The sequence below is a fragment of the Beta vulgaris genome, chromosome 7 (genome assembly GCF_026745355.1).
Source record: "Beta vulgaris subsp. vulgaris cultivar EL10 chromosome 7, EL10.2, whole genome shotgun sequence".
NCBI lineage: Eukaryota > Viridiplantae > Streptophyta > Magnoliopsida > Caryophyllales > Amaranthaceae > Beta > Beta vulgaris.
Genome location: NC_079208.1, coordinates 1307681 through 1379769, shown reverse-complemented (window position 1 = coordinate 1379769; position 72089 = coordinate 1307681). Strand labels below are relative to the sequence as shown.

Here is a 72089-nt window from a genome sequence, read left to right as displayed (position 1 = left end):
TTTTAACTTGTGTCTGGAGTACCTTACCACTTTGGTGAACATAGCCTGTGAGACTAAGCAATGGACTCCGTTTTGGGTGGGAAGGAAAAAAGTGCCTATATCACATTTGTTATTTGCTGATGACCTCCTCCTGTTTGGTAGAGTGGATGAACAAACCGCCTTTAAGGTTAGAGAGATCCTTGACACGTTCTGTGGGGAATCGGGGCAAAAAATTAATGAAGAAAAGAGTCGTTTAATCTTCTCTCCTAACACCCCTAATGACACAAAAGAGTTGTTCCAAGAGACGATTAGTGTGAAGGAAAATGAGAATCTAGGAACTTACCTTGGGATGCCCATCTCTCATAAGAGGCCTAGGAAGGGTGAAGTGCAGTTCATTGTTGAGAAAGTGAGGAAAAAACTTGCAAATTGGAAGTCAAAATTTCTCTCTAGAGCGGGAAGGTTAGTGCTAATTCAATCTACGTTGAATACCATCCCCAATTATTATATGCAAGCAAACTTTCTTCCTATTGCTACTCTTAATGACCTTGATCGGATATGTAATAATTTTTTGTGGGAGAAGTTGAAGGTAAATCAAAGTTACATCTTGTGTCTAAGGAGGTCTCCTTTTCTCCTAAAACGTTGGGGGGCTTGGTATTAGAAGTCACAGGAATTTAAATACAATCCTAATGTCTAAGCTGGGATGGAAAATGTGCCATGGAAACCCTAATCTTGCCCAGCAATGTATTCAATCTAAGTATGTTCACTCATCCTACATTACAAAATTCACAAAAGGGTCACACATTTGGCAAGATATTGGAAGGGGTTGGGAGTTACTTTCACGTCACTGTACTTGGGTCCTTGGGAATTGAAAAGATACGTTGTTTGGGAGGATAATTGGCTGGGCTTGGGGATTTGAGATCACAGTTGTATGGCCCCTTGAATAAAAACGAAGATAAGCTCACGGTTAGCCAATGTCGCGTTTTAAATGATTGGAACTTTGACATTTTGTCCTTTCAGCTCCCAGTAGAGATAAGAGACAAAATTGTAGGGTTGGTGTGGGTTGAGACTGAGGAACCTGACTACCCTTGCTCCTCTTTTGTGAGTGATAATCAATTCTCATTAAAAAAATGCGTACTTGGCCTTGTTTGACTATTCCACAACCGAGCATATGAATGTTTGGAGGAACCCATCCCCACCAAAGCTGAGATTCTTTCTATGGCTTTTGTGGAAAGATAGGTTGCCAACAAATAAGATGTTGTGGAGTAGAAAGATTGTTCCCTCCCGGTTTGTCCCATGTGTAATAGGCAAGAGGAGTCCTCGTATCATGCCATCAAGGATTGTGACCATGCTCAGTGTGTCTGGGAGTGTGCTGCACCCCCAATTGTGTGGAAAGACAATGATCATGTATGGGTAAGAGAGAATTATTGTGCTATAAAGAAAGTCAGAATATTGAGTGGGCAACCTTATTCCCCTTTATTTGTTATGAGATTTGGAAAAACCGTAATTTGTTCATTTTCGAAAAACAAAATGTGCCGCAACCGCTCTGTACTCTTAGAAAAGCTATCTATGCAGCTCGAGATTTCCTTACATCTTATAACATTGTTAACTTGGAACCAACACAACCTGGAAACATTATCTTCAATGATCCTACTTGTTTCTACATACATGTTGACGCCTCTTTTTCTTGCCAAGAGCTATTTAACGGGTATTGCAGGTGTGTTGCGTAATCATAAGGGAGAATGGCTAGGGGGATTTCAAAAATCTATATATGCTAAAGATGTACTAATGGCTGAGCTCTTAGCTATCCTGGAGGGGCTACGGTTTGCGCATAAGGAGTACCTCAACAATATCACCATTATTTCTGATAATAAGCAGACAATTACGTTGATGAATATGGACTATACTAGTCGAGATTTTTATTGTCATGTTGTAAATGAATGCAGGGAGTGGCAAAAGAGGTTTCAAACTTCCCAGTTCGTATTCGTGAGGCGGGAGCATAATGGGGTGGCAGATGAAATGGCTAAAGATTGTAGGAAGAATGCTTGTATGCTTAATGAAACTAGAGACATTCCTATCATGCCTAGTTTTTGTGAATCACTTGTGGAACTTGATTGTATGAGGCTATTTCATAGCCAGGACTGATTTATAAGCTTTATTAATGCAATACCCTTTTCACCAAAAAAAAAGGAGATGGGAGAGATAGACGGAGATGAAAAAAGGCACTCATGTGATAAGGAGAGAGATAGAGAGAAAACATAGTCAAATTTAGTAATATTGCAATTAATATTGAACTTCCAAAATCCAAATAAGAAAATGTTGCAATAATAAAAGAACGGAAGAAGTATTTTATGAGTGAATGACACGGTGCTATAGGAGTATTTTTGCGAAAATCGATTAGTTTTTGTCACTCAATTCAAACCTCCTTTCTCCTCCCTTCTTGAGTGTCACCTTGTACTCCAACATGCACTATTCACCACTAACTTGTATTTGACCCTAAAATGGAGTAGTTTATAAAATTATGTTTAACCTTGTGTAGAAATTATCATATATAATCAAAGTGTAAATCGTAAATAGTAGAAAATAAAGTCAAAAATATTGCAATTATAAACAACGAGAAAGTATATTTTGTATAAAGTTTAAGCTAGTGGCATAAGAAATTAAGGTATATATATTGGTCATGACAAATGAGTGGTTCGAATTACTTTTGTTCCAAGTATTTTTAAATCATTGTTACCGAAATATACTTAAATTAGCTCCACCAATATATGAAAATTTTTATATGCTCAATCAAGGTTTACCATCAATCATAGTATTAAAACTAAAAATAAAAAATAAAAAGAAAAAAACACTAAAGTAATGTTTCTACTTCTAGATGTCTATTTGTATCAAATATCAATAGAAAAAATGTACATATTAATTTTTATTTTTGGTGAATTCCAAATGTTTTCACAGATTTATCACTTATAAATCTGTCTGTTCCTATTGCGCTTGTTTTTCACTTAAGTAACAAGTCCGTAAACCACCACATTTAATCTTATTATTACTGAAATAACTACAGCATTCCAGATTCAGAGAGCATTTATTTCTATTACTTCTCCTGATCAGGTGAACATGATGTTATGTCGCACAACCAAAAAAAATAAGAGAGGTCAAAATTTAATGTATGAAGATTTAGTTGCGGCTTAAATGAGAAATATATGAAGAAGCAAAATCATAGGAAACTACATTGAAAAACTTTAATGGGCTGGGCCTTTGCCGCCTGCAGGCATGGGCCATTTTTTTCTAATAAAGGTCACCCTTAAGCTTATCTAGTAGTTATTATCCCTCCCTAACATTGGGACGATTTCTTACCTCAAAATCAACAAAATATCCACATTTTTATCATCTGTTACAACTTTGCATATGTTCACATCACATCTATCAATAATTAATCGATTAAGACGATAAATATCTTATTTGTGTTGGAATTTTCAAGAAAATAATTAGTCTATCCATCGGGTAATTAATATACCCACCAGTTTTAGAGAGTAATGGTAAATTGGCAAGTTATGATAGTGGAATCCAACTGACATGATTAATAATATTTTATTGCTTCTATTAGTAGTGGGTAGATTACCCACCGGGTAGATGTAGCAATGTCTGGATTTTTAATGTGGTCTAGGCTATATACTTGTGCAATATGGCACCAAATGTTATCATAAATCATAATAGAGGTCCATTGACTAATTTTGTTAGTTAAACCAGCTAATACTAAATAAAGGTCAAATGTAGTTTTTTAAGTTATTAATAATTATGCAAGTATTGACTAATTATTCGTTTGACATAATTAATCCAACATATCTCTATACCAAATGCATCTTTATTATACTAATTTTACTAGCTGGTAGCTACATAAATTAAAATCTTGCCTCCATCATGACTTCCTCAATGTTCTCGCACCATTATATACCTATTGGTATAATGCAAAGCTTGCTTAACTTCAATTTTTATTTCAATAGTGGGTTCCTCTATAACATTATCCCACATCTCCCAACCTATCGTTTTTATTTTCGCGCTGATATGTATCAGGAAAGCGTGTCATGTGTAATATAAGCTGGTATTTTTGCGCTAATTTTACGTCTAAAGTTTGGGACTAGTGAGTTTATAAGCTTATTGCAGGAGTACACATTGTTAGACAAATGCGAGATTTCAAATATGTAAAAACTTGTTGTATGGGGGATTGAGTTCCATACCGGCTCTGGGAACCGCTATAGACCGTCATGGTCAATATATTTGTCATAAGGCCCTTGACCACATCAGGGCGGTTTTATAAAAATACCTTGACGGTACTCCTAATCTGGGCTATTCTCATATGGGCCTGGCCCTTATCCAGTTACTATCTGATACGCCTATGAGCCTAAAGATAAGTATTGAAAGAGGATAGAATTTTATCCAACTAATAGGAGCAGAGTCCTATCTTAGCAAGGACACTACTGGCTCTTATAAATACCCATTGATCTAAGTCATAAGGTACGTTCATATATATTATTATACTCTGCTTGAGATATTACCGATTATTACCCATCACTTAGGCATCGGAGGGCGTTCCTCGGATCAACCCTCAAGGTTAGTTTACGTGCTTTGTTTTGCAAGAGACCAAACCAGCTGACACTTACGAAGGATACCGGTTCACTCCCTACCATTTATTCCATACCAGAACACTTGTGGTGTATGGATGGGTGTACGTAGTACAAACAACCAAAAGTGGTGTGTATATGTAACCAATTGTGGATAAACATATGGGTGTTAACGAGTTAGCTGGTTCAAGTTTTTGTGTACTTTGTGTCCAGTGTCCCTTATCATCATTGTTGTTGCCCAAGTTTTAGTAATTTTCTTAACCAATGATAAACTAATTGAAGTATAGACAATTCTCTCTAACAATATACAACCAAATAGTCGCCAACTCACTGCCTCATTGCTAGAGTGAGTGGATAATTGACCATATTATTGTTGTTAAAATCCATATTTATTATCTTTGAAAACTCTGTTCCATACAAAGAGTACACGTTCTTGAGGCAGGGGGTCATGCAACTCTTGGAAATTGGGTGCCTTTATTGCAAACCACGCAAACCATATCTGACAGACTGATTGTATTTATCAGAAATGGGCGCGCAAATGGTTGTCCATGGAGCATAAGCTATATATACAGATTACAATTACTTTTCGAGGTTGTTATTGCTGCCATCATTTAATGGCAAATATGCCTGCATCTTGATCATAGTTTTCGAGGTTATCACTCGTGTCAGGGTTAATCCTTACTTGGTGATTTTATATTATGAAAGATGCAATGAATTAAAAAGAATAACACACGGATTTTGTTAGATAATGATTCAAACGTTTGCTAGGCTAATTTAATAATGTAGTTGCTATAATTTAGGGTAGTTGGAGACTTTGTAGTTTGTTAGTTTTTGAAGTCTTTCGTGGGATATAGTAGGAGTCATGCAGTAATGGCTTAGACTTAGTTGTTAAGATCATAGGATATTGTGTTCCTGATTCTTAGCCTTTTTAGTTATATATTTTTCTATTTAAGGTTGCAGTTATATAAGAAAAACTTATGAGAGTATGAATGTAAGCAAGTTGGTATTTGGTTTCTCTTAATTATGTAAGTTGTTGTTTTTACTTTTTAGTTTCAACATGGTATCAAGAGCTTCAGGTTAGATTCTAGGGAGGAAAAAAAAAAGGGGGAAGGAAGAGAGGTTTTGTTTTACACAAAGTGTGAGAAAGTGTCTGTCATGGCTACTAATGGTATTCATTCAAATACACCCCAAATTCCAGTATTTAAAGGTGAGAAGTATCATTTATGGAGTATCAAGATGCAAACTATGTTTCAATCCCAGGAGTTATGGGATCTTGTTGAGAGCGGGTATGAGGAACCGGAGGAGCCGCCAGAGGTACCCGATAAAAAGTTACGTGACAATCGCAAATTAAATGCGAAAGCTTTATTTATCATCCAATCTGCAGTGGATGATGATATATTTCCTCGAATTTCAACCGCTAAGATGGCAAAGGAAGCTTGGGAAATTTTGAAAATGGAGTATAGAGGTGATAGTAAGATAGAATTTTAAGGTCGGATGAAAATGTCGAGGAAAAAGCCTTCCAAGTTAAGGGGGAAATGTCGAATGAATGGCATTATGAAGATGGTCGTGGTCGAGGTCGAGGTCGTGGTATGGGTAGTCGAGGTCGAAGTCGTAAAGAAAGTGGTGGTCGTGGTCGATTCGAAGGACAACGTCAATCTATGAGTAGCATTCAATGCTATTTTTGCAAGAGGTATGGGCACAAAGAAGATAGGTGTTGGGATAAACAAAGAGATGAGCAAGGTGGTGAACAAACCAATTTTGTTCAAAAGGTCGAGGAAGAGACACTCTTCTAAAGTCATGTGTCATGAAAGCTGAATTCGAGGTCGAGGTAGTGTTCGAGGTCGTTCTTGGTCGAGTTCAAGTCGAAGTCCGTCGCCGCAATATGGTCGTTGAAGTTTAGCTATTGTATTAGAGTTTGAATCATAGGGGGTGTGTTAGATAATGATTCAAACGTTTGCTAGGCTGATTTAATAATGTAGTTGCTATAATTTAGGGTAGTTGGAGACTTTGTAGTTTGTTAGTTTTTGAAGTCTTTCGTGGGATATAGTAGGAGTCATGCAGTAATGGCTTAGACTTAGTTGTTAAGATCATAGGATATTGTGTTCCTGATTCTTAGCCTTTTTAGTTATATATTTTTCTATTTAAGGTTGCAGTTATATAAGAAAAACTTATGAGAGTATGAATGTAAGCAAGTTGGTATTTGGTTTCTCTTAATTATGTAATTTGTTGTTTTTACTTTTTAGTTTCAACAGATTTAACGTGATTCACTGATAATGTATTAGCTACGTGATCCATAAGGTAGGGAGAGGTGACTATATTAGGTTTAGGAGAAAGTATAAATTATAAAATATCTATAAACAATATAATGATCATAAAGGACGGAGGATAACTAATTAAAAAGAGTTTATATAGTATCTTTCTAATTAACCTAAATATAATGGGTCTAAAATGAAGCTCAAAATCGAAACCGTATACTAAACAGCATACACCGAAAACTTCGAGGGCAACACACCAAGCGTTTACCCCTAGAATCCAACTTCCTGATCAAGCAACAAGACCCCTGTGCTTAATTAGTTAATATAATCCTAATGCCTGATAATTTAAGATATATTCAACACTTCATATTCTAAATATTAAAAGCTTGTCTGAGTTCTCAAACAATAACCATGGAAGACACAAAAAGTTTATAGGCCATTTAAGTAGTATGAATTGTTTTGCTAGGTCACTCAAGTAAAATTTTGACATGCGAAGCCACCCAACTAATATAAAGCAGTTTGTTAGGCTACCTTTGAAAGAAAGTGATAATCAATCTCCTATAAATAGAGGCTGACAATTATTTATGGATGAGTGAATTATCTACCGAACCGCATCAAATAAATGGGTGAAAACCCGCAATGAGGCGGGTGAAGGATAGAGCTGATGGCAAGGCGAGTCGAAGATGGGTGATTTTTTTGACGCGTCATACTAGTATATTATTATTAGTAGTAGTAGTAATTAATTTTCGACATATATTATGAATTGACAATTGATATTATTTTGTCATTTTACTGTTAATCGGTGGATTAATTTTTATTTATTAATTTTTTTAACTATTAATTTATAAGTCTACAAACAATTTTTTCTAGTATAGCCATTTCCCACCGATCCCACCCATTATTGTGGGTGGGGCGAATATGGATGCAATTCTTGGCGGGTGATGGATATATGATCAATGACGTGGATGGGGATATGGGTCGCTAGTGATGGGACGCGTAGAGGTCCACTTGCTTTATCTCTTAACCATGGTCAGCCCTACCTATAAGTGTACAAGTTATAGATTTATAACTTTTTGTCATTATTTTATTTCAAAAATAGAAATGAACAAATAAAGTAATTTTTTGTTGGTACTCTCCTCAATATAATAATAGCATTTTTTGCACGCTATGCATGCGTGTCATATTAACTTTTTTCTCAATTAGTTATTTATCGGTGTTACAAAATTGATTCGAACAGACATTTATAACTATTTTTAATTTTTTGATATGTTTTTCTTAAATCAATAATGTTTCATCGGCTTTTTTTAATTCTTTATTCATCATTATTCCAATATAATATTAAGAGAAGTAAATATAAAGCAGAAGAAAGCTTGTACTCAAATAAAGTAGAATAATATGTGTATCAGGTTCAGTTGTTAAAATATTAATAAAGTAGAAGAGTTTGATTTATACAATAGAGATTACCGATAATAATCACCTTTTAGGTTTTTAAATATTATCGATATAATTATTAATTGACATTCAAGTTCTTTTTTTATTCTGATAGATTGTGCCAATTAAGTATATTGTTTGTAACAAAACGGTTTTTCACTCATAATTTCTTTGAGTTTTTTAACCTTACTTACTATTGTCTGTGAAAATTAGAATATTTTACACCTTAAAAATATTTTACCGTATACATTTTTTTTCAATTTTTAAAATGTTATATTTATATAATTTATTTAATTAGAAATTCTATATTTTCTAGTATTTAAATTTGCGCGTTTGAACTAGTATTTTTTTTAATTTTATTGTTCTAGCATACTTGGACCATTTTAAGAAAAATCGTGGAGCTTATACCTTTTCTAATGTTATCCCAAAAAAATTAGAATTTTTGAAGTATGAAAGGTGACTTTTAAGCATCTTGTAACCTCTTTTGCATTTCCAACCTTAATTACCCTTATTGCCCATTTTGAAATCTCATCATTTAAGTTTAAAACCCTTTTAATCCTCACTTTGAGGTTGTAAACCGTTCATATTTTCTGTCTAACCCCCCCCCCCCACTTAATGCTCCTTTGAGTGAGTAAGAGAGCTACATTGTTTTTTTTCCTTGTTCTTCCAGGCTTAAGTTCTTCTCCACCCACCATTGTTACCCATTCTACAATCACTAAAACCTCCATCTTTGCTTATTAATTTCCTTGTTTTGAGTACGTTGTTTTCTGCACGTAGGAGATAATCGCTTGCCGCAAGAAGAGAACTAGACACGGTTGCTTCACACCTAGTTGGCCCAGGTAACTACCGATGAATTTGTGTATAGGGTTTATATTAGTTCTAGTACTTAAGTTGGTTTAGTATTATCTTAGGAATTTGGGTGGGATTATCTATATGTTGAGTTATACTATTATTGTAACTTGTAAACTTGAATTTTTGGGTTGTTATGCTTATATAGAGCTATGATGTATAGCGCACACCACATGTGAGTGTTCTACATTGATTAAATAAGAGAGATGGGTTCACTTTATAATGCAAAGGGGTTACTCCCCTTATTGCCATATGGTTTTAAGGTGGAACCTCCTTTGTGTTGTGAAGTGGATTCTCTCTCCTTGTGATGGGTGCGGCCCAGGCACATATTTAACATGGTATCAGAGCCAGGCCCACAGAGCGAGAGTCCGTTAATTTACTCTGGGCCAATTAAAAAAGGGACCTCACATGTGAGGGGGAGTGTTGAAACTATGATGTATAGCACCCACCACATGTGAGTGTCCCACATTGATTAAATAAGAGAGATGAGTTCACTTTATAATGCAAAGGGGTTACTCCCTTTTATAATGAAGTTAGGAAAAAGAAAGGGACTTTCCAACCTTACAACAGCACATATAATTCTCGTTTAAGAACTATTGACACATCAAGGACAATCACTATCCACCTTGATATCTATGAATCTACCAGGTTCAATTGCCAGTTGAACCACCCAAAGGTTATAGATTCATCAATCCATTAAGGTCAAACAAGTTAAGCCACCACAAAGGTAATGGATTGTCTTGTCACTATACCATCAAGCTCAATATTCAAACCACCAAGGTAATGTTGGATCCTCACACATCCATTAAGTTTGAACTAGCCGAGCCACCAAACTAATTATGATTATGTGACCCCACGTGAGCATGACAAGTCCCAACATGGACCTCAAAAGCACCCATCAGGTTCTCTCAGTTATCAGCATGCTCTTGTCCATATGTGGCTCCATTGCCTTCACATGACAATGTACACAAGTACTTGAAATATCACAAAGACATCACGAGTGTGAACACCAAATACAAAGGATAGTGGTATATATCAACTTATAATCCAAATTGAACGCGAAGGTTTAGTGTTCGGGCTTATTTTTCTTTGTGGTTTATTGTTTGGCCTTATTTTTCTTAACTCATATATAAATACCTTCTTGGTCGTTTTTCTCTGAGAGTTAATTATTGATTAACCAAAAATATAGAGCCAACTTTTCCTTCTAAGTTTTGAGCAGTTGTTGAGAAATTCCAACCCTAGAGTTCGGGGTGTAGAATTCTAGGGTGTTGTGTGAACCTTGGGGGGCGTTCGTCATTGGAAGCCTACACCGGTATGGTGTCGAAATCGCTTCTAAGGCAGTGGCCTCCATACCACGGTGTAACAATTCTTAATACAAGATCACATCAACTTCAGTTGACAGATATCTACAAGTAAGTTTACTTATTATATTATTTGTCAATATTGTTTACTTGTTCGTTTTTCATGAATATTTCAATCATACTTATTATTTCTTACAGTTGTCTAGCATTTGTTGCTCTTACTTGCTAGCCTTTTTTTTTTTTCCTTCTTACTATAGATGTGCGTGAATTTAGACGGTGTTGATGGTTTATGGTTGCATATTACAGTTTGCTTATTTTAATGGGCTTGTTATTGGTATTTAGTTCAAATGTTATTTTATGTGGTCTTGTTGTTGGCTTATTATTATTATTATTATTATTATTATTATTATTATTATTATTATTATTATTATTATTATTATTATTATTATTATTATTATTATTATTATTATTATTATTATTATTATTATTATTATTATTATTATTACTATTATTATTAGTATTATTATTATTATTATTGTTGTTGTTATTTCTAGCTTTTCATGCAACAGGTTACTTGATGTTGTTGTTGTGTATTTCAACAAGTAAAATTCTTATGAGATGTATTATCATATTTATCTAAGTTGTAATTTAGATTTATATACATGCCTACTTGTTGTATATAGCATAGCTGTTGAACTATTGGTGAAGGTTATGATAATATAAGTATATATATATATATATATATATAGCAAGATCACATGAGAATGCTCCTTACATGAGAAATAATGAGAATGAATCTCAACCACACGATTGGGTTAGAATTACAACATTTGTTTATTAGAGGTATACCCCCTAAAAGATTTTGAGCCCAAAAAAATAAAAATTTTTTTGAATTTTTTCCTAATATTCTTTTTTGGAGTTATATCACTTTTTCATTAGAGTTATAAAACGTAAAATTTATTCTCATTTCTCATGTAAATATGCATTCTCATATGAACTCATACACACACACACACACACCACACACACACCACACACACAACACACACACACACACACACACACACACACACACACACCACACACACACACACACACACACACACACACACACACACACACACACACACACACACACACACACACACACACACACACACACACACACACACAACACACACACACACACACACACACACACACACACACACACACACACATAATGAAAAACATTTTGCACTATTCACAATATGTACTTTGACTAAGATTTGAACTTCATACATAATGAAAAACATAGTCAAGTGGAATCTTGTTAGATTCGTCTCTTTAAATACTTTCGTAATATCAACTTTTTATAATTTTTACATATATATATATATATATATATATATATATATATATATATATATATATAATGTTGTTTATTTAAGTTATAGTTTAGTTTTATAATTTGTTTAATTGTTTTATGTTGGCATGTAGGTTGGTTTATTTTTTAAGGTTATGGTATACAAGATATTGTTAGTACTATAACTATGCATTTATTTACTTAATATTGGGTTTATGAGGTTGTTTTGTCTTTTTTTGGATATCTTGGATTAGTATAATTGGGTTTTATTTTTATTCAGTCTAATGTAACCTTGATTAGAATGACATTTTCGTTAAGTGATATTTTCGCTATCATTATTTCTTTAATAAAATGTTCTATCTTGTTTATATTATATTCATAAAAGGATGGAGTGTTACATTGTCAATTTCACTTTTTGATTAGAGTTTTTCTCACATATGTAAGAAGATGTTATCATATTCCTTAATTTAATATTTAACTAGAATTTTTTGCACACGATGCGTGCTTGAATTTTTTTTTAAATAAAAACTCGATTTTCTTCGGCATAAGAGTCAAAATTTGAACATTAGACATATGAAGTATAATTGTTTTTAGTTGCAAAATTTGATTGGTTTAGTTTTTGTCACTTAAGTCTCTCACCATTCTTTTTGTTTTTTTTTTTTTTTACTTTTCAAAGTTAAATTCTATGAACAAAATAGAAGTTTTATTGAATTTAGTTATGATTTCTAATATTATAATTTTTTTAGTTGATTTTTGAATTACGTACAGTACTTCATAAATTGTAAAGAATGTGGACACTTTGATTTCAAGTCAATTTTTTCATAGGTTGTAGTTTGTACGTGAATTTTTAAGTTTTTGTAAAGTTTCCTCATTTTAGTGATTTGCATAACGTAAATTATGCAATTTTATGATTTTAATTGATTTATGAGTGATTGTTATAATTATATTTCTGGTATTTTTATTTGAAGCCCCCTTTGATTTGTTAGTGAATTTGTAATTTAGAATGGGATAGTCTCTTCATTCGGAGACACCATAGTTCCCCTTCCCTTATATAATAGAGATATGTTGTATTTTAATTCTTGAATATTTTACATAAACCTTTTTACATTGATAACTAATCGCTATTATATAATAGAAAAAGATAGGTCCAAATATATGTAAAAGTTTCATTATATATAGGAAACACTATAAAAAAGTAAATAATTTTTTTCTTTGTCTAACTTCTAAATTCTTATTTCACTACAAATACACCTCTAGTTTTTATCATGACCCACCATTAATTGTGAATGGTTCTTGAGAATAGTGATTTGTAAGTAAATTTTTGTAAATGTTTTTGTGTGTATTGGCATTCTAGGTTATTACTTTTAGTTTGTATGTTAATTTTAAATTTTAATAAATTTTGCTGATTATTTGAGTGATTTGCGTGATTTTTATAACGTGATTTTCTCAATTGTATGAGTGATGTATAAAGTTTCTTCTTTTAAGTGATTTGTGAGTGAATGTTGTAATTTAATTTTCGATAGTTTTCTTTGAGTGTCGATTTTGATTTTGACATTCCTTTTGTAATTTAGAAAGGGAAGGGGGGCAAAATAGGTATTTCAAAAGAGAACACCATTGCTCCCCCTTCCCTTATATAATAGAGATTAAATTTTCAAACTCAATTTCATTGTTAACTTGTTCAATATATACGACAAGTAGGACGAAGAAAAGATTATTTAATATATATGGTAATTTAAATTCATTAAGGGTATTATTAGACTTTTTGTAAGGGGATATCATCTTCCTCCTACCTTCACTTATTCTTCCTCCATTTAGAAATAGTTGAATCGTTTCATGTTTGTAAATGTCAGTTATATAATAGAGGTATAATAGAGGTTAGTTTGTGGATATAGTTATATAATGTTTTGTTAGTAATTTTTTGTAATTTTGGACTATTGATAATGTTGCTAGGCAAACCAAATAAATACAAGAAAGTGAAAGCCTATGTCGGTTACGTTCTGAAGTTGTGTAAATTAAAGTGACTTACATTATTAAGAATCAAGACAATATTATCATGTCTATTTTCAACGAATTAAATGACTTAATAAGCATTAGACAATTTGAGTTGATCCCATTTAATTCTACTCGGCTTTTCCTCGTAGTATTGGTGAAATTTTTTATTGTGACTAGAAATTAAAGTTCTACGAAATTTGAGGATCTCTTATAATAATATACCAGTTATGTTATACGTAGTCTAGAAATTAAAGTAGGGATGACAACCCAGTCCGAATCCGACATTAGTCCATTCTGATTCGAAGGAAAAGATCCGAGTCGATTCTGACAAAAAAGTAATCCGACGCCGACTCTGTTTAAAAAATCTGACTCCGAGTCGGATCTCATAAAATAATCCGATATCCGAATCCGACTCCGACTTCAATCAATCCTTTTGTCTTATTTATGATTAGAACAAATTGTAATAATTAAATTATTGCATTATAGAAAACTATTATTATAAAAAATTTGGCAGAAAAATAAGTCGAAACGGGTTCGGAGTCGGATGTCCAGATTTTAACTCGGATCGGATTCGGAGTCGGATGTTCGGATTTTGAGTCGGGTCAGATTCGGATTTTCAGAGTCGGATGTCGGACTCGGACTCAGATTTAAAATCCGACTCCTTGTAGGGTCGGAGTCGAATTATGGATAATCCTGTCCAAGTCTGACCCGTTCTCATTCCTACTAGAAAGTAAATATAAATAATAAACAAGTTTTTCCTTAAAAATAGTATTAACTTATATAATCATATTTATCAAAAACTTGATTTGTGCATTTGTACTTTCATTTTTATCTATTCAAAATAAAACAAAACTAACCATCATATAGTAGTATATTTGCAGGGCAATCAAATTATCTACGACCAAAAATCCGTTATATAATGCCTCAAGAGCTTGAACAATGCCTAACGAGTCGCCGTTCCTACCCTCAGGCCTTACAATTGTTCTGCTACAATTTGTGGAGTATTTGGAAGGAACACAACTCAATTATCTTTGAGGAAAATGTGCTTAATTTAAATCGAATTTATTGCAGAGCCTGGCATTTGTAGTTGAAATGGACTACGCGAACTACGATGGATTTTTCCTTTACTATCTCTTCACTTTCTCCTTGCAGGTCCCCTACTTCCTTCGCAGTTAGCTGGCAGCCTCCACCTCCCAATTACTTCAAGCTTAACTTTAATGGTTCAGTCATTGACTCTTCAGTCGCTGCCGGTGTTGCCATTCGCAACTCCGCTGATGGTCTTCTTGTGGCCGCTCAAGTTTATCAATTTGGCCAAACCTCAGCTCTTCTCATTGCTGAAGCCCGGGGATTAAGAAATGGATTGATACTTGCCATTCAGCATTACGTACATTCAAGATCTATATATTGAAGGAGATAATCAAGTAGTTATAAGAGTGTTGCAAGGGCATTACAATTACCCCTGGACTATCCAAACCCTAATTGATGACATTCGAAATTTGCTTCGACAGTTTAGATTCTACACCATCAAGCATATTTTTCGGGAAGCTAATCGGGTAGCAGATTTTCTATCAAAAAAAGGTCACAATAGTTCTGCTGCTTCGGTAGACGTGTATGTTTCTATGGAACCTTTGTCAAATAAATTAGTTCTTCTGGATTCGTTAGGAATCTCCCTTGAGAGAAGGGTATCCTAACTTTTTTTTTTACCAAAAAAAAAATTGAAAGGCAAAATAGATCATTTTCCTTAATTCGCTAGCAAACGTGCGGGAGAATAACATTTTCCTAAGGCAAACAGTCGCTCGATTTGCATGTTCAGATGATTAAGGAACAGGCTTATGGAAAACATTTTCTTTAGGTAAATAGTAAAGTAGGTGTCCGATTTGTATGTTAGAACTTAGAAGGAACAGGCTTATGAAAAACGTCCTCTTCAGGTAATACTTGTTCCATTTGTATGTTAGAGGGAACATGCTTTATGGAAAATTCGACACGTAAAAGCTGGTTTCCCACCCATTTTTGTTTGGTGCATTATGGTCTTATTTTCTGGTGTTAGTCAGGAATTTCTTCCACCGATAGTAGGATAATCTCACTCGAGGAATTGAAGTCAACTTAATAGATACTTAGATAGACCTTTCCCAACTTTGATTATTCTATTCGTAAGAATCAGGGATCGAACTCCTACTTATTTATTTAAAAGATGAGAGCACTTACCATTCAGACCAACCAACTTTGATTACATTATGGTCTCATGGAACCGAAGAATCAAGATAAGCCTTGATCCAGCGAAGCCCACTGAATCAGTGATGCTCATCACTTCAAAAATTGTGTGGACAGGGACCTACGTGGAGATATGCTATCTTGCGTGGACCTTCACCTAAAATGTATAATGTACTTTTCATGTTGGGCTCGACCGCCAAAACAGAAGTCTTCATCTCTCTTTTGCCAAAAGCTTGCGTATCATTCGGCCTTTCTATTTAGGGTTTCATCTGATCCGATAACACGACCCTAACCTAATTCGAAATAAGTGAGTTTAGATTGAAGCTTTCAACCGGATAATTAAAAGGATCGATCTGAATTCAACCTGAAACTTAACTGGGTTAGGTTTAGGTTTGAAATCTCAATATGAAAATAACACGCCTAACTCATTTAACTAATTGCTTCAGCTAACGTTTTTAACTTTACTTGTATGTGGCTTGGTTTTGGCTCTCGTTTAGTGTTTTTAAAGTAAAACTAACATTTTGGTCTGGGCGTTGTCTCGGGTACTTACAATAATCAAATATAGTATTTTACATATATAAATTTCATAATTGATTTTATTAAATTTTTGTAATATATTGCCTAGTGCGAAATTGAAAAATGAACATTGTTGCATGATGAGTTGTTCAAAAAAAATTCGAAGGAGTTGAAAATAAAAATATCGAGTTCAACGGAATTAGGGTAAAAGAATGTTATTACTTGATACAAGTCTTAGAGATCAAAAAGTTTTTCTATGTCTTTATAGTTACATATAATTATAAGATTTTATTATATTTTACTTTAAAAAATTAAGCAATAAAATTATAGTGGATTAGTGGTTAAACACTTACATTTTGTTTCAAAGGTCTTGTGTTCTAATATATACATATTGTTAATTTTTTTTTAAATAAAATTATGAACATATGTAATAGAAGATTAAAAAGAGTTCCACACGACACCATTTTTTTTGGTGTGAACTTCTTGTAACATATATATTTGTACAGATATTGGAGCTGTTGGCACAAGCTCAATCAAATGTTAGATTCAGACTGAGCAAACGAAATCTCTCTCTTAAAATCAGACTGAGTTTTCTTTAACTAGGGTTAATTTTCTTTAGAATGCCTCAGTGTTCATTACTTCCTAGGCCAAGGTAAATACTTCTGCCTCCAATTTTCAACCATTTTTTAGTCTTGCACTTTTCACTTTAAGCCGCTGTAAATTTATATTTTTTTGTCAATTTCGAATTCTGACTAATGGCGTTAATAAATTACTACCTCCCATTGTCATTAAAATAACTTATTTTTTAGTTTGACATTATTTACATATTTCACTTTGATTATCATCTGTAATTTATAGCTAAAGAAAAATGTAGACACTGTAGAATCTTGTTAGATTCATCACAATATAAAGTTTTAAATATCAACTTTTCTTTAATGATTTTTACTTGTGCATAATCAGAGATATCAATGGTCAAAACTTTGAGTTAGCAAGCATAAAATTCAAATTATGTAGATTAAAATGAAACAGAGGTAGTATGAGGTTTGTGTTCCAGATTTAGAAGTGCTTTCTTTAGCAACAGGGACGAAAAGTGTTTACTACACAAAATCCCTTTCTCTTACTCGACTTCCACGGTACGTCATTCGACCATCCCACGACAACAACGCACTAGTCAAGACTACGGGTACTTATTGATTGAACCGATTCAAACTGTGGCATGCTCGTCTTGTGTTCGTTTAAGTTTATCCGAACTTGACCTAAGCTTGAAGCTTAACGAACTGAGCTTTGACCGAATTTCAACGAGCCAAGCTCGAACTGTTCACGAACAGGCTTGACTCTTTATCATCCCATAGATTTTACATGTTTTCTTTGTTTTTCCTTTTTTAATATTTGGGATCTATAAGTTTTCTTTTAAACAATAAAACTATTAACTTATTATTTTGTGATATGGTTAATATATTAATTGTATATATATATATATATATATATATATATATATATATATATATATATATATATATATATATATATATATATATATATATATTATTTTTCTATATAAAATTTATAATTGAGCTAGCCTGTTCACTAGTTTTCAGATCGATCTTTGCCTAGCTCGACTCGACTTGTTAGAGTCTTGAGGCGAGTCCGAATCGTCTAAGCCGAGCCACCATGAGTCACGCTTTGACCAAGCTGATCCCGAATTGTTCGTGAACAGGCCAAACTCATTAGCACCCCTAGCCAAGACTAGGCAACTAGCTAGTATCCGACATTACTAGCCCTCTACGCCATCTTTTGCTCTCCACTGTAAGTATATAATTGACTTCTTTCACTATTTGCCAATATGGCTCTTTGCAATTTTTTTTTGTCCTTAGTTGTATAAATTGATTTAAAATATTGAATTAATACTTCAGAGTGAATTACTAATGATATTGTTCTATACTTGGATTAATGGACTGGATATTTTTTTTTGATTTGTGTAACCGTATAAAATGAATTGATTTTATAATGCATGCATTTAACCCTTTAATTAATTTGTTTGGAATAATTTTTTTTGGTTGAATTCGAAGCCAGATCGGTGGTATCCTAAATCCGCCACTGACGTTTGATGAGAAAAGTTTAATGGAACCATCAGTTTTGTAAGCGGATCCTGAATTTTGACCCAACTATCTCAAATAGAGGTGATAATAGGCTCGGTTGTTAGCGAACAGTTAGGGCTCGGCTCGGTCAAAGTTCGACTTGTGGTAGCTCGACTCGTAGTTGGGCTTGGCTCGAGACCTTAAGGAGCCAAGCTCGACTTGAAAAGCTTGTGAACATGCTCGATTATTATTTTATATAAAAAAAATAAAAAAAATTAAAGCCTTTAAAAAGTTATTATATGCTAAAACACTCTAAAAAGTTATTATATCTATCCTTTTTATACAATTTTTTACATTGAACAACTCATATTTTTTCTTTTTTTTTTATCCTTTTAAATCTAGTTTGTCGATTTTTTAAGTATATTTGTAAGTAGTTCATTTGGTTAGCATGTAAGAATAAAATATGTTTATTCGTGATACTTTTTGAACTTAGTGTGTAATTCTACGAGGACCGACAACAATTTTTTAGATATCGAATATGAAATTTCTATTTGATTTAATGTTGTTTGGTTTATTCTTAATTAGTCAAGCTCGAGTCTGAGCCAAGTTCCCGAGCCGAGCTCGAGCCTTAAGAGAAGCTCAAGTCAAGCCTCACGAGCCGAGCTCGAGCCTTAAGAGAAGCTCAAGTCAAGCCTCACGAGCCGAGCCCAATCCAATCCAGGCTCAACTCATTTGATAAGCACCCCTAATCCCAAACTTTCTGAGAAATTTAGGGTTGATGGTTAATTGTGTGCCTCTATATTATTCATCAATAAGTAGAACCTAAGGTAACATAAGATAAGAACAATCTTCCTAAAAGATATAGGACCATAATCATAGATTATTCACTAAATAATATCTTAACATAAGTATATTATTCTCTTAATAATATCAATATGGAAAATATATCATACATATATTTTCCGATACTAATTATATCTCATATCTCTAACACCCTCCCGCAATCGTAACGACATTAACACGAACGTTGCGATTGGAAATTCTTATCTTTGTTGAAGTCAAGATGCACAAATCTGGTGATGTCGCCTTCAAACAAATTTCTCTTTTTTTTTTTAATGATGAGAACGTTCATCTTTTTCGAACCCATAAATCATCAATCATCAGTCAAACAAGAATGTCATTCTTTTCGAACCTGCAATATAACATTACAACAAGAACGTCTCTTTTTCTCGAACTCGTCGTATTTTGATTCTTCGTGAGCAAAAACCGTGCTCCAATCAAATATTGGTTTTTCAGAGCAAACCACACTCAAATCAATTAAAAACCTTGTCTCATGGCACAAGGAGAACCAATATGTCTTGTCTCACAGTATAAGGAGAACCAATATGCCTTGTCTCATGGTACAAGGAGAACCAATAAACCCTATCTCACGACTTAGGGAAAGCCGAAACATGTCTCACAATCTGTTTGAAACAGATATGAAATTGAGACGAACAAAGTAACAATTTTGATGGAGTGAACATCATCAAGAAACGAACTTTCAAATTTTGTGATGGAATGAACATCATCACATAAATAAACTTTTCAAATTTTTGTGATGGAATGAACATCATTACATAAATTAAAATTTAAAATTTTGTGATGGAATAAACATCATCACATAATCAAACATTCAAAGGATTTTCTTTTGATGAAAGGAAAAAAAACAAAGTGGCCAAGAGATTAATTCAAACAGAAGAACGCAGCGGAATATCTGGTCAGTGGGGGTAATAAACCAGACATCCACCCCACCGATAGGAGAGAATTTTTTTTTTTGAGAAACCCAATATCATGACAAATTTAGGGTAAATGGTTAATTGTGTGCCTTTATGTTATTCATCAATAGGTAGAACCTAAGGTAACATAAGATAAGAACAATCTTCCTAAAAGATATAGGACCATAATCATAGATTATTCACTAAATAATATCTTAACATAAGTATATTATTCTCTTAATAATATCAATATGAAAAATATATCATACATATATTTTCCAATACTAATTATATCTCATATCTCTAACACTTTCCCATATGAACCTCAAATATTCAGCTTAGGAAGATGTGAGGTTAAAATTTGAGGGTCTATCTTCTTATAGATTTTTCAAAAAAATTTGAACGAAAAGACTGACAAGTGGCTATGAAAAAGGAAAAAAGATCACAAAGTCACAGTTATCGTTATTGCAGGATGTTTCTCTGATTCTCTCATTGTTATCATGATTTATGTCGTGAAACATGACCGCAAATTCTTTAGCATTATCAGATCTCAAACGTTTTACATTATTTATGTCTTTAATTTCAATTATTGAGTTAACTTTTTCTAGGAAATCGAGATCATATCTCAACATTTTTGTGACTTTTTTTTACTGTGCGGGACTGAGCACTGAGCTAAAGAGCCACTCACAAATCACAATACCGTCGCGCGCGTTCCTCCCTCTGTGTTGCAGTTTGTACCCATGAAAAAAACCACTCGCGATTCTAATTTACTTTTACTTTTACTTTTACTGTTTAGGTCAAACTTAGGCAACTTAGCTATATAAAAATCAATAGCCACATTTGGGTGTTTTATGCTGATCAACAATGTTAAACTCTAACGAATAAGTTTTGTCAAAGTAAAAAATATAATTGTATTCTTTTATAAATGTACTCCTATTATAATATTTTATCGAATTATATTTATTATGCTAAATAATAACTATTGTGTTTAAAAAAACATTTTATCTAAAAAAATCTCGGGAATTTGTGTGTTACCAGATGCATGTCTAATCAAGTGGGAGTGAATAGTATAAGGAATTCGGTGAGTGCATTAGGAAATAAGAAATAATAAAAATAAAATATAGAGAATTTAAGACGAATATATATGAGGAAAAATACTGAAGGCTAAAAAGAAGTTAAAATCTCGATTATTTTTACACAATTCTTATCATAATAATTAAAGTACTATACAGAGTAGGGAGTATATGGATATCGAACTTGGGATCAAAATATTTGAGGTATTACAAGACTTTTTATGTAAGTTATGTCCAACTAAATTAAATCTTGGTTGTGAATTGTGATTGTAAAAAAATCAAGAGATATTTTTTTTGAAAACTAGGGGTGTTAAATGTATGAACTATCACATAAAAACTCAAATCAAATCACATCAAAATGCAAACAAACAAATCCAAGTGGAATGGTTGTTGGTTTTCTTTTATAGGGATGATGTTAGGGGGTTAGAATGGATAGGTTATCTAAGGGTATTATTACATACACCTTTCATTTTTAGTGTTTCTTCCCAGTAATGCAAAACCTTACCTCAAAACTTATTAAAATCATCTCGATTTTATCTAATATACCCTTCCTTTTTTCTTTCCTTTTTCCAATTTCTTCCCGGTAATGCAAAACATTACCTCAAAAATTATTAAAATCATCTCGATTTTATCAAATATACCCTTCCTTTTTTATTTTCGTTTTCCAAACCACCACCTCTTGCCACTATCTCCGCTACCTCCTCCTCCAGCCAGCTTTGGAATTTTTCTGGGTACATGGGACGAACTTCCAGTGTAAATGTTCCACCCATGACCCAACGTCTGGCTTGGACGTTCTGGCCATGGGTGGAACGTCCATGGCGAACGTTCACCCCATGTTCCCAAAAAAATTTGATTTTTTTACGAGGTGGGTGGTGGATGAGGTGGCGAGAGGCGGGTGGTGGTGGGTGATGAAAAAAAGAGAAAGGGTGAATTAGTAAATTAAAAGTGGTCACGTTTTGATTTTATGAAATTTTCGGATGATGTTTCACAATCTCTCTTCTTCCTGTGTGCTAAATTGTGGTTGCAAAATTGAGATGTGGTCACAACTCGAAAATTGAAATGTTGACTCGAAAAATGATACAAATAAGGAAATAGATAAAGTATCAACATATTCCAAATTAGAAAAAGAATGTGTATACTAAGTCCAATTTAACAAGTTTTTATTTGATTTTTTTTCTTAAATAATGATGATTGGGAGAGAATATAGTCACATTTGGTTGATGAACAGTTATCAATAATGTCAAACAGTGCAATTAAAAACGGTTGATGAAGTATGTGCCTATTGCAAAAATCAAAACAGAACATTTATATACACACAAGGTATTATGTAGTTAAAAAGATGAGTGGTTACCGATTCAAAATTGTACCTTAAAAACCATATATGTTTAGATGGAAAGAATATCTCTCAATGCAACTTGTATACTCCATTTGTTCCAAAAAAATTACCTCATTTCTATACGTTTTTCACCATATACCTCTGATTTTCTTTTTTGCAACATAGACACTTTCGAGTTTTCAAATTCACCATATATCCTCGACTTTTAAGAAAATATATTTACTTTCCCTTAATGATTAAAAACGCTAACGTCCGTTAGTCATTAACCCCTAATCCTCCGCTAATCCTAATTAATTATTTTTTGCTCAATAAGTAATTTCATTTCATTCAAAAACCGCATACTCAACAACCTACAAAGGCTCTAGTTACAAACCACCAAATATAACTGCCTCAACCATTCTCTATCCTTCCTTGAACATTTCCTAGGCAACACACTATACATTCTATCAATTACATTTCTTTGGATTCTATACACACTTTTATCTACCTTAGAAACCATTTGCAACAAAAAAACTTCATTCCTGACACACCAAATCTGATAGACACATGCATCTAGGCCAGCATAGCATATCTGTTTCCTCACTCTAGACATTCTGCTACTTTTTATGTATCTGTATATGCCTTGGACATTGTTGCTTCTCTAATCCTAATTAATTAACATAAACCTAAGGAAAACCCAAATAGTAACACCTAATCTAATACCCTAACCACCCAACCACCACCCATCCCCAGCCCACCCCTTACTCCCTCCCCCACACTTCCCCACCTCCACAACCGTCGCACCCCTGAAACCCTCGCCTCGTCAGAAGAAGAACAAGCTTGAATAGAACTCGCATGTGCGCAAGCTAGGCTGTCTAGAGACCAAGCATGCTAGAAACGTGCACCTAAACGTCGGGAAACGCACGAAATGAATTTTTTTTCGAAAAGCAGCACCACTCACCAGCGAGAACCCGACAATCAAAGAACGAAAATCAGCAGAAATCACGAAGGAGGATGAGGGGGGCTAGAGGGGGAAGGGGTTGCGGGGTTGCGAAGGATGGGGGAAGGAGCTGCGGGGACTAGGGGAGGGAGCCTATGGGGGGGTAGAAAAGGTGGTTGCGAGGGTGGTGGGGGAAGGGTGTTGTAGCGGTGGTAGTGGGAAGGTGGGCGGGTTTGCAGGGATGGTGGGATAAGGGGTAGGGTGGGGGGAGGGTGGTGGGTGGGTGATCGATTAAGGGGTTAGGGTTAGATGTACACTTACTTTTGGGTAATAACTTCTCTCTACCACTCTCTCTGATCACATGGTGACACGGGACCTTTTGTTTTCTCCATCTATTTTCCCCCTCTTCAAAATTACCTCACAGTCTCGTGATTTTAAAAATGTAAGATTAAATTGAGACAAAGGGAGTATATAGGAAAGATTGACACGAATAATACTTTCACCAGTCTTCTCAAAATAATCCCAACTTTGGATTATTCCAGAATAATCCTAACTTTTGAGGGGATCTTCTAAAAAAAAAAAAACTATCAACTTTCTTGCCTATACTAATCCGTTTTAGGTCTAGGATATATAGAAAAATAATAGTTCGGATTATTTTGAGAAGGTATCTCCTAAAATTGAGATTATGCTAAAATAATTCAAAATTGAAATTATTTTTAAAAAATATCAGTAAAAATGGTGGAGATTATTCATGTCAATTTTTTCAAGTACATAAGCTTTTCGTTCTTGTTAGACATGACTTTTTGCACTTTCCCGATAGCCAGCCTAACAGTATTCACCCCCCCCCCCCTTTTTTTCTCGGCAAACAATCATACAATGGTTCCACTAAGGCTATGTTTAGTTCACCTGAAATTTTCTGATCTGAACTTATCTGATCTGATCTGAACTTATTTTTTCTGATATGATCTGATCCGAACTTATTTTTTCTGAACTGATCTGATTACAAGATCTTATCTTTTAGATTTCTCTCAATATATAAGAAAAAATATAGTCATGTGGGATCTTGTTTGATTCGTCTCAATGAGTACTTTATTAATATTCAATTATTATAATTTTTACTAATATGTAATGAAAGATGTTTAATAGTAAAAATAAGTTTTAAAACTGACAGATCTGATCTGATCTGATCTGAACTTATTTTTTCTGATCTGATCTGATCTGATCTGATTAGATCTGAAATAAGCAAAAATAAGGTGAACTGAACATAGCCTAAGCTGTTCTTTCAATAACTTTTTATCCGTTATAAATACCTATGCCAGGTTTCATCAATCATAATAGGAGCCAATTAAGCTTGCAACCTTTCCCTCATTATTAGCATTTCTTATTCTTTTCTCCTACACTTTTCACAGGCTACAAGCCTAAGATGGGATGTCTCCAAGCACAAGATCTTGCCATTAGACCTCTTGCCCATTTTCCTCCAGACATATGGGGTGATCGCTTCGTAACCTTCAGCACTGAAGATAGTTTGGTAAACAACTGTTTTCTTTATATTTATAGAGAACTCACAAGAAAAATAAACATTGATATGAATAAATTTTTTCATTACAATTCCACTAAGATCTACTGCCTCCATCTTAGTTATAGATTATATAAGTATTACTTCATCTGTGCTTTTTCTATTACAATAATTGAAGTTTCACGTTTGTCAATATACAACTTCAACTATTAATAACTTTAGTTACTTTTTAGTCAATTTTAATATATAAATATAATATTTAAATATATATATTGAGATGAATCTAACAAGACCCCATATGGACTAGATTTTCCCTTACATAAAAATCCGAATAATTAAAGGATGGTAAGTGCATATTGTTGCAATAAAAAGAGAACCAATGAAGTGATTTATAACACATGCACATAATTTTAAGAAGTGATATATGGATATTATTATTTTATTGTGAATGGTATATATATTTTATATTCCATCCCTTTTCTTTTGATTGTTACACTTAAGCTATGTTGTTTTGGACTGAATTAATTAAAATTCAGTTCATTTTAGATAAATTCAATTCAGTTTAGTTTAGTCCAGGAAAACTCAGTTAGTTTTCTCTCAAAAATTTTAATTCAGTTTAGTACAACTCAGTTCAGTTCAGACAAATAAGTTCAGTTCAGACAATTTAAGTTCAATTCAGTTTAGTTTAAAAGAATAGAATCTTACACTTTTCACGCATATGCCAATGCAAAACTTTGAGTATATATCTTTAGTTTCGTATTTGTAAAAATGTTAAAAAGTACATAGTAATAAAGTATATGTTAAGACGAATCTAACAAGACCTCACATGACTATGTTTTTATTCACGTATAAATCACAAACGATGGTCAAAGTGAAATATGTGAATAGTGCAAAATATCAAACTATAACAATTAAAAAACGAAGGTTTATACTCCATTGGCTCTATAATTTAGTGTCTATTTATCATTTTGTACGGGAACTAAGAAGTAAAAAATGTTATCATTTGTATTATAAAATGATGTACTTGTATTTAAAAGTGACATGTATCTTAAATTCAAACCTAATAAAAAAGGAAAATGTGGCTAAGTGTAACCAACTACGTCAAAATTAATAAGAAGCATTGAATGTTTACTAACAACAAACATATAAAGTAACAAAAGTTGGCATGAACCCAAACAAGTAAAACCAAATTTGGAAAAAACGTTGTTGACTAGTAGGTTATCTACCCACTCGATATAGACATTAATGATTAGTGGCGTCCAACTCAACAATGCTAATAATTTTTTAGTTTTTTTATTTCTAGTGGGTAACTTATCCAGTTGGTAAATGTATTAAGTTATCAAAATTTGAGGCCATTGTACAATTATAAATTTGGGTCCTAAATATATTATGCATAGCTTGTGAATTTATAAATCATGTATTCCACATAATATGTCATTATTAAACTATTTTTGGAAAAATAAAGCTCAGCTTCCAAAGATATGGCTAAAAAAAATATTTTTTTTTGAGAGGTGGCTAAAAAACATTTAATTAAGATTTTTGAACCCTCTAAAAAGCAAAGCTGTGTACTATTGCTCACTTTACACGCCCTATTAAACTCCCCGGGTGTTTAGGACAATACTAAATATAATGTTGGCTGCTATCATAGAAATGATAAATCCTTTGGCAAGAATGTTTTCTCCATTGATTAGTCACTATTCACTATCATGGCTTTGATTAATGAACTCCTCTCATACAATTTGAGAATCAAGTTTGATTTATTAACATAGAATTATAGAGTGGCTAATCTCTGGCACGACTATAGGTCGAGCCATGAAATAGGACCCTCTTCCACTTATATGGAATTATTAGCTTGACTTAGGACAAATTTTCCTTGGCTCATGCCAGGATCAACCACCTTCAAAACCCTCCTTTCTACTTGCTACTCCCAACCCATGGTTTACCATCGCCAAAATACTGATGAATAAATTGTAAAAAGAACAGATTTATAAAAGCTATAAGATTAACAACAAATTACAGATGGAAGCCTCTGAAAACCAACCATGAAAGCTAGGGTTTAGAGAAGAAAGAAAAAAAAAAAGGTACTTTATGTTCAATCAACTTTTGATAGTGGTAAAGGAATACATACATGTTTTTCCAGTAGGTAGCGTAAAATGTTAAATGTAAAATCTATTCAAAGAGTGTGTGTAAGTGTGGGGGGTATATGACAATAGAGTGACAGATATATTGATGGCGGAAGGCCGGGGTCATATTAGATGGATTGGGAGCCCTGAATTTTCTTAATAATGTAAAAAAATATTTACTTGCATTGTGAATTGACTAAAAATAATAATATACAAAATGTTTATTTGTGAATGACATAGTAGTTACAATATATGGTCTAATTACTACTCCATTATTTGATGCATTTTTTCCAGTAATTTACTAGTCCAAGTAGGGTCAATTCTTAATTGCTGGGGGATAAGAAGAAAAATCTCAACCCATGAGGAAATTTTCATAGACTGAAAATTGAGGATTTATACCCAAAAGCAAATATTTACACAATTTTCCTATCTGGAGCTAACGAGGTTGGAAGGTGGGAGCTCCGATCATTGAGCTTGCACGATTATTTCCTACTCCATCTAATGTATATTACATCAATAATAAATTTTTTGTGAATAAGAGATGAATAAATCATCTATTATCCCAATTATTAGTCACCTGAAATGATGTAAAAATAAAACTAATTTAAAATTGAAAAATTTATAGAATAATCCAAATTATCTGTTGTTTTCTCATAATAATTTCAACTATTGATTATTCTAGAATAATGTCAGCTATGAAAATACATCATGAAGAGAGTCTTTAAGTGAAAATAATAGCATGTTTAAGTTATTTTTTAGTTAGTTTAGTCCATAAATTGTTGTTTCTTAATTAGTTTATTCCATTTTTCGTTTCTACTTTTCGTGCCCTTCGTCTATCTAGCAAATGATCTAAGGTTATTATTTGATCTTCTACTCATTTTTTTTTGAGTCACCAAATTATTTTGAGAAGACACTCCTATTAGTTGGAATTATTTTAAAAAAAGAATTTAGTTGGAATCAGTTGGAGATAATCCGCCATAATTGAGATTATTCATATGAAATTTTCCTTTAGAATAATCATTCACGCGCGTGTCAAAAGATTTACGGTTTTTTCACCATATACCCCCGACAAATTCTTTTTTTTGTACCGTATACCCTTTCAACTTTCCAAATTCATCATATACCCCTCACATTTCGAAAAATACATCAACTTACCCTTTTGACTAACGGTGTTAAATTTCCGTTAGTCATTAACCCCTAATTCCCTCTAACCCTAATTAACTAACCTAAACTAAACCCTAACCCTAACCCCCACTTCCACATCACCCCATCCCTTACCCCTACTGCCACATCACCCCCTCACCTTACCCACTGCCACATCACCCTCACCTTACCCACTGCCACATCACCCCCTCACCTTACCCACTGCCACATCACCCCTCACACCACCACTCCTACACCACTCCCTCCCACTCCCCAGCAACCCCCCTCCCTACTCCCTGACCCCCACCCTCACCCCACCGGATTTTCGCACCTGACACTACCCCCACCCTGATCGGATTTTCGCACCAACCCCACCCGCCGGATTTTCGCACCTAAGCCCTACTCCCACCCTGACCGGATTTTCGCCGACCCCACCCCGCCGGATTCTCTACTCTGAAACCGTTGCACAACCCCCACACCACCCTCGCAACTACCCTAAAAATCCTCGCACCACCTCGAAAACCCTTCGCACCACCCCGAAAACCTCGCACCATCATTGTACTCCCTAAAAAAAGTCGCACCATCCCTGATAAAAGCCAGATTTCAGGCCGAAATCAATTTTGTGAGGGAGGGGGGGTGGGACTGCAGTGTGAGGTAACTAGAGTGGGGGTGGGAGTGGGACTGCAGTGGTGGGACTTCAGTGGGGGGTGGGAGTGGGACTGCTGCGGCATAGATGTCGGAAGGTAGAGGGGGTTGCGATGCTGTGGGCGGCGGAATGGGGAGGGCGCCGCGCTGCGGGTGGCAGAGGGGGGGGGGGGCTTCGGGGGTGTGGGGAGGGAGACTGCAGTGGTGGTGGTGGGGGTGAGGGTGGGAGTGGGGGATGGGGTTAGGGTTAGGGTTAGGGTATTAGGGATAGAGTATTAGGATTAGAATTAGGTTTAGGGTTAGATTTAAGTTAGTTAAGTAGGATTAGAGGGTGATTAGGGGTTAATGACTAACGGAGTTTAACGCTGTTAGTCATTAAGGGTAACTGGATATATTTTTTCAAAAGTGAGGGGTATATGGTGAATTTCAAAAGTTGAAAGGGTATATGGTGCAAAAAAAAATTGTCAGGGGTATATGGTGAAAAAACCGAAAGATTTAGTATGTAACTGTGAAGTGTGACTTGCGCGAGAGCTGTTCTCGGCACGAGTGGTGCGCCCGCACCAAATAAAGGTGCGCCCGCACCAGGTCAGATGCGCCCGCACCAAGTAATGGTGCGCCCGCACAGTCACGACGACAGATTTCAAAGAGTGAGGCAGAAACTTTGGTGCTCCTGCACTCGAGGCATGTGCGCCCGCACATCAAGCTGGTGCTCCCGCACCAGATGATGGTGCTCCCGCACCTATCGGGGGATGCGAAATTTTTCGGGTTTCTTTTTTTATTTTACGACTTAGGGCTTGTATCTTAGACTTCATATAAATATGTTTTGTCATATTTAGGGCTTTTAACCACAAAATACTAGAGAGAGAGATTAGAGAAAACACAATAGAGAAGATTAGAGAGAGTCTTTGAGATTCAATTGGAAATCCATTCAATTGAATCTTGCCTATTGTAGTAATCGTCTCGTTCATAGTTCGTTTTTCCCTGCCTTGAGGACGTAGCTATCACATTGATAGTGAACCTCGTTAAATCTTGTGTGTTCATTTATTCGCTTTTCTTGTCTTTGTGTGTGGTGTTGGTTGTGAATTCTTGTTGGTTTAATTAAACGCTTCCGCATAACAGTAACTATGTTATTGCTTCATCATGATGCATATAGATGATGGAAAAATATGCAAAAGAAATCGAACCATTGAAGGAGGAAGTGAAGACGATGCTAATGATTGAGAATTCTGCTGATTTTGCAAAGAAGATGAGTTTGATTGATGCAGTGGAACGTTTAGGGGTTTCTTATTACTTTGAGAATGAAATTGAAGAACAATTGAGTCATATTTTCAAAGAGCTTGCGGCTAAAAATTTCGACATGGAGTATGATTTATATAACACCGCATCACAATTTCGCATATTCAGGCAACATGGATACAAGATTCCTTGTGGTAAGAGAAATATATTTCTTCCTCTATATATATACACACATTAGGGGTGAGTAAAACTTTTGGTTCCGTTGAAAATAGTTGTGGTTCGGGCATAGGCGGTTCTTGGCTCATGTTATTGGGGACGATAGAATAGAGCACCAAAATATATAATTTATCCGTTTAAAAATAGTTGCATCAAATTCAAAATATATATGCTTAGTATAGTTCTTGGTTGGAATTGATCTTATAACTTTAATTTTGAATCCTTCCAAGTGTGGTACTTGAAGATAGGGAATTACTCTTAGCTATTCCCCTACTCTCAAGTGACTAGCCAACAAATGTTATCACTACTATAACTTAAGCCATTAATAACAACAAAATAATGAAGGGCCAAAAATCCCATAGTAAAAGCCTTTTGCCACGAGGTTAACAATCAAATAAAGACAAAAACAACCGTCACTAAGATCTTTTGCGACATACTAACTATGAGATTTTTCATTAATGACGACCCCTTTTATGACGGGTTCGCGACGGAAATTCCCGTCACTATTGACCTTTAGAGACGGGATTGCCCGTCGTTAATTTCTTGTGGTTGTAGGGTCCACGAGTCTACCTAGAACTCCTCCATTAGTGTGATATTGTCCACTTTGGGTCTAGCTCACACGGATTTGTTTTTGGCTCTTTCCCAAAAGGCGTCGTACTAATTAATGTAGTTTGTAAACTCTTCCGCTCCATGCTTCCAAGTTGCACCCTTGACATAATTTCTGCTCTGCACTCGCATGTCCATGCATTAACTGAGTCACCCATTTGTAAACTCTTATAAACTAAATAACTCTTTATTATCTCCCTGATATACGACTTGGAATGTATACCCAACAGTGATGTATACTGTATACTAAGAACACCGTGTGGGCTGAGGTCTAAAAAAATAAAGATTACATGGCATAAAACTAAAAAATTTCAACCATTAGAAGCCCAAAAAAAATTGACCCTGCAAAGTTAATTTATTTTTTACTTTTCATTTTGATTATTATTTCAAAAAATTCCCATAAAATAATGAATATTTATTTTCAATTAACTCTTACAGATGTATTCATTAAGTTCACTAATGAAGATGGCAAAATGAAAGAAACTCTAAGTACTAATATAAGGGCCATAGTGAGCTTATATGAAGCTTCACACTTAAGAATACATGGCGAGCCTATCTTAGATGAAGCTTCTGCTTTTGCTACCGATGTTCTAAAATCAAGCGCAAATTTCTCCGAGCAAGCTCGTCATGCATTGAAGCAAGTGCTACATTTTGGCATACAAAGGGTGGAGAATCGCCATTTCATCTCATTCTACGAGCAAGATGAATTTCGAAACGAAACACTTCTCCGACTAGCTAAGATTGATTTCAACAGGGTGCAGCTGTTGCATCGACAAGAATTGAGCCAAATTCTAAAGTAAGTTCTTCGTTAATTGCTTATATATTGTTTTTCTTTCACTTATGCAAGTTTTTGAGGGTTGAGACAGAAGCAATTAACGAACAATTGACACTAAAATTTAACGTGGTTCATTACAAGATGTTAGCTACATCAGCAAGGAGAATTGATTTTATTAGGTGTATGGGAGACCTCCATGTTTTGGTTAATCCTAGCGCCAGATAATTCAAGACATATTTCAACATTAAGATTTAAGACACGACTAATTTGGTTACTTAGGTTAATATTGACTCACCTTGCTCAGATCAACTCGGACCATACGATCTTGTAGCTCAATAGCATATCGATAATGCGCAAACATGGATAGAAGTAAGAAGTTAGGAGATAGCAGAGAACAAGAACTGAAAAATACGGGAGAACTAAACCATATCTTATACTATTATATAAAAAAGCTATTGTCCTCTCTACTTTCAAAAACCCTAATCTCCATTGTTGATTTTTAAAGGGGCTTCCATCGGTTCTTACCGTTGGAAAGCCCCCACCTTTGCTTTTTTTATTTGTTTTTAGGTTTCCAATAACGATTTCTCCCTCGAAAGACAGGGTTTTCAATCTCCCTCGTAAGAAAAGGTTTTTTGATCTCCTTCGAAAAACAAGGTTTTTCGACCTCCTTCGAAAGACAGGGTTTTTCTCCTCTTTTAGAGGGGAATTTCTACCGGGATACTAGATCTAATGGATTGCCGTGAAATTATTTTATTGGTGAAGAATTATGCGGGATCACAAAGGTTATCAATTTTTCGAATACGGTCAGATGAATCCGACGGAAATCATCCTCACGACTACAAGGGATCGTTAGATTGTCTCTCCAACAAGGCTGTATTTTCCAGCGATATAAGCGGGAGATGTTCCACATTGCAAGATTTGTTTGACGATCGTAGTTTTTATGAAGGAAATTTTTGTTTGATTCAACTTATGTATTTGTTTAATTCGATTGCTTATGTAGATGTCGTATGACTTTTTATTAATGAATTAATTTTACTATTCAAAAAAAAAAAAAAATATAAAAAAGCTATTGGCCTACCTTTTTAGCATGCACTGATGTTGTCCAACAAAAGGCCCTATCCAATAAAAGATAAAAATAATTTAGCTTTATTCTTTATTACGATTTCTTCAACCCTCCTCCGTTGAGCGACCACCCTTCTACTCGGCATTGTTGAATCACCAAGGCCGGAACCGACTTTTTCTTTCTTTTCTAACAAAATCAACCAAGCTTAAGCGGTGACTTAGCTCGAATCTAACCATATGCTTAATATAATATCTTATTCGTTAATCAAGTCTGCCTCACATGAGTTAAGGTTTGTTTTGTCAATTGAAAATTAAGAGGGAGGATGATATACATATAATATCACTGAGCTACTATCTCAATTGTTAATTGGTTTTAGGATGAAATCCCATCGTATTTTTATGTAATCATCTTCGTTACACAAGGCTCTATTTTAGTCCGTTGAAGATTTATTAGTTTCTTTATTACAAGTTTGATGATTTTTGGTGCATTTTGTTACACAAGTGAGTGATTCTAGAAGTATTGCTTTCTATTATAAAGTGGCAGAATAATTTTAGACTTGTTCATGGGTCAGACTATTACTAAATAATCCGGCCAATTTGTAGCCCAAGCCAGATTTCGAATTGAAAATCCCTGCCAAAACACGAAGAGATCAGGCCGGTTCTCGCTAGCCCACAAAATCAGGGTAGGCAACCCACTTGGCCTGCTACACTTTTTCCTTGATCAGGTGTGCCATAGCCCATATATACTACATCCGTACTTTTTTAGTTGCACCATTTAATTTTGTGACACTATTCATCAACTAACTTTATTAAACTATCTCGCATTATTATATAAGAAAAAACATGGTCAAATGGGGTTTTATTAGATTCGTTTTAATGCGAGGATTCCAAATATCAAATTTTTATAATTTTCACTTACACACAATAAGGGATATAATTCATTTCAATAGGGTGAGTGACCCTAAGCGAGGGCAGCCCAGAGGAAATTCATCTTAACACGTGTCTGTGAAAGGGTGCAAAAATTAAAATAAATTTTTTGATCGCTTAAGCTTGTGAATAAATCATTATTCTTAAAAGTGGGATTTTATTTTTCTTTACAATTTTATTATTATTATTATTTGGTCGAGAGTGCAAAATGATTTGATATTGTTTTGATCTTATAATTTCACTGCATAATCCACAGATGGTGGCACGATTTAGATTTTAAAACCAAGCTACCTTATGCGAGACAAAGAAGTGTGGAATGCCATTTTTGGTCGTTATCTATGTATTATGAGCCTCAATATTCGTTTGCTAGAATGCTACTTGTCAAAGTTCTCCTTGTCATCTCCATACTAGACGATACATATGATGCATATGGGACATTTGAGGAACTCGAGCTCCTTACAGAAGCATTTGAAAGGTATATATTTTATTAAAATCATTCATCAATACTTTTTGAGAGGTAATCATGAGCCGAATCAGGTTCGGGCCGACCAGACCTAAAAATTGCTCATTGGTCGGGCCGTGACAATTTTTTTGCCCAAACGCCACTATTTCGATCAAAAAAAAAATAGATTAAAAAATTATTTTTGGCCAACCCAAAGCAAAAAAAAGGATTGCCCGACCGCGGACCAAAAATATCTGCCCAAACCCGCCTAAAAATCGGGCCGGGCCGGGCCAGGTTGGAGTTGATTAGGTCTTATATGTATGGTGAGACAAATGACCCTATTAATTGCATTTGTTCTCTTCGTTACGGATCTACTCAACTTAGATTTACAAGCTAGATCCTTCAAAAAAAAAAATTACAAGCTAGATGTACGAGAAACTTATTCATAAGCTATGATTTCTACGAACTACCAAGAAAACTTGGTTAATTAATGTTCACCCAAATTACAAAAAAAAAAAAAGACCATATCATATGCTCACTCTTTACACATGTCATTTGTGCAGGTGGGACTTAAGTGCAATGGAGAAATTTCCAGCAGATTATATGAAATTAGTTTTCCAATTTGTATACGATACTTATGGTGAGTTTGCCAAAGAAATGACAGAACGTGGAAAACCATATGCAGCCAAATTTGCAAAAGACCGCGTAAGGCTATCTAAATTTTTTTAATGCAAACAACATTTTGCGTACAATTATTTCGTTTTAAGAACTTTATATTATGATTTAGGTGATGGATTTGATAAGGTGCTACTACACTGAGGCGAAGTGGTATAAAGCAAAATATGTGCCTACATTCGAGGAATATATGATCAACGCAAGAATTACAGGGGTTGCTCAAATCATTTCTACCTCCTCTATAATGGGAATGGAAGAAATTGCAGAAGAGAAACCATTTCAACAAATAATACAATCTCCTAGGGTCGTTAGGGCATGTGAAATTATCGGTCGTATCATGGATGACATTGTTAGTCATGAGGTATGTTGTGTCTAAATCACTTTCCTTTTGTCATGCACGCTAATGAGTATTGTTAGCGATTGAGGTGGGTCGTGTTGGATGGGCTGGAAAACGGGGTGGCCATGCTAGGTACAAGATACTTTGTTGGTCGATTTACCCAACAATTTTATATTTAAAGAAAATGGTAAGATAGTACACTTGGTAGATTCCTAAGGGTATAGTTGTAATATGGTGTAAACCTTATTTTGATATAAATGAGTGCCAGGGCTCCCATATGTTATGAACCGTCATCATAATTATACAAATCAGACCAACTTGGACAATGGCCAATCATGGTTTTTAATCGGAGTAGAGTTAAATTAATTAGTCGGCTTATAGCTATCTCTATTAATACAAACCACTAATTATACACTATAAGGATGCATATCAAGCTGGTGGACCAGAAGTTTAATCAATGAGCCAAACACTTGGTAGATAAGACCACATTTAGTGGAATTGAGAGTGAATGTCTTTAAGTAGAATGAGGTATGAAGATTGCAGTAACCACACGCATATTCGACTCAAAAAATTATTATAACATTTACTTCTAAGCATATGATTTTTTTGGTCATGTAATAACATCAAGTAATGCACATATAGACAGTTTCAAAATTTACAATTACACATTATATTCTATGATGCTAGTATAACTTCATAATTTTTATTGTTACCCAATTGTAACATATAAAATAGGAGGAGCAAGCTAGAGGTCATGTTGCTTCAGGAGTGGAATGTTACATGAAAGACTACAACATGAGTAGAGAAGAAGTGGTGCAAATATTTAACAAAATGGTAGAAGATGCATGGAAGGAATTGAATGAGGAGTTCTTGATCAAGTCTAACCCAAGCGACGATGACCTTCCTAAGCCCGTTCTCAAACGAATCTTGAACCTCGCTCGTGTTGTCGATGCCTTGTACAAGGTCATAGATGGCTACACTTACTCAGCCAAACTCATCAAGGATGACATTATCTCAACCTATACTCGGTCCATTACTCTTTGAAAAACTTGAACCTTGTGATCACCAAATAAATCTTGTACTATTTCTAGTAATGTGTTATCAATGAGTTTGTGAGCCTTTTGAAAATAGCCTCTACGGGTTTGGACTAGCTAGAGGCACTTGATATTGTTGTTGGTATGTATATTTGGTGTTGATGTTGCTATATTGGTGTTGTTGCTACAAGATCTTCATGTAACTGTTTGAGAAATCAAAGTACTTATGCATATTATTGTGAATGATTGATTACTACCTCTAGGCCTTGGATCCTAATAATGTTATTCCCGTTTCTTAATTTTCGTAAAAAATGAGAAACAAGCAACTATATTACGAGATGGAGGGATACATACTCACCAACAACCAAAGGAGGATCTTAGTTAAGGCTGATAGGAGCTTGTCCCCCGATAACTTTTTCTTTTGTATAAAGGATTTAATTGGCTGGTATTTTGAATCATGTATATAAATTACATCCTTCAAAATTACATTTAGATGAAATTTAATAATAATCGTCAAAATAATTCACGCACGCATCGCGTGCAAAAAAGGCTAGTGTATATGTAATATAATCGTTAAAGATTCAACTTTCATCTAGAAGTTGGGGATTTCAAACTCAATTCTAGTAAGTTTTTGTTCCAAGGTCTGCTACAATTTTTATCATAAACCCGATTATACATGAACATGGTACACCTACTATTCTTTTGCTCATCTGAAACTCTCACTATGCTCATCTGGAACCTCCAAATAAGTAAACGACAACATACACATAATACAACCAGATATGTTACGAATGCACTCAAAATCGGTCGCTATGACATCAACTTCTTTCCTCTCCTACAAACAATAAGTTGACTCATCAACCAAAAGGGTAATTTTTTTTTTTTGGTAAACATGGCATTTCATTCATTAACTAATAGTGTTAAACATATTACAATCCGAGAGAAGTTTTTCTGCGCAGTAACTAGGGGGGGTGGGGAAAAAACTAGTTACACTGCTATCTCCATCCATTGTCCTACACGCCTTGGTCATGAGGTCCGCCACAGCATTGTACCGCCTACTGCAATGCTTAATCTGAAGTTCCGGCCTCTTGGTTGTCCACAACCTGCACATATTAATCAAATTGGAATATAGATCAGAATGCCCCCCCATGAGGAGTTGGGTAGCATCTTTACAGTCGGAATAAATTATGGCCTTTGGAAGGTTGTACTTGTCAACAAGATAGAGAGCCTCGAAGATTGCTAAGAGTTCAGCTGCAAAAGAGTTGTTCGTATAGATCTTCTTTCCAAAACCCCAAAGCCAGTGGCCATCCCCTCCACGAATCACCCCCCCAATCCCTGCGGCATTCAATGTCCCAACAAAGGAGGCATCAACATGGATCATCAAGAATTCTTTCGGGTGAGCAAACCTGAGTGGATCACTCCTTACACTAGTTAAACCTGCGGCAGCTAAGTGATCTTTTACCTTAACTCTAGCTCTGAAACATATAGTCCTGAAAGACGAAGGGTTTTGGTTTTTAAAGACACAGTCATTCCTATCCTTCCAGATTTCGTGGCAAAGGTACGGGAAAAGGCATCCCCAAGGTAGTTCCCAGAAATTCTCTTTAGATTGCACATTCTCCCTCAACCACTCTCTAAAATCCGAGTTCGCCCCTACAGGCATCTCAGGCCAGCCCCAGACATCCCGACTTGATCCGCACTCTCGGATAATATGGGCACTATGCTCCGGGTATTCCTGACATCTAGGGCAGGAGGAATCATGAGTCATACCTCTAACTGACAACAACTGTCTGTGTGGAATACGGTCGTGCCATAGAAGCCACATAAAGAACTGAAGTTTGGGTTCACATAAACCCTTCCAAATCCAAGAAAGATCTGTTTGCATGGTGTGGTTTGGTAATTGGGCCATATAGGCCTGTTTGAGCATGAACCCCTTATGATTCACAAAATTAGGGATCAGAAGGTCATCCGGGGCGTCAATGAGGGGGGGGGATGGTGCTGAGAATCCTATTTAACAGGCATTCTGGAAGGGATATAGATAAGGTGGATAAGTCCCATTGATGTAGACTTACCAAACTATGGACTTTCCTATCACATTCCTCTTTGCTAAGGGGGCCCTCAACCCACCCGCGAGAGGCCCGATCGACAGCCAATCATCATGCCATAAATCAATATTTTTCCCATCCCCTAGAGTCCAGGAGCTATTGTCTCTAAGGAGGTCCCATCCTTGGCCAATACTTTTCCAAATTATCGACCCATTCTGGAACTTGGTCACCCTATCTTTATACATATATTTTGAGCGAATACATTGTTGGGCCAAGTTTGGTTGGGCTTGAGCTAACTTCCACCCAAGCTTCGCCATGTAAGCTTTGTTCATGAGTCTCTGACTTCTAATCCCCAGCCCTCCCATGTTTTTGGGCAAGAAGGTTGTTTGTTTGTTTACAAGGTGTATTTTTCTCTTCCCCCCCTCCTCTCCCCAAAGGAAGTTGTTACAGATAGAGTCCAGGTCATTCAAGGTTCCTATTGGTAGGGAAAGAGCCTGCATATAGTAAGCCGGGATCGTAGACAGAGTTGAGGAAATAAGACACACCCTACCCGCTTTAGATAGGAACTTATTTTTCCAATTTGCCAGTCTCACCCTGACCTTATCCACAATAAACTGAACCTGACTTCTAGAGGGACGCTTGTGAGAGATTGGGATACCCAAATAGGCCCCTAAGTCTTTGGATTCTTTGATATTCAGGGTTTCCATAAACAACTCTTTGTGGTTCGTCATAGTGTTCGGAGAGAAAATAAGCTTACTCTTCTCATTGATTTTTTCCCCAGAATCTGTACAGAAGCTCTCAAGCACTCTACGGACGGCAAATGCCGTCTCCTCATCCACTCGCCCAAACAGAAGGAGATCATCTGCAAAAAGAAGATGGGATATGGGAACTCTACCTCTCCCGACCAAGAACGGTGTCCACTCTGTACTAAGACACGCCTCATTGATTCGCCTCGTCAAGGCCTCAAGACATATATTAAATAGGTATGGAGACATGGGATCTCCTTGCCTTAGACCTCTGGAGTACTTAAATTCCTCTGATTTACGCCCGTTAATCAGCACACGCGACGAAGCTCTAGAGATGCAACTCATAATTAGGTCAATAGCAGGGGGATCCAACTGGAGGTTTAGGAGACACTCCCTAACAAACCCCCATTCGACTCTATCATATGCTTTTTCTAGGTCGATTTTTAATGCAAACCATCCCCATTTACCTTTCTTCTTTTGCATCGAATGAAGCACTTCCGATGCAACGACAAGGTTGATATCCGGACCCCTACCCTTAATGAAACTATTTTGATTATGCGAAATCCAACTCGGGATTAGCGGTTTAAGGCGGGTCACAAGGATCTTGGTGACCAGCTTGTACAGAGTGTTACACAAGCTTATCGGACGGAACTGCTTGACAGTCTCGGGAGAGTTTTGCTTAGGGATAAGACAGTTCAAGGCCTGGCACAGGTCTTCCGGGACCCAACCCTGGCGGAACCACCTACATACATCTTGACACACATCAGGGCCGATAACATCCCAAGTTTTCTGGAAGAAGACTGGGTGAAAACCATCGGGGACCGGGGCCTTAAGAGGTTTCATACTAAACAAGGCCACCCTAATTTCTGAGGGTGAAGGTTCAAAGCCTACGATGTTTCCCAACCTCACTTCTGAACTCTCGGACCTAGGGCACATTATTTTCTCCGTGGAGTAGAGATTTTGGTAAAAAGCAAGGATAAGGTCATGGATACTCCGTTGGTCGGTGACCTCATTCCCCACATTGTCCCTCAACCTATTAATCCTAGATGCATTACGCTTGATGATAACACTCCTATGGAAGAAACGCGTATTACGATCCCCCTCCCCAACCCTATCCAAGCAACATTTCGATTTCCAAAGGGCCTCTTCTTGATCAAGGGTTGACATAAGGTCTCTTTGAATATTCTCTTCTAGGTCTTCCTGCGCCGGACCCGCCTCCTCCGCCGTCTCCTTCGCGATCGTTTAAGGATGTTTCATTCATTTCTTTGAGGCCCCACCTCAAGGAAATTTCAGAGGTTATCCCCCTGGCCATGGGCAAGGTCCCATTTGCAGAAGTTCCTCCTCAACAATGTCGGTCGGACGATGTGTTCATCCCGATTTCAGAAGTTCAATATACGAAGCTTATTCAACCATGGAATGAGGCCATTATATGTAAGGTCGTCGGAAAATCATTCTCCCAAGAATTCCTATCGAAGGAGATGCAGAAATTATGGCCATGGAAGGCAAGTGTCAAGCTTATATCTCTTAGTAAGGGCTTCTACAACCTTATTTGTGATTCGGCCACCGAAAAAGCCAGAATTTTGGTCGACGGTCCATGGTTCATCATAGGTTCACTCATTTGGGTCCAACCATGGCAAGCTGGATTTAAACCATCCCTTGCTGCTATATCTCACTACCCCATATGGATTAGTTTACCTGAACTCTCACTTGAATTTTTTTGCAAGGACATTCTCCACTCTATAGGGAATTCATTAGGTAGCCTGGTCAAGATTGATGCTCACTCCCTGGAAGGAGATAGAAAGCGATTTGCTTCGGTTTGTGTGTTGATGAAGGCAAACCAGTGCGTTCCGGGACGGGTATGGGTTGGTGCTACTTGCCATGAGCTTGTGTATTCGGATTCCCCGTGGTTGTGTCATAGGTGCAGGAAAATTGGCCATAATATGAAGAGATGTCCATTAGCTCAGCCGGACGTGGGCAAGGGTGTTGGGTCCACCATTAATGGTGAAGGAATAGGTGTGAAGAAAGGAAACCCATTGGTACCTGCATGGGTTTACGTGGGTGGGAAAAATAAAAATAGAAAGGTTGACTTTGCAAGGAAAAAAGAAAGAAGTAGGGGCCCACCTAATCCTAAGTGGAAAGAGAAAAAAATGGGGGCTGATGTCTCTGAAGTGGAGAGAGAAAAAGTAGGCAAGGATGGTCCCATCCTTCTGTCCACACGCCTAGTCCCAAGGAATTAGGGGATTTACCAAATCCAACTGGAAGAAATCACTTCGCGGCGTTGCAGGATATTCCAGAAGATTTTAACCATCCTTCCTTCTGCTCCATGACATGTGGCGAGGAGGGGGGTACGGGTCCCAAAAAATCCTGCAGCCCCATCAAATCCATGTCAATTCCTTCCTCAGCTCCATGTAAGACTACTCAGGTAGCTCTCCTTCCCCAAGCTTCCAACGTCCCTCTTTTATCCCCTATATTTACCCCCCTCCCTCCTCAGTCCAGTTCAAACTATAACTCAAAAAAAGTGCTGAACTCCACCCAAACCTCTAAAAAAAATAACCCTCTCCACCAGAATGTGGAGGCCTTCAGACCCAGTTGTCCTCGACCTGTCCGGATCCTTATCCCCTCCACCTCCTTTGTCGCCACCCAACTCACCCCAGAGCCTCGGGTTATGGTGACATGTCCCCGCAGCCCAGTTCTCTTTGCCAGGCCAGTCCGTCCGCTCAAGGCGGAACTGAACCTAGAGTTTGTGGAGTATTATCTCCCCGATTACCTGGAGGACCCGAACGAGTTCCACACGGAACTAACGTTCAAAGAGGTCAAGGCGCTGATCGCCAACCCAGCTCTAAATCCCGAGGCAGCAGACCATCTGATGATGTACTCCAATTCAGTTTTTTGCCCGGCACATGTCCCACAAATTCTAGATGCAGATCATCTTCCCTTGAGCATGAAAATTTTCTTGAAGTGGTTCCTAGAGAAAGAGGTAGAAGTAGAGAGCGAAGAAAGAGCTATGTTGGCAAGCTTGGGACCATGGGTGGACCCACTTCCCCTATTACCCATGGTTCGAACACTGATCATGGTGAAGCAACGCGACATGAGGATGCTTGCAAGGAGCAACTCCAACGCACTGCTACTTGCAAGACTACACCTCCCGATGAAACAGTTGGGGATCACAGCAACATGGGACGCGGGAAGAGAAAGAAACAACCTTCGCGAAGCCGAGTTGGTGCTTTGGCCACACAGGAGAGAATGGACATGTCCACAAACCGGAGCCGAAGTAGACCCCTGGCGGGTAGGAAACGAGGGGATTCTGAAGATGCTCCTCGAAAAAACCCCATTGCATAAAGGAATGAATGTGCTTTTTTGGAATGTGCGAGGGCTGGCTAGACCCTCCTTCAAGCCGAACTTTAGGCTCCTCATGCAGCATCATTATCCTTCTTTGGTTGTCTTAGCGGAGGCCTGGGTGGGGCGTGAGAAGACTGATGCGATTATTGCTGATTTGGGGTTCGACTCATGGCATCTGCTTGAACCGGATGGATTTGTGGGAGGCATCCTCCTGCTATGGAAATCACACATCATGGATTTCCATGTGATTGGAGAAGGTGCTCAGGGAGTCTATGGCGTGGTTGAGGTACATTCTACAAAAACTTCCTTTGTGTTTACTTCTATTTATGCTAGCCCTAAATTTCATATTCGTCAGAATTTATGGCATGAGTTAGAAAATTTTGCGAATAATCTTGGGAAACCTTGGTACGTAATAGGTGACTTTAACGATGTTGTTAATCAAAGTGAAAAGTTGGGAGGTCGTCCTGTGTCTAGGAGAAAAGCGGACCTATTTGCTTCAACTATGGATAATTGTCAGTTGGTGGACTTGGGTTTCAATGGCCCTAAATTTACATGGACTAATAAAAGGAAGGTAAACCCGATCTTCGAGAGACTTGATAGAGGATGGGCAAACTCTGAGTGGATTCACCTATTTCCTAATGCAAACCTGTGGCACCTGCCGAGAATTACCTCGGACCACTGCCCTATTCTCCTTAAGTTTCATAATGACCCTTTCACCCAGGGCGAAAAGCCGTTTCGTTTTGAACCAATGTGGCTCCTTGATAAGAGGTTTGCTGAGGGCCCCCTCCTTCAGTGGCCTAACCCGTCTAGATCAATCCAAGAAAGCCTAAACTCCTTTAGGGAAACGCTTATTGAATGGAATCACTCAGTTTTTGGCAATATTTACCGTAGGAAGCGTCACCTCTTAGCCAGGTTAAAGGGTACCCAGCTTTATCTCCAAACTCACCCTGCCTCCACCTTTCACCAGAACCAAAAGGGTAATTTGTTTCCCTTCTTCCTTCCAAAGGAAAACAGTAAAAGTTAAAAGTTGGACTCCAAGTAGACGTTAGTAAGTAAGACCAAAAAGAAGTCTTAAGAATAATGAAAGCCATTTAAGCCAAAGCTCAAACTTCAAAGTTCAAAATCTTCAAATCACAAAGCACATCACCCAACAATATTCCAACCATTTTGATTTCTTTACCCCTCAAAAATCGAACGTTAGAAGACAAACAACAAACAATTTGAGGTTGTCCCCACACCAAACTCTCCTCTTTAATTACTTCTTCAATCTCACACTCTTCTTCTACTATTACTCACACAGTCACACTCATTTTTCTCTGTTTTTTCTCAACTCAATTTTTTTTTCCAACTTTTATCCAGTAAAAGAAACATTATTTCTTCTTCTATCAACATCAAATCAACAACCCACATTTTTTTTTCGATAATTAAGGTCAAAAAACCTTAAAGGGTTGATTTTTTTTTTGAAAAAAAAACTGGGGTTTATATTAGTTAAAATGGGAGATGAAGAAACCCTAGGAAATGGGAAATTGAGGGGAGAAATTGACACGTCAGCGCCATTTGAGTCAGTTAAGGAAGCTGTTTCTAAGTTTGGTGGGGTTGGATATTGGAAGCCTGTTTCAACTTCACATAAATATACTCATTCTAATCTTGTGGTAAATTTCTTTTTTTTTTTTACTTTATTTTGTTGTGTTTTTTGTGAATTTTTGTTTTGTTTTTGTGTATAATTTGGTGGGATTTTGTTTATTGTATAATGTTGCAATGCAAAAGAGAATGAAAGTATATTTTAATTTGTTTGTGTGATTATGTGAAATTTTAGTATATAGAAGTAATAGTTTAGCCATTTGATTTTTTGGAAATATGTTGGATTTATGTATAATCATGTAATTAATTGGTTCTTACTTATTAAAGTATTTGGCTTTGATTTGAAGATTTTATATCTGGAAGACAGTATGAAAAGATGTTGTGTGGAGTTGTATATATATAGGGTAAGAGAATCTTCAAAAAGGATGAGTTTTAATGAGTAAAATTGATTTTGGCTCATCAGCTAAAGTGTTTGGGTTAAAATGTTGCTATAGAGAAGAAAGTGGATAGGTTTGGTTGGATAATTGAAATGTCGAAACTAGAAGGGTAAGGTTGTGTTTAGATTGATTAGGAGTAAGGCTACTTATGTTCAAGCCTCCTTAAATTTACTCGATGCGAGACCGGCATTTGGTAGATGATAAAAGTACATTGATTCATTGTAATGTGATATGATGTCAGGATTTACCGGCTTTAAGGAGCAATGACGAATCTAGAAATTAGGAGAAAAGCGGAGACATGGTCAAATTCAAATGATAGATCAAGGTTCATCCTTATGTGTCCTCCGAGATTTTCCTTGGAAGAAACATTAAAGAAGTATATGTTGGGTGCTTCTCTAGTTGATGACTTGTTGACATAGACTGGAAAGTTAAGATACAGATGATAGATTAAGGTTTAGAAACATTCCAATGTGGTTAAATATTTCTGGTTGCATTTCGGGTTGCTAAATTTCATCCCAAGATTGGGTCTTCAATCGATGTAACATCTATAGATGAATCGTATTTTTTGTTAGCAGTTACTGGATATGCATCTTGCTTATGTCTCTTACCATATATTGATTCTTGAGTGAGATGAAAGTAAGAAGTAAAGACAGTGATAGTTGAGAAGCAAAGGTTTAAGGAAATTAATGCTCAATTTGAGATATATGTGCCGTGCTGAGGTAGCAGGATGTAAAGTGGTTCTGTGATTTGATATTAAGCTGCGATATATGTATGACAGCCATGTGATGTTGAAGAGATCGATGTGGCAAAACTGGAAGAACAGGCTGCAGAATTGGAGAAAGAGCTCATTTTGAAAGAAAAGGACACATTCGAGGTTCTAAAAGAACTTGAAGCAACGAAGAGGATTGTTGAGCAACTCAAGTCAAAGCTACACAAAGAAGAATCTGATGCCAAGGCAAATATTCATGCTGGTGAGAAGCCATCTGTTGCGAAAGAAGAGGAGGAAGAAAAGGAGAATAACCCTAATCTCTCAGTTCAGAATCTTTCAGGAGATCCAAACCTTATACCATCTTCAGCCCCGGGAATGATATTGATGGAACTCAAACAGGCCAAGTTGAACCTTACCAGGACTACAGGTGACCTAGCTGAAATACGAGCATCAGTGGAATCTTATAACAAGAAGATAGAGAGAGAAAGGCTGTCGTTGGAAAAAACCCGTGAAAGACTGAGATCAAACACATTGAAGATGTCTTCTTTGGAGGAAGAGATAAACCAAACAAAATCGAGGTTAGAAGAAGCTAGTACTGGCAACGGTGGCAAGGACATTACAGCTGAACTTCAGCGGTTGAACGATGAGGCAGAGGAATTCAAGAAAAAGGGAGAGACTGCAAAGTCTGAAGTCATCAAAGTCATGTCAGAGATTGAACAGACAAAGACAAAGGTAAAGACAGCCGAGATCAGATTAATTGCAGCTAGAAAAATGAAGGAAGCAGCGAATGCTGCAGAAGCAGTTGCTCTTGCAGAGATCAAGGCTTTGGAGACCAGTGAGGGTTTGACAGTCAAGGATAACCCTGAAAGCATTACTCTTACCCTTGAAGAATACTCTTCACTGAAAAGCAAAGCTCAAGAAGCCGAGCAAAGTTGTCATGTGAAAGTCCTTGAGGCAGTGCTTCAAGTTGATGAAGCAAATGAATCTAGAATGGATATCATGAAAAAGGTAGAAGAAGCTATGGAAGAAGTGAAAACCTCAAAACAGGCATTGGAAGATGCTCTCAACAGAGTTGAAGCCGCCAATACAGCTAAGCTTGCTGTTGAGGAGGCTCTAAGGAAGTGGAGATCCGAGCATGGAGAGAGAAGACGTTCCATACAAAACTTGACTAAATTCAAGAATCCTTACCCTTCTAACCGAAGAAGAGATTCTTTGGTGCTTGATGTGAATGGTGTTAGTATAGTAAGTGATGCAAAAGCCCCGGTGTTAAAGTCAACGTTGTCAATTGGTCAAATACTTAGCCAGAAGTTGTTCATAACTGAAGAGTTTGAATCAGGGAAAAGCAATAATGTGAAACGCAAGATTTCATTGGGTCAGATGCTCGGGAAACAGACTGCTGGCATATCTTCTGCCTGGAAGGTCGAGAGTGATTGTGGTGGTCCTCAAAAGATGCCTGCTAAACGAAAGAAGCTTGGGTTTGGTCGGTTTTCTGTCCTCTTGCCGAAGCAAAGCAAGAAAAAGAAGAAGCCCACTTCTGCTGCAAGGTAAAGAAAGGCAATGGAAGAGTATGATTTGGTATGGCTGACTGTTAGTTCATAACATGATTGGATTATTTTGTTGACAACCTGTTTATTGTACTGTAAATCTAGTTGTCTGGATTTAGCATGTAGTCTAATGACCATGTATCGGCTCGGCAGCTTCCCTGCTTTGTAATATATAGCTGAGCTTATCTTATGTTTAGATTATGGTTCTTTTTTAACAGATATCATATGTAGTTCTAAATCCTATTTTGGGATGTTCAATGAAGGAGTGTGGTTATGGTAACATTGCTAGGGTGCAAAGGCAAAAGTGAAAAGTAGCCGTTAGATTTTGATGTAACTATCGGATATCTCAATCTGCCATGTAGAAGCCATGGCAAGTTAGCGAATTTAGAGAATTGGGATCTGCCATGTAGGAAAAACTAGCCGTTGGACTGCAGACTGAGAACTTTTCAATGATGCTCTTCTTTCATATACTAGTATTTGTCTACATGAAATGTGGTTGACATAATATCCTTGAAATAAGTAATACATGTGCAAGGTTATTGACCAGACAAAACTCTCTTTTGTGGGATTATTATCTTTTTGTTTTTTTTGGTTGATGAGAGGAATTACTAATTGTCTTTGCTAGTAAATTAGAAATTTAATTTTGGAGAGAGAGAGGTAGTAGCTCAGTGGAGTGCTACTCCGAATTCTATGGCAGTTGCTCAAGGTTCAAATCCTCATCCTAACATAGGCATTTACTTCTGGGTTGTTTAACCTTGTACCTAGCTTCTGAGCTAGCATGTCCTGCAGGCTAGTTTTTTTGAGAGGCTTTTTGACTTTTGGTTTCATTTCGTTGCTTACTCTACCTTACTTTTATACCAGTGTAATAACCTTTTTATTTTATTATGTTATAATTTGCTTTTTGTTTTGGAAAAACCATCAACATTGCATACGATCCTATATTGGTTGATTTTCTTTGCTTATATTGGTTGCATTTGATTGAAGGTGCTTGCTAATTGAAGTTCGCTTTGACGGGATTGACCGTGGATTGAGCCATTGAGATTTTGCAGAGATCTTATTAGACATAATTTTATAATTTATTAGATTATTATATTGAAGTGGGAGACATAGAGCGAATAAAAACTTACCAAAACTTACTACTTCCTCCGTTCGTTTTAAATGCAACAAATGAATATTTTATATCTCACAAATAATACCACTTGTTGCATTTAAAACGAAACGGAAGAAGTATATGAAATGAACAACTTTGAAACTTGTTGGAACATATTAGAACTTATTCAAACTTAATTTAACAACACTTTATTGAATAAAAAGAGGCTAACATGTTAATCACTTAGCCTTACTATTTTTTGTTGCACCACACTAAAGTATAAACCAAATAAAAGAGGGAAGGGGATGATACATTTAACTGAAGAAGGTAATAAACTCGAAATCATGCCGTATTAACTGCATTAATCCATCCACATTGCCTTCTAATTTCACCTTGATCACCAGTAAGCACATTAACCTTTCCCAACTTGATCATAGCTTCATTAAATACATTCTGCCAATTTGCATTGTCATAGGCGAATCTTTCGACCATTTCTTTGGTACTTGGATCAACAGCTAATGCAATGTCACTAGGTAGCAAGCTCTTGCCTTTCAAAATTAATTGATAGAATGAATTTCCCCAAGCAGAATTATCAGGTTTCTCAGGAGTTAATGGTGCTGTCAAATTCCAGAACACCCTTTTCTGAGATTCAGGACAGAATTTCTGCTTGATCATTGACTGAAATGGCTTATCTACCAAGCTCTCTACATCAAGTAATCGAGTCATCGAACCAGTGTCAGCAATCGTGTTAAGGCAACGTGTTTGGCCTATCGAGTGGGAGCCCTCGAGCACAACCATGTCTTCTAAGGTAAGTCCGCGTGCAGCAAAACCTTTTTGCAATGTAGCAAGGGTGTCGTTGGCCTTTGGAAGGGCACCAGCAAGGGTGCCATCAGAACAGAATGAGTCACGACGTCCTGCAGGAACCTCGTATTTGGGGCTTCCTGACAACATAACCACATCTCGAGCTGCGTATGCTAGAATATCTGCGCAAGAGACTACACCGGGACATTGCTTCTCGAGCTCTGCTTTCGCGGCTTCTAAGGCATCCATGCCTCTTAAGGATTTACCGTTTGCTGGGTGGGACATTTCTGCATTGTAACTGTTGTATCTTTGAGGGGTCAGAAGGATTGAAGCATCACAACCCTGTCATATAGATGCTATTGTTGTTAATCAAAGGACAAGATATTTAGAATTGAATGTCAATTGTGGTAATTTGCATAGCAATTTTTGTTGAAAGTTTTGGTAAAACAAAATCCAAATTGTGATTTCTAAGGAAAATAGGCACAAAGGCAAATATATTGGTGGTTAGTTTGACAAAATAAGAATAACAAAAGTAATAGTAGTGATAATAATAATAACAATAATTAATAGTAATAACAACAACAATAATAATCACCATCTTTCGTTTTTCATGCGCATGTGGTGCAAACATTGTTTTCGAGCACCATCGTTAACACGAAAACCATATAATTGTCAAAATATATACATTTACATTCTCTTTTACGTACGATAATCTCTAAAAAAAGACTTACCGTGATATAACAATCATGAAAATGAAGACGCATGATTCCAGGAATAATTCCGGGATTCTTTTGAGATTGATTGCGAATAACATCTTCAATTATTTGCTCCACCCTTGGACATGTTGATTTGTAGAAATAAAGACTAAGACGGTCACTAATAGCAGCCGTAGTAATATTAATATCATTATTATTGTTGTTAGTTTGTCCCATGGATGGATTTAAGATGCCTAAGATGGTTAGGAGGACTGCTAAGGGCGAGTCCATCTTTGTTATCCTCGCCCTTCCCTCTTTAATTTTTTGTTGTATAATTTAGTGTGCGTGCATTTTAAAATTGGCCCCTTGTAAAATTATTTATGCAACTTTTTTTATTGAAAGATTGGTATTGCGCAAAAGTTGGAAGAGAGCTAAGAATGACTTGTTTTGACTTTTGACACGCATAATTTGTTTATTATATGTGTGATCCTAGTTGTTAGTTATCTTTCCTAAAAATAACATATTGCTAAATTTTAGTTATTGTTGAGCTTAAATTTATTAGTCAATTGAAAGATGTACAATTTTGAAAGTATATTACATGTTTGGATTTTGTTCTCTATCTCCTTTATTTTAGGTTGTTGAAAATAAATATTTTAAGAATCACTTTTAAGCCAATAGAAATTGACGAAAAAATATTGACTTTAGCTTAATTTAGCAAAAAATAATAATTAAATATCTTCATCACCATTTCTCCATTTGAATCTCACTGGCACTAAATTGCCAAACCAATTTCACCAAGTCTTGATGTTAGTCTCTACCATTCTATCAATTCATGCATCTTCCAATTGGTATAAAAATAATATTTTCTTTTAAGAAAATTAATTGATACTCAAACCTCTTCCAAGTTTCAAATGGTACCATTTTAATATTATTTTGTAACTTTTTTTTTTTTTTGGCTAATTAAGTACTTCATATTAATGAATCAACATTGTACAACCTAAAGGTCCTAAACCAACCCTAAAGGAAGGCAAACTAACTATTACCGGTCGGCGGTCACTAGGACTCATTACATCTCAGCCTTAATTACAAGCTACCAAGCCAGTTATGGTATTTCCTAAAGACTTTCTTAGGCATGACAACTAGCACTATTTTTTAACTTTAATGATACTAATTGAAGAGATATTGTTGGTGCCTATCTGATAATTAAATCGTAGATGCCAATAATAACCCAGAGTTTTAGGATGTAGAGAATTCAAATAAACAATTTTTTTTAACCATATGAGCCACGAAGGCAGTACAAAGAAAGGGCGGGGGATACGAGCATGTGACCAATCGTTTACAGCACCTCAATCTTAACTATTAGGCCAAGACATCATTGGTACAAATATCCAATCAATTGATACGAGTTGAATGGTATTTTCATATTTTTCTTTTTTTTTTTACATGAGAAAAACTTGCATTAATAAAACTCGAATTACATCCTAGAGAGCATAGTAACCATACATAATTAATTCATCACGAACAAGATTATCTACTAAAACAGGGGGATGGGGCATAATATTTCTTCCTACAAGGGTAGCGGACGTCCTCAGTAAAGAAGGATGGACTTCTCTTGGATCCAATACGCACCTTGCAAAACAAAGGGTTAGAAAAAGAGAGACTTTGACGATTTACCATATTATATTATCTTTTGATTCTGGAATGCAAACAAGAGGAGATTTTCTTTTTGCTGGTAGACTGATTGTTGATCCATGTAGTAGACTTCGCTGGCGAGCAAAAGGAGGTGCTTGGAGGTACTAACAAAGAGATATAAGACGACTTTTGATCCATACTTGTAGCCTCAACTTTTGTGCCCAAATTTGGAGCTTGTTTACACTATTTATACCCTTAAACAGGGGAGTATATCATCCCCATGAGCGTATGGTAATCTGTAGTCGTGCTGCAATCCATCCTTTGTGATGGATTAAGAGTTCGGATGTTGATCATTTGTTTTTGGGAGGAGCAATAGTAATTCAAAGTTCTCCCTGCTGACATCACCCTCTACATTGAGGGGATGGTATGCAAATAGGTATCCTGCGCTTTTCGATTTGAAAATCAAAAATTGGACCCTGCAAATTTCGTTTTCTACTAAAAGTAGAATCCAGGACTGAATTAGTATCTTTAATGTTGTGATATGTTTCAACAAAATTCATTTTCACCTTCTCTGATAACGTTTGGTTCTTCTCCACTTTAATAGTGGTGGTACCTTGGTAGGATTTCCTTTTTCCTACCTTTCTCCTTTTTTCCTCCTTACCAAGGAGTGAAGATTTACTAAACACTTCATCCTCGCCGACTACTTGAGGACTAGTATCAACAAAATTTGAAGACAGTCCTAACAATACTTCATTTAATTTTTGTTGAAATTCTCCATTATTTGGGTGAAATTGAAGAGCATGGGTATGATCTATAAACGTCATGTCTTGTTTGCTAAGTTCCAATGCTGCAACTGCTCTCCTAAAATAAGCTTTGGCATTTGTAGCTTCATAAATTAAAACAAGATAGCACAACTCACCCACTTTATGAAAATCACTTTCTTTGATAAAAACATGTAGCCAAGTTCAAATTGATAGAGATAGCTAAGCTTAAAAAAGCAGACTTTTCCTCCTTATGATTGATGTCAGCAAAAAACAATATCTTGATGGCTTGAATATAGTGTGCAATGGCTGGCCTAATAACATTATTGTTACTATAAGAAGTATTACCCTCATCTTTCAAACTTTGAGCATACTCGAAGATACCAAAAGGATTAACGAGATGACCAATCCTCTGGACCCAACTATTAGAAGAACAATCACGCTCTTCAAAGTGATAAAGGCATAAATCCCTCTTTAACTCACCAAAATTGTTCATGATTTCTAAGATAACGAGAAAACTCTAAATACTAAAACGGTTAATCCTCTAGCAGATAGGGAGGCACCAACGCCTCTTAAATCAACCTAAGTTAGGTTGTGAATATCGACAACTAGTGGAATTGAAGAAATTAGGAAAATATTAAAGCTTAATTTGTAACCTCATAGTAAGATTTCAGATCTGAAGCGGAAGATCGCAAACTGAAATCATAGGTGGTGGTGTTGAATCGTCAGCGCCCAGAAAAGAAATTAAAGGCCGATGGAGGCCTCTGCTAGTGTTTTTCCTCGTTGTGGCGGTCGGTTCGGAGAGTCTGCCTTCTTCGAGGCTCCTGGAGATCACCGTTTGCGTCACCTACACTATGGCTACTATGGGGGGAGGGGGGGAGGTTGGGCTCACCGACGACCTTTATAGAGCCAGAGATGCTCAGGCCGTCGCCGAGCCAGCAGGGGGAGGTGGGTAGCGCGGCGGAGGGTTGCTATAAGTTTTGTTTCGCTAGGGTTTGGTGAGAGAGAAAGTCGGGTCTTTCTTGTTTTTATTAGTCGAATCTTTAATTTCATATTTTTCTAAGGGAGGCACGAATGCAAGGTTACATTATGGAAGTTCTTGAAGGTCTCGTAAGAAAATAACGAAGTAACTATTGGAGTATTATATTTATTAGGAGTCTTGTATTACATTCCTATCTGTAAAGTTAGAATATCTAGTTTAGTAAGGTTTCTGATATTAGGTTGTATATATATATATATATATATATATATATATATATATATTTCTCTAAAGTTTAATGAGAGAGTTAACCATCTAAAAAAGATACCATCTATGAAACTCTTTTGTGAACTAAATTTAGATAATTATGTAAATATTTCTACATGAGGATATTCATATTAGAAGTATATATCTCTATTTCCAATTGGATTGCTAACTTCAGTATGATCAATAGTGCTTTGAAGTACTTATAACTCCCTCTTAAATGATTCCCTATATGTTTTTCCTTAATTAAATCCATTATATTGTATATATGGTGATTATATCTTTATAAATCTCATTATATGAAATTAATATCAATACCAAACTGATAAACAATAAGTTAGTATGCACCAGATCCATCTAAGTTTTTTTTTAATCTAAATCATATAACTACGTTTTCATACATAGTAGGTACTTTTAACTTCCTCTTAAAGAAGAAAAATAATTGTTTGTTAACCCTTTAATAATTTTCTAAGAGACTAAGACACTAAATATTGATGTAATTTTTTGTGACTTTTATAATTGTTTTTATCTAACTACTAGTACACTTTGAATGTGTTACAATGTCTAATACAAAGTTTGGTTTTTGATTTTTGGATATTATCATTTTAAAGTAAATATTAATAAATAAAAAATCTAATTACCCAATAACCTAAAAACTACTCCATTCGTCCTATAATATAGTGCCTACTTTATTGTTGGTGGGTCAAACTTTAAAATCTTTGACCGAATATTCTCATTTGTATATATAAAAAAACATATTTATGTGGAATGTTGTTAGATTCGTCTCAATGTGTAGTTTCATAATATCAAACTTTTTATAATTTTTATTAATACGGAATTGAAAATATTAAAGATCAAAGTTACGTCTTGGAGACTGTATAAAAAATAAACAAGGATTATATTATGTTACGGAGGGAGTAGTTGTTCTCAAACAGTCCAATAAGGAAAAGGATTTCTCTCTGTTGCGTGGGCTATTACTTTATCATTCAAGCTGCTCCAATTGCAGTATTATAAAGTTACAAATTGGGCCCCATTATTTCATCATCCAAACAAATTTGATGTTTTGTTTAACACTTCAATTTACACCCCACCTCTACTGCAAGGAACCTCTCTTCTTTGGCTCTTCCTGTTTTTCTTCTCCTTTTAATCTCTCTCTCTCATCCTAAAATCCCAGAATAATCACACCAACTTAATTTGGTAAGGTACATAATTCTTCTTAATCACTTTGTACTTTGATTTTGTATTCATCTGTGTTTTTTAACCATCTTTTTTTTCCCAACTAACTACTTGATTCTGGGTATTACTTGATGAAAGTTGTAATCTTTATCTGATTTTTTTGTGATTAGACTTGTAATAAATTAAACCCATCTACTATTTAATTAATCCACATAAAAAGATTATGTACACAATTCGTCTTAATCACTTTGTACTTTGATTTGGTATTTATTTGTGTTTTTAACCATCTTTTGTTTTTTTTCCCAACTAACTACTTGATTTTGGGCATTACTTGATGAAAGTTGTAATCTTTATCTGATTTTTTGTGATTAGACTTGTATTAAATTAAACCCATATGCTAGTTAATTAATCTCCAAAAGAGATTATGTTGATTGATCACCAAAGATTCAATTCAAGTCAAAATTTAATCTTGACCTTTTTTACAGTGGAAATAACATGAATTGGTTAAAATTATTGAATTATAATAACTGTTTTATCTTTGATTGAATTAGACTTATGATTGACCTGATTTTTTTTTTTTTTGGATAAAGATGAATTTTGGCAGCCATGGATGATGATTTGACTAGATGGGATTGAATAATTTAATTGATAATAATCTGGGGTTCTCTCAAAATTTTGTTACTTTACTTGTTGATTGTTGATGAATTGATCTGGATTTTACTATCTTTTTTGTTATTTTAATCCAATTGTTTATTTCCTTTGACTTCTGAATTTTGATCCTATGCTGTTTATGTTCATCAATTAAGTGTTTTCACTTTGCTGGTTCTGTAGGTATCATGGATGCCAGAATTGGGTTAGTAGTTCTGTTAGTTTTGGCTGGGAATTTGGTGTGTGATGCTAGAAATTTGATGGCTTCAGATGTTTCAGGTAATAAGTCAGCTTAATCTTTATACCATTTATTCCTAAGTTAATTGGCCAGCTTATTATTGTATGGATTTCCCACTTTCACAAATTATGATGTATCTTAACAACTGTTTGAATTGTTATTATTTTCTTGTTGTATGGTGTTTGTTACGGTAGAGCATACTATTAGAGTTATGGTAAGTATATGATATTAGAGTCCTAGACTAATAAGGAAACGAATATAGTTTTCTTATGATATTAGGTAAGTATAGTATTAGTATTATATTTCGTTTAGGATATGTTTTCCTAGTTCTACTTAAGTTAGGTTTTATATGATGTATTATAAATATGTCCTTTGGGTCAATATACTTACCATTACTCTAATACATACCATATTTGTTTTGGTGGAATTGTTTCTTTTTTGGAAGGAATATTTGTTATGGTGGAATTGGGATTGTTTGTTTGCTATACCTTATTTGTATATGGAATTTGGGGTTTGATCCTTGATTTTGTATGCATTTAATGGCAAAGAGTTCTGTAAAAGGTGGACTTTTTGGTTTTGGTAGCTTAAGTACATTTCCAATTGTAGTGGTGCCAATGTCCATACGATACACTATCTCCTCGTCATAAAATTTAAGGTTGAATTTCTAGTTGTCAACTTGTCATGTAACTGAGAATATCCTGTACAGATAAGTAATCAACTATACTAGATGAGAAAGTATATCATATTTGCTTTAGCCTATTTGGTACAATTTGTGATGTTTTTCTTTACCCAATTAAAACTGGAAATACTATATTTTGGATTTTTAGGCGTCTTGTTTTCTTTATATATTGGTTTCATTATTATATGCCTTGTATGGATAATCCACATATGGTATCTGTCTCTTGCTGAGTGCTCTATGCCAAATCGTCTACTGTGTAATTTGTGTCCTTTCTTGCTTTTATATTGAGGCAATTCAGATGTGACAGTGGTTGCAGAATCATCATCCTTGGACCGTGCTCATTATCTCCTTTGTTGGCATTTGTGATACTTTTGTCCTAGACTTCTAGTGTTGTGCCAAAAATGGAGAAGGTCCTATGATTTTGGGATGTTAAAGCTGTGTGAGAATGATTTTGAATTGTAAGGTTAGAGACGAAGGTTGCATGAACCTTTTAATTATTTAAATAATGAGAAGGATGGTGAAGACTTGATTATTGTAGAAAGTAGAAACCAGAAAAACATTATAAGAAAACTCAAAATGATTTTATGTCTTATTTGGTAACTTTTTTACGCATACATTTCATGGAACTCTAGGCAGGACTTCAAATTTAGCATGAAACCTTACATTAAATTCTATTTACTAACAAATTGATCACATGAAACTCTGAGGAACTTTCAGGACTATTTGATGATTAACTTGTAAAATTCCAAGAAGATGATATTGTCTTAAACTTGTCATCAGTTGCTGGTAGAGTTGGTTGACATTTAGATGTGCTGCTTTCAGGTTCAGAAAATGTTGGTCGGTCTGTTGATGTCTGCACTCTATGTGAAGAGTATACCACATTGGCTCTTGATTACCTCAACCAAAACAAGACCCAGAATGAGGTTATGGATTCCCTTCACAAGGCCTGCTTACAGATGCATGGTTTGGCACAGCAGGTACTTACTTCAGGATCTGATGTGTTCGATTAGTTGCTCAAAAATGCATTCTGTACTTCATTTTTTCCCGCTTACACCTCTTCATTTGTAGTCTTTCATAATCTTTTGGACACTCTGTAGTTAGGGACGAAAACATTTTCCCGGAAAATAGATTTCCTGTTTTTCTTTGTCTGGTTTGTAAAGGATCAAAAATAGTCCTTCAAAGGATGGAAAGCATTTTCCTTTCTAAATGAAGAGATGCCATAATTTCCCCTCGATCCTTTTCTTTCTTGTTACCCATCCATCATCTTCCCTCCATTATAATTTTTCCTTTTCACTCTTTAACTTTTATTGTAAGGTAGTACCAACAAAGGAAAACTAATATAAAATTGTGTTTTTCCATTGGAAAACCATTGTATATTCCGTCCAACTAAACATAGCCTTTAGTTGCTACTCTAGTTCTATAAGTTTTCAGATTTTGTTTTTGGTATTAAGTTGCCTAATGTGACTGATCAGTCAAATTTTATGAGTGATCTATTGTAGAAGTATTGCTGTATGTTTAGCTTAATTTTCATCAGCTTATCTTATTTTTTTTGCAGAACTTTTCTTAATTTTAAAAAACTTCTCTTGAACTATCGTTTTTGAACTTTTGGAACTTTTCTTAAAGTTTGTTAGCTTTTTTTGAAATTTTTTCAACTTTTCTGAAGTTATTGAACTTTCCTAAAAAACTTCTGAACTTTTTCTTAATGTTTTCTATACTTTTCTTAATGTATTCTAAAAATAATGTAGGATTATGTTATCAGACCACACCCTTTGATCTAGTTTTCTACAGGGTTTATGAACTAGTAAAAATTTGTGTTTTACTCCATTCTGCTGAAAAATTGGTAGTTAGAAGATGTGTAAAACACAAGCGGGTTGGACTAGTTGTCTTATGACTTATTGGAGAATCCTATCGAATGTACGACCTGAAATGACAAGGGTCATGAAGAATGTTTGTAAGTTATTAAGGTACTTCTTGAAGTAGTAGCACTATTTTGTCACATACATATTTTTGATAACATTAAGCTTGGAGCTTCCTTGCTACTTTGTCTGCACTTGGATACTGTGTGAGTGAACTGACTAGTCTTTCATATTTATAAGTTACAGGATAAAAGGTCTAAAATTGATGTTTTTTGTTTCTCTTTTGACAGTGCACATTGTTGGTGAATTACTATGCTCCGCTTTTCTTTTCGGAGGTTTCATCAGTTGCACCTGAAGGGTTTTGTAAGAGAGTTGAGCTGTGTAGAAATGTCATGGTCTCTTCTTTGCCCGAAAAGAATAACAAATGTGATCTTTGCCATAAAGCTATGGATGAAGCTCTCGAAAAGTTGAAAGATCCTGACACTGAGGTCTGTTACTTGCTTTTCAATTATTTCTGCTGAATTCAGTATCATTTGTTCCTATTACAGATTTAAGTGATTGCTTCTTCTAGAGATCTCATCTCCCAAGTTTTCTTTGTTTGACAGCTTGAGGTCATTCAGATACTACTGAAGGCATGTAATGCTGTAGGGCGCTATGCGCAGAAGGTATGAATATATTTCGTATTTACTCTGGTAACTTGTTCGGATATTTTGTACAATCCTCAATAATATAAATCACATATCGTTGAGAGTCCATTAAGAAGAATTGACAACAATTACTTTATTATCTTCTTTTTATATGAACTTTTACATCAGTACCATTGCCTAAGTTGTTTCCTTGGAAATTTTAGTTAGAGGTACTTCAATGGTATTTTGGTAAGTTAAAAGTTGAATTTACTAGATATTAGAAAGTGGATTACATCGTAGGTGGATCTGAAATGGAAACTTTACGACGTGTTGCACCTTTACAAGTATATGTTAGAGATTTGACCAAGTGAAAACTTTACTACAGGTAGAAAGTGGTGTTTCCTTATTTAAGAGCTAGTTTTACCAAACACTAATCGTTCAAAAGCAGTTTCGACAACTAATCAGCTTACCTTACCGCTATACAACATATAACAGCTACTATGACAGTTACTTTTTGCCGAAGGGGCCCATAGCCTATTGTTTTGGGACACAGGGTCACTTCCAATATAAGAAAATCATATCAGTCATTAGACTCTTGATTATTTGTTGATTCTCTTTTTATTGATGTTTATGCTTGTTATTGCTTTCAGTGTTATAATCCTCAGCTTTCTTTTTTCTTCGAAGTCTCATCTAAAGTTTTACGTATATATTTGGATTCGATGCATTGATTCTTGACATTCCTCTTATACAGTGTAAATCCATGGTTTTCGAATTCGGACCTCTCGTCCTTGTTGATGCCACGAAGTTTATTCAAAGTGTTGATCTCTGCACCACATTCCACGCCTGCAGTAGGCACAATGAGGGAAGAATTGAAATGGTCACTTCATCCTAAATATCACGGTGCGATACTGTATAATATCTCTGAAACAAAGTTTGATTAACTGAACAAAGCATGCTTATGGTATGTATATTTTAAAGCCAAGAATATTTCTTGTACACATATTCTTCGATGTTCAAGATATTATCTTTGAAATGTTAATAGTTATGTTAATTCTTGATTAGTTTTACTCAGTTTGATTTCGTAAAGATAGCAGTTAACATATGTTCATTGTAATATAATTGTTTGGAAATGTTGAATACTTATCATGGACATTTGCAGTCTTCTTACTTCTTAGTATGATGGTAATCCTTCTCCTCTCTTCTACGTTCTAATGTTTAAATGACAATCCAAAAACTTGGCCAATTATTAGATATCCTAAGGATGTTTTCATGTGTGTTTTGTAAATTATTGTTGCATCACCTAATAGGCCATTTAGAAGCTTCACATATACTTCCTCCGTTTTTTAATAGGAAATGTCTTAATAGATGCTGCATATCATAAATGGATCCATTTTTACTATAAAGATCTTACTGAAGATGGACCTGGTCAACCCAATAAGTAGGAGAGAGTTCGGTCCAGTTACAAGCTCAAAAAAAGTTTCATACGAAATCCAAATGGCAATAGTAAGAGTAGCGTCTCTAACTTATAATGTGGTACTTTCTCTCATCTTTCTCCAATGTGGGACAACTCACATATGCACGACCCGTTTAGATCAATTTGTCATATTATGCAATCATCCTATATTTTGCATAGTTATTGATAAATTTTGTAAACACAAATTGAACACGATACCAAACATGAACACAAACCGACACAACACGTTTGCCACCTCTATTTTATACACGAGCAGTCTTTTAGGGTATGTCAAGTAGAGGATAACCTAAAGGCAAACACTACCACCAGGTCTCGGAGATGACTCGAAGCTCTAAAGTCTAGTGGCGCACTATGTCTGCTGACATATGAGTTAGGAAGGTATCAATCTCACATGGAGAGGAGTTCAATTGAACGACTTGTAGAGCAATTCTACCTTAAGAATGTAGAGTTCCTAGACAAGAAGAAGTTGAAGTTCTACTGTGAATATTTGGAGTACTTTGTATGTGCTAGTTGTGATTCAAATATCCTCAATGGGTTGAAAGAGTGGGCTCAATAAGAAACTTACTATTTTCGATGCTTCCTCTTGTTTTTATTAGTTGCAATATATGCATAATAACCACTATTCAACTAATCTTATTTCGTATTCTCTTACCAATTTATAAGAAAAAGTATAGTCAAGTGAGATTTTATTTGATTCGTCTTGATGCAAACTACTTTTTATAATATCGATTTTTTATAATTTTTACTTATACATGATTAAAGATATTAAGGATCAATGTAGTGCATTTGATAGCGTGTAGATAAGAAATGTTGCAACTAATAACATCATCAATCACAGTTGTCAAAAGGTTGATGGACTAATGTACAAAACCCAATCTAAAGAAGGGGAGTAGTAATCCTGTGAACACCATCGCAACAGAGCATTGGCTTAGCTTGCACATTAGCTTAGATAGTGCCGGAAATTGATGCTAGATTGATGGCAGACTCTTGCAAATAATGGTGCATCATCCTTATCCAACAACAGGGGGTCTCAATCGGGTCGCTGTTGTCAAATCGATTCCTAACTTGCCTGTTAGTTGCGGATCGTGCAACTCGCTCGAATGCCCCCGTCTACTATGTTTGATTTATCGGACCAGACGCTAGTGCTGAAGAAGTTAGCTTCAACACATTATGTTGTCCATCTATGTTAGATAAAGGGGAGGATCTTAGTTGTGGTTGGTAGGGGCATGTTCTCCGATAATTTTTTTTTGCCATATTCAGTGTCAGAAAATATCTCGTCTCAAAGATTTATATAAAATATTGTAACATAATAGTAAAAGATTCAACATTAAATTTAGAGGCGGGTGATTTCAAACTTGGCCCTATTAGTTTTTTGACACATGATCCGCCAATCACTTAGATCCGTATATAAGCAAATTTTTACTTAACGTCAACTCCGACGAAGAAGATGATGTATAGTTTTGATGTCTCTAATATTTATCGTTGGAACCCTCGAGCTAGTTTGTACTAGTACTATAGTTACTCGTTTGTCATTCTATTGATTCGCTAGCCAATATTTTGAGCGACTAAGCACAATGATGTACAAAATATTCGATAGCAGATTTTGAATACCACCTACAGTCCTACACAAGATTTTACCAATTCAACTAGATGGCATCTACGTAAAAACACAAAAGATTACTTATTTGACTTAGAATTTGATTTCTCGTTAAAAGTAGGGATGCTAATTGGTTAGTTAGTGTCCCATAAGAAAATCAGGGTCGAGCTCCCTTCTTGTTATTGGGTAGCTAGGTATATATGTGGTTGTCAATAGACACAATCAAGATTGGGTCATGAGGTATTTGGACAAACCCAATAATTTTGGAAAAGTATAGTATATAAACATTGATTGTGCACATTATTCATTTGCAACATGTATAATACATACAAGATGTATCTAAAGGATATAAATTGGCCAATTCTTACTGGCTATTTATGTCGGACAACATGCATATTTTCTGTGTATTATTATATGTCGAGCTTTAGTTAGTTCACAACCATTCACATTCCTTTTGTTTGTTAGTTCTTTTTTCCTTTTCAAATAGTAAACAATTTTACAAGTGGAATTATTATTGGAAATATCCCTTAGACGTCACCTCAGGAAATAAAGTACCAATAATTGATGGAATTCAAGAAAATTAAATTGAGTATTCGATCTCAACTTCATTAATTACGCGTTTCGATAGTTTTATGCTGATGATTTTTATATAGACATAGTAATCCATATTTGATGCTTTTACAATGGTCTCAATTTTTTCAAAAAAGTATAAAGAAATACAAGAATCTACCACTTGGAATATTGTGAAAATACAATTTGGCAATATGAAATAATTTTGACAAATAAAAAAAACTCTTACTTAATCTAAATGTTTGTGCAAATCATAAGGTTCTTCAACGTATTTTTTTTTAACTTCTGTAAAAACTATTACAATATAACTATAGCTTTTATACTGACAAAAGGAAATAATGAGTGACTTAACTTTTAAATTAAGGAAAAATGGAAACTAATAATCCCACCTTTGGCACTTCTTCAGAAAACAAGCCCACCTCTTAAAAATCTGGAAACAATCCCATCTTTACCCCCCATCTTCTCAAAACAGGTTTTTTTACCTTCAATCTGTTTACCAAGTTATTTTTTATTTTTTGTCCTTTAATCTGTCTCTCCCCACCTCACATCCTTCTTTCATGGCTCATCACCATCCCTAAACCGACCACCACCACCACCACGCCCCCTCTCCCCCGACCATCACTGAAAACCTCTCGCCTGACCACCACCACCCCTCTCACCTGACCACCGCTGAAAAGGAAACCCACCCCACCACTACTAAACCAAAACTCGGCCAGAACCTCGCCCCATCTTCATTGCGATACCCTTCCAACTGACCCTCACCCCCACTAGACCGAAACCCCACGCCCACCAGACCGAAACCCCACCTCACACCCTGACACCCACCACCTTGAACCGAAACCCACACCACTAGTCAAAGAAAGGGGAGGCTGCTGGGAAGAGGATGGGGGTTCCGACAGGGGAGGGGATGGAAGGGGGAAGGGAAGGGAAGGGGAGGGAATCGTAGGGGAGGGAAGGGGATGGAGGCTTCAGTAGGTGGCAAAGGAGGCAAAGGGATGGGGGCTCCGAGGAACAGGCAAAGGGGTGTTCCGGTAGAGGAGGGAAGAGGCTCATTTTTTTAAAAAAGGAAAAATTGATTCTAATAATCCAACCTTTGGGCCGTTCGCTCAAAATAATCCAACCTTTTGATTATTATTTAATAATCCAACCTTTTAGGATAATTCGCAAACAATGCACCGTGACCTGTTGAAACAGGTAGGTGACCATTAGAATAGGTTAATTGCACACGTGTCTTGCCCTGATTTGTTGTGATCTAATTAATTAATGTTAATGTTAATTAAAATAACCAAACAACACCCCACCCCCACCACCACCACTGCCAACAATCCCCCCCACCACCATACAACTGCAGTACCAACCACCACTGCCAACCGCATTTCACCTACACCAGGCCACCACCACTGCCAACCGCATTTCACCCACACCACCACCACTGCCAACAACCCCCATTTCACCCACACCACCACCACTACCAACAACCCCCATTTCACCCACACCACCACCACTACCAACAACCCCCATATCACCCCACCCCAAACAACAACACCACCACCATCAGCAAGAAGAAGAGAGAGAGAGAGATTTTAAGGGGGGGGGGGAGGCGCTACTGCGGGATTCGAAGGGGGATGTTGGGGAGAGGGAGGGGGAGTGGGAGGGGATTCGAAGGGGGATGCGGGTAGAGGGAGGGGGATTCGAAGTGGGATGCGTGGGAGCGGGAGGGGGATTCGAAGGGGGATGCGTGGGAGGGGGAGGGGGAGGCGCTGCTACGGGGGAGGGGCTGGTGGGGGTGCTCAAAGTGGTGGTAAGGGAGGGCAGGGGAGGGGGCAGGGTGCTCACAGTGGGAGTCGGGAAGGGCGATGGAGGGGAGGGGGTGCTAACAGTGGGGGTCGGGGAGGGGAGAGGGGGTGAGGGAGGGCAGGGGAAGGGGGTTCCAAGGAGGAGGAAGAGAGATAGGGAGGGAGGGGTTAGAGAAGAAGAAAAAAAATATGGATAAAAAAATAATTTTACAACTTCAACAGGTTACCGGTTTCATGGATCATTATGAGCAGATACAACTAAAAGGTTGGATTATTAAATAATAATCAAAAGGTTGGATTATTTTGAGCGAACGGCCCAAAGGTTGGATTATTAGAGTCAATTTTTCCTTTAAAAAATCCAATCAGAAGGTGACATGTGGCAAGTCACTTTCTAAAATAAGTTAACAATTTCACAAACTGGTAAAAGGCTCGTTTTGAGAAGATGGCGGGTAAAGGTGGGATTGTTTCCAAATTTCGAAGAGGTGGGATTGTTTTCAGAAGAAGTGCCAAAGGTGGGATTATTAGTTTCCATTTTTTCCTTAAATTAACGTGAAACTAGATTATACATAAAAATTAACTAATAATACTGTTGATATATATATGGGTAATTCTACTTAAAAAGATAAAATTAGTGAAAGAATCAAACTTAGGGTGCGTTCTCTTCAACTTATTGGCCCTGAACTTATCTGAACTAAACTTATTGAACCTAAACTGAACTTATTAGAGCTTATTAAACCTGATTGGACCTGATTCAACTTATTGGACCTGATTGAACCTGATTGGAACTTATTGGACCTGATTGAAACTTATTGACCTTATTGGACCTGATTGAAACTTATTAACTTTTAGCAATTGGAACTTATTGGACCTTATTAGACCTGATTGGAACTTATTGCACCAGCTCATTGGAACTTATTGCACTTGATTGGAACTTATTGGACCTTATTAGACCTAATTGGAACTTATTACCCTGATTGGACATGATTGCAACTTATTACTGACTTTTTAAAATCAGATAAGATGAGAACTATCTAGACCAAACCAAATCTTTTATATCCATTTTACTTATTAATAAATATGTTAAATTTTGTATTAGTAAAAATTATGAAAATTTAAATTTTAAAAAATATGTCACGAGACGAATCCAACAGAATTTGTACTTTTTTATATAAAAATTAGGGTTAAAATATGGTTAAATTTCAATTAGAACATATGGTCAAACTAGATCATATATATATCTTAATAAAGCTAAACCAACCTAGTTTATTTCAAATGAAGAGAATGTATCCTAATAGCACGGAAAACGTTAATTATAAAAAAAATAGCAAGAAAAACGTCAAATAGTAGTAATAGTAATAAAATGTTAACTAATAATCACATAGTACTCTTATATTGTAGGATAATTTTTTTATAAAACAAAAATATTGTATGAACAAAAAAGACAAAATAATGATGTTAAGGTAATCTTTGTTAACAAACCCTAAAACCCTAATCTTTCTATGTCTAACATCAATATTTACATCACGCAAGATTGGAAATACAAAAAGGGTTAAAGGGGTGTGTCTCAAAATAATTAAGTTTAGTTGAGGCATATGGCAGGCAAGACAATAGACATATCACGTAACACATCGTAATCTCTCTCTTAGGAGTTAGTAGGATACAACAAGGAGTATTAGTTAGGTGTTACCTGAGGATGTACTTTATTAACTGCTACTAATCGAGATTCTAACACGTAATCAGTCAATTATGAATTATGTGATTCTTAATTTTGATTGTACACTTAGGCACTAATTATTGCCGCATCTTTCTAATTTCTATAAGGTCGTTATTCGAAATTTTGTGTTTCTGCATAATGGTGATATAAAAAAAAGGAAAACAAGTGTTGGACTAGTGACCATTTTGTCTACTAGTTTTAATTAGTTTTATTTAAGACGAGTTTGATTGTCGTTAGGTATAAATTTAATTATTACTTGTAAATGTGATGAGAAAAAGTATTAGAGTTATACTATATTTAGAGGTTTAATATGTCTGAAAAAACTAAAGTATTCTTTCCGTCCCTTTGTCAAATAAAGTAATGTTGTACTTATTTTATACAAATTATTAAAAAAGACGGACTAATTTTAATATAAAAATAGACCTAATCACTAAATGAATTAAACTAGTCACTAAAAGAAATCAAACTAGTCATTATTGTGCTAAATCTGTTTTTAATATAAAACTTGTCATTGCCTAGTTTTAATTTAAAAGTAGACGATCTCTTACAAGAATAACTCCTTATTTTATTGGAGTTCATGGAGTATTTATTTGGACTCTCGAAAATAATAAGTGTTGCACTTATTCGGAATGGAGAAAGTAAATTTTTTTGGATACGGAATTACAAGAGAAAGAATGAGAAAAAGTAAGTGTTATTTATGACTTAATTGAAATCTTGTGAATGGCATAAGGCTAACGTTGAATACACATATCTCTCAATATATAAATGTTTTTGATGTGATTCAAATTGGACGTGATAGCTTGTTCAAATATCTTTCCAACGATAGGTCATATGCCCAATCCCGCTGAGAAACGAGAAAGTTATGACTGTTTTACGAAGAACTGACAAAAATGTTCGTTTCGTCTCGGCCCGATCGGGCGGTGCGCCGGTTGTGCCCTACACGCGTTTTTCGGCATTTTTTCGTTTTTGAGTTATCTTTTAGGGTTTGTACGGGGTTCCTTATGTTATAAAAGGGCTTTCTGGTGTTCATTATTATTGACACAACTTATGAAACACTTTTAGCCTCTAAAATTTAGGACTCCTTGTATTATTCTCTCTGGTTTTTCTCCATTATAGAGAAGAAGCTCTAATCCCCCACCTGTGGACGTAGGTCACATTTGACTGAACCACGTAAATCCTTGTGTTCTTTGTTTATTCATCTTTATTGTTTCTCACCTTTATTATTTCATTGAACTACAACACTCTATTTCCTAACATGAAGGATATTAATTTTGTCATTTTTTATATATATATATGATGACTACACACGAGGGAACGAAATGGAGCGGAATTTAGAGAATTTTGTATATTAATCTCAATATATGTGGCAAACGAAGGAGAGGAATTAGGAATATACATTGACGGTACCACATTACTTGATAAACACCCTGGGGTATGGAATCTCGTTACATATGGATGGTGCTTCACGTCTAGCTATTCTAATAGAGGTATTCTTGGACTAGTTGGTGTCTTGGTTAATCACTTGTATCTTAAAAAACTAAGAAAAAAACATCCACTCATTCCTCTCTAGTCTCTACAAAAGGAATGTTAATTGAATTTTGTGATCTATCGTTCACTATATATCAATCTTAACCACTATAGATTAAAACATCTTTGGTAATGAGCTTACTTTGCGATAGTACGTCAATAGGCTTTGGCTTTGTGTACTGCATGCATTGACAAGGCCATCTTAAATGACGTCGATTGGGGGCTCTATGCTAAATGACCTTTGAGAAATGCAAAACCATATGTTTATATTCAAGTATGAGACGTGTATTAGTTCATCCACCAAGAATATATATATATATATATATATATATATATATATATATATATATATATATATATATAAATATATATATATATATATATTAACTTAATTAAATTACCATGCATGACTTTCAATTATACATAAAATATTAAATTGTCATCTTATCATAATATAACAAGTCATTCTTAGCAAAAACAGTAAATCATCATTAATTCATTATATTAGTTGATTGCATATCAAAATGTTGTGGTAAAATTGGTACCATGCAAGCTACGTTTTTACCTTTTATACTTGTGAAAATATGCTAAGAGGAATAGAGGATATTGTAAGTTAATGATGCTTTTGAATGGAGTGTGTAACAATCAAGTAGGGTTTTCATTTTTCAATCAACAAAAGAATTAAAAGCTTATCATAATACATAAATATAAATTTAGAAAACTATATTGAGTTTATTTAGTACTAGAAAAACTTAATTAACGCTAATAGAATGTTAGATATGATGTAATTTAAGCTCTAACATGAAACCAAGCTACACCAATAGCAAATTAGCATTAAACAAATGATCAACTCAAAAATAAAGTTTACTGACTTGAAAAGTTTTAGTAAAACATATGCAATAGGACTTATGTAATTTATTGGTGTAAGAAATTTTCTATTTTACGTCATGACTTTTGTATGTATTCCAATATTCCATTACTGATTTTAATTTAATCATTAAAACAATAAAATATTATGGGTTCTTGCATCTTGTTTTCCAGAATTCATTCTTTTAATTATTTCTTAGATGTAATACTATATGTGGGGTACGTAGCTGGGTAGGTTATGTTCTTTGAGCATGTGCCTATATAGAAGTATTATGTAATAATATCAATTTTTCAAACGTATGCATGGACTCAATTATGTAATTATCAGCAATGGTATATCATATATGTATATAGACCAATTATAGGTTTGAATACCATAAACTCATGGACTCAATAATTCCCGTTGATAACATTAATCTTAAAAAGATGAAATGGTTCAAGGGCTTGCATGATAGGGAACAGAGAATCAAGGTTGGTCTAATGGTTGTAACACCCTCCTTTTACGCTTGTGATAGGGTTTCGATTCTCACCCTTGAAAAAAGGATCTCCAATTTTCCGCCTTTCTTGCAAGAGAATTCTCCTACTTTAAAAAAAATGCATGATTGGGAACCCATATTAAAACTTTAAAAGCATGAACGCTAAATAGCACAAATCATAGCACTTCAAGCTTGTTTTCTTCAAATAAAACAAAATATTTAATAATATTTAAAAGGAAAAATGGTCAAGAATAAGTCAACCTTTAAGCCATTAGCTAACAACAAGTTCACCTTTTGATTATCCTTGAATAAGTCAACTTTTAATACCAATCTATTTTTAACAAGTCCTTGTCTGTTATTAACACATTTAACCGCTTAAACATGATATGTGTAACTCTTCAAAGGAATGAGAGAGAAAACAAAAAGAAATTAAAAATTACATAAAAAGAAGAAAAAAAAAGAAAAAAGTCAGATTATTTGCAATTTAACTTGTTTAAAAATCTATACTAATATATTAAAAGGCGTGCCTAAAGAAGGAACGGTGCCATGTGACGCTCTCCCTAAGGGGATTTTACTCCATGTAATTCACAACAATAAAAAAAAGTTAGAAATTGCATGGTATAGGATTTAGGGCTGGCAATCAGGTCGGGTTGGGTCAATTTCAGGTCGACCTGCTTTATATTTCAGGTCGAAAACCTCAACCCAAACCCGACCTGATTTATATTTCAGGTTGAAAATGTCAACCCAAACCCGACCTTATATATTTCGGGTTGACCCGAAACCAACCCAAAATGACCTGAAATAAGAATCTAACTAAAATACTGCCAACTTAATTCGCAAAGCACTTATAGATGTAAAAGTTAAAGTTTTTTTGAGAGAAGTCTCTAGTCTCTGTCTCTCTCTACTCTAGGGTTTTGATTTTTCAACCTTTGATTATTGTAATTGTACAACGACACAGTAATAAAACGCTTAGCCTTATTAGGGTTATTGACTTATTGGACTTGTCCCAATATTATAAGAAAGTTTATGTTATTTTTATTTCAGGTCATTTCAGGTTGTTTTCAGGTTCAAAAGTTCAACCTGAACCTAACCCATTATATTTTCAGGTCAGGTTGGGTCGACCCATTTTTTTTTTTCGGGTCGAAAATCTCAACCCAAACCCGGAATTTTCAGGTCAATTTCAGGTCGGGTTATCAGGTTGGGTCAGTTTTTGCCAGCCCTAATAGGATTTGATCTCGAGACCTCAAGAACATATACTAAATTATTAACCATTAGACCAAATAACATTTAGTATTATCATCTTAAAGTATAATATTAATGAATGAAAATTTTCCTTACCCGAGGCATAGCCCGGGCCTAATAACTAGTGATAAGTTACAAGTTGACTTATTTAGAAAATAATCAAAAAATGACTTGTTTTTAACAGATGGGACAAAGATTAACTATTATTGACAATTATTCCTATTTAAAGTTCTAATGAGGTTAAACACGTGGCTTACGGATTCTCTCTCTAGTTTTCTAGAGAGAGTTTTTTCCCTCTAGGTTTTTCCTTGGGAGGATTTTTTCCTAGTCTCTGCGGCTAGGATTTTCACATTTTTAAAGCTTTCTCCTTCCTTCCTTCTTCCTCTTCTTCTTCCTTCATCCTTTTCTTAGGGGCTACCACTGGTGTCTTAACCAGTGGTAAGCCCCGAAAAATCCTATTTATTTGCTTTCAATAAAAGTTCTCATTTTTTAGATGGTGATTTTTTCTACTATGTTGATTGTGTTGGTTTTTGAAGAATTAGGGTTTCACAACTTCTGTAAAATTATGGAAGACTATTGGAGTACGTTCATCCCAAAATTTCCGTATCTACAGATCGTATGCCGAACCAGAGCGAACTCACAGATTGCATTGCTTCAAATGAAGATTTTTATTAAGGCAAAATTAAGTCAAATCTGCGATGTTTACATTTCTAGGGTGATATGTATTTCTATTAGAATTTTATATTTTTCAGAAATGAATTGTAAGTGCCGTTTGGCGAAATATTAATGAAATCCCTTTTCTTTCCGTCAAAAAAAAAAATTCTAATGAAATAAGTTTCATTGTATTGAAAATCATCAGGCGCATTTCAAGTAGTATTGCATTAATGTATTTCGATTTTCTTCTAATAAACATTGATTGAAGACTTGCAGTATTGGTATTGAGTACTGTTTGAATTTAGATGGATAAAGAATATTAAATTAATGTATTTATGATTTGGTAAGTGATGTAGGCACATTTCAAATAAGGTTGACAATCAGGTCGGGTTGGGTCAGATTCAGGTCGACGTGTTTATATAAACAGGACAACACTTTCAAATCCGAACCCAACCCGTTTACCTAAATAGGTTAGAAATTTCCAACACGGACCCAACCTGTTTATAAACGGGTTGATCTGAACCGGATCCGTTTAACCTAATTTTTAAAAACTTATTTTGAGGTTCAAGAATAGGTGGGAAAATTCTCTATAATGAGAATTATGTAAGAAAAAAAAATATATAATTAATTGAGGGTATTTAGCTCCAATAACTTTTCTCAATAGTTTGCTTTTGTAGAGTCTACATGTCACTTCTTCTATTTCTTTAGTACTTGAAACTGCAACAATTACTTACATTTTCAATTATATGAATTAGGCAAATTTATGAGTTTCTTCTTCCCACTTTCTCTTTCTCACAATCTATCTATTTGTAAGTCTGGCTTTACAATTAATTTAAACGGGTTAGGCGGGTTAGTTTCAGGTTGAAAATTTCAACCTGAGCCTAAACTGTTTAGTTTTCAGGTTGGCTCATTTAGTTAAATGGGTCGAAAACTTCAATTAGAACCTGTTTATATCGGGTTAGGTTTCGATCGGGTTCTCAAGTTGTGTCAACTTTTATCAGTCCTAATTTCAAGTAGTATTACATTATTATTGCATTTGGATTTAATTTCTTCTTAATGAACATGACCGAAGACTTGCAATATTAGTAATGAGTGGTGTTTGAATTTAGATGGATAATGAACATTGATAGAAGACTTGCGCATTTTGAGTTTCTTCTATTTGTCAAAGTTATTTTCATATGTAATATCTTGTCCCTGAGTTAACATTGGAAAATCTAGGACATTCTAATGATGCACATTGCACATGATGGATTGGACATACACATGGTTGAAAATTAATTTTGATGTAAATTTGTTTAAAGGGAAATTTCCTCAGGTACCCTGAGGTTTGACGTAATTCTCAAATTACCCCTCACATTTGGGAAATTCCCCAGATACCCCCGAACTTTGACTTTGTGCTCCAAATACCCTTACTATTGACGGAAACCTAACGTCGTTAGGATTTCTTTCTCTTTTTCCTCTCCATCTTCATCTTCTTCATCTTTTCTCCCATAATCCTCCATTAATAACACCTTAAACCTTCAATTTTCTCCCTCTTCTTCCACCTACATGTCTCTATCTCTCTCCTTCCCATCTTCATCTTGTGAATTTCCCCCATTTTTTTTATGATGGTGAAGTTAATTCTCTCTCCTTGTTAATTTTTCCCAAATTAATGATAGTTATTGTTGAAGGTGCCATGAGAATTTCTGGGGTTTATAAATTGGTTTTACACACCATTTTCAGTTTAGGAGAGAGAGAGATGAAGAAGATAGAGAAGAGGGGTTGAAAAAGGATTGATGGGAGACATAAGCATGAAGAGAGGTGAAGAAGATGAATATGGGAGGAGAGATAAAGGCATATAGGTGGACGAAGAGAGACAAAATTAAAGGTTTAGGATGTCATTAATGGGGGATGGTGGGAGAAGAGATGAAGAAGATGAAGATGGAAAGGAAAAAGAG

General features: G+C 35.6%; 6 protein-coding genes across 8 annotated transcripts; 5 read left to right on the top strand and 1 right to left on the bottom strand.

Annotated features, from left to right (window-relative positions):
• The first annotated feature begins 10120 nt into the window (after positions 1-10120).
• LOC125499607 (uncharacterized) lies at positions 10121-15765 on the top strand. Its single transcript, XM_048648623.1, has 2 exons — positions 10121-10542; positions 14921-15765. The coding sequence occupies exons 1-2, from the start codon at positions 10445-10447 to the stop codon at positions 15174-15176; spliced, it is 354 nt and encodes a 117-aa protein (XP_048504580.1). The 5' UTR covers positions 10121-10444; the 3' UTR covers positions 15177-15765.
• Positions 15766-24992: 9227 nt separating this feature from the next.
• LOC104898202 (valerianol synthase TPS8) lies at positions 24993-36648 on the top strand. Of its 2 annotated transcripts, XM_010685244.4 has the most exons (7): positions 24993-25183; positions 30236-30512; positions 31579-31936; positions 34161-34379; positions 34910-35051; positions 35134-35382; positions 36094-36648. In XM_010685244.4, exons 1-7 carry the CDS (start codon positions 25079-25081, stop codon positions 36400-36402), a joined length of 1659 nt encoding a protein of 552 aa, XP_010683546.1. In that variant the 5' UTR covers positions 24993-25078; the 3' UTR covers positions 36403-36648. The 2 variants fall into 2 exon arrangements, with proteins under 2 accessions (XP_010683546.1, XP_010683547.1); XM_010685245.4 differs by lacking the exon at positions 34161-34379.
• Positions 36649-40490: 3842 nt separating this feature from the next.
• On the top strand, positions 40491-41417 carry LOC104898415 (uncharacterized). Its single transcript, XM_010685501.1, has one exon. The coding sequence runs from the start codon at positions 40491-40493 to the stop codon at positions 41415-41417; it is 927 nt and encodes a 308-aa protein (XP_010683803.1).
• A 2210-nt stretch (positions 41418-43627) lies between these two features.
• On the top strand, positions 43628-47070 carry LOC104898201 (WEB family protein At2g38370). The gene is made up of 2 exons (XM_010685243.4): positions 43628-44171; positions 45316-47070. Exons 1-2 carry the CDS (start codon positions 44013-44015, stop codon positions 46792-46794), a joined length of 1638 nt encoding a protein of 545 aa, XP_010683545.1. The 5' UTR covers positions 43628-44012; the 3' UTR covers positions 46795-47070.
• Positions 47071-48222: 1152 nt separating this feature from the next.
• LOC104898200 (peroxidase 5) lies at positions 48223-49613 on the bottom strand. Its single transcript, XM_010685242.3, has 2 exons — positions 49413-49613; positions 48223-49023 (listed from the first exon to the last, which is right to left on the bottom strand). The coding sequence occupies exons 1-2, from the start codon at positions 49611-49613 to the stop codon at positions 48223-48225; spliced, it is 1002 nt and encodes a 333-aa protein (XP_010683544.2).
• Positions 49614-54055: 4442 nt separating this feature from the next.
• On the top strand, positions 54056-59409 carry LOC104898199 (uncharacterized). 2 transcript variants are annotated; one of them, XM_010685241.3, is made up of 6 exons: positions 54056-54209; positions 55020-55115; positions 56576-56730; positions 57900-58097; positions 58215-58274; positions 58987-59409. In XM_010685241.3, exons 2-6 carry the CDS (start codon positions 55025-55027, stop codon positions 59125-59127), a joined length of 645 nt encoding a protein of 214 aa, XP_010683543.1. In that variant the 5' UTR covers positions 54056-54209; positions 55020-55024; the 3' UTR covers positions 59128-59409. The 2 variants fall into 2 exon arrangements, with proteins under 2 accessions (XP_010683543.1, XP_010683542.1); XM_010685240.4 differs by having other exon boundaries at positions 54059-54214.
• Positions 59410-72089: the final 12680 nt, after the last annotated feature.

Excerpts from the sequence above, each read along its gene's own strand:
- LOC125499607 (XM_048648623.1), top strand. The coding sequence starts at position 10,445 with ATGGTGTCGAAATCGCTTCTAAGGCAGTGGCCTCCATACCACGGTGTA. Across the intron at positions 10,543-14,920 it reads CAGTTGACAGATATCTACAA|GTCCCCTACTTCCTTCGCAG; the intron begins GTAAGTTTACTT and ends TTCTCCTTGCAG.
- LOC104898202 (XM_010685244.4), top strand. The coding sequence starts at position 25,079 with ATGGGATGTCTCCAAGCACAAGATCTTGCCATTAGACCTCTTGCCCAT. Across the intron at positions 31,937-34,160 it reads GAATTGAGCCAAATTCTAAA|ATGGTGGCACGATTTAGATT; the intron begins GTAAGTTCTTCG and ends CATAATCCACAG. Across the intron at positions 34,380-34,909 it reads CTTACAGAAGCATTTGAAAG|GTGGGACTTAAGTGCAATGG; the intron begins GTATATATTTTA and ends TCATTTGTGCAG.
- LOC104898415 (XM_010685501.1), top strand. The coding sequence starts at position 40,491 with ATGGGCAAGGTCCCATTTGCAGAAGTTCCTCCTCAACAATGTCGGTCG.
- LOC104898201 (XM_010685243.4), top strand. The coding sequence starts at position 44,013 with ATGGGAGATGAAGAAACCCTAGGAAATGGGAAATTGAGGGGAGAAATT. Across the intron at positions 44,172-45,315 it reads ATACTCATTCTAATCTTGTG|CCATGTGATGTTGAAGAGAT; the intron begins GTAAATTTCTTT and ends TATGTATGACAG.
- LOC104898200 (XM_010685242.3), bottom strand. The coding sequence starts at position 49,613 with ATGGGACAAACTAACAACAATAATAATGATATTAATATTACTACGGCT. Across the intron at positions 49,024-49,412 it reads TTCATGATTGTTATATCACG|GGTTGTGATGCTTCAATCCT; the intron begins GTAAGTCTTTTT and ends TCTATATGACAG.
- LOC104898199 (XM_010685241.3), top strand. The coding sequence starts at position 55,025 with ATGGATGCCAGAATTGGGTTAGTAGTTCTGTTAGTTTTGGCTGGGAAT. Across the intron at positions 56,731-57,899 it reads TGCATGGTTTGGCACAGCAG|TGCACATTGTTGGTGAATTA; the intron begins GTACTTACTTCA and ends CTCTTTTGACAG. Across the intron at positions 58,098-58,214 it reads TGAAAGATCCTGACACTGAG|CTTGAGGTCATTCAGATACT; the intron begins GTCTGTTACTTG and ends TTTGTTTGACAG.